The sequence below is a fragment of the Rutidosis leptorrhynchoides genome, chromosome 4 (genome assembly GCF_046630445.1).
Source record: "Rutidosis leptorrhynchoides isolate AG116_Rl617_1_P2 chromosome 4, CSIRO_AGI_Rlap_v1, whole genome shotgun sequence".
Taxonomy (NCBI): domain Eukaryota; kingdom Viridiplantae; phylum Streptophyta; class Magnoliopsida; order Asterales; family Asteraceae; genus Rutidosis; species Rutidosis leptorrhynchoides.
Window position 1 is genome coordinate 569,043,284 of NC_092336.1, and position 72,089 is coordinate 569,115,372.

Genomic DNA, 72,089 nt, shown 5'->3' on the forward strand with positions numbered 1-72,089 from the left:
AATTGTCAATCATTGAGAACTAGACAAAGGATAGTGAAAGATTGAATCTCATAAAGACTCGATTGATCTATTTAGTTTCAAACGTACAAAAACGTTTTCAGTTTAAAAAGAACTTTATTATTAAAACGTATATAACTTTTATAAATATCTAGAACCACTTTTGACAACTCATTACTTAACTAGTATGATAAAGATAACGACATTTATATTTTATTTTATTAAATATATATAATGAATTAAATTAATATTATATATATTTATACGCGTATTATACATACATAGTTTTATACTTTTACTATACTTAAACTTTACCTTTACTTTATTTTTACTTTACTTTAACTTTAATAATTCACTTTAATAATTCACTTTAATAATTCATACTTTAATAATTCACTTTAATAATTCATACTTTAATAATTCACTTTAATAATTCATACTTTAATAATTCACTTTAATAATTCACTTTAATAATTCAAAAATCTATTATAAATAGAATTCAATATATTTCATTATTTCATAGAAACTTGAAAATATTTTTCTCTAAACTCTCTCAATCGATTTACATATATATATTTACTCCGTATTATTTCAAGATATTATTAGTATACATAAAATATTACGACGGAGTGCTGTCCGAGTGATTTCGAAATTATTTTTCGAGTAGGATAGGATTAAGGAAATTATGGGTTATAGCTATGGAGGTGATTGAGTATGGTTCATGGGAATGCTCGTGAGGTCAATACAGTGTTTATCATTTCCGTTGCGTCTACGTACCTTTCCTGCAATATTGAATCTTAGTATTGATACGTGAGTACTCATAATTTAACTTTTACATACTAATAGTGTATCCCTGACTAGTGCTCGAGTATTTAGGATTATGCATGCTTGTACTTTTGATATTGCCCTTAGACAGGTTAGGTTTAATCTTGAATTAGTTACACTTGCGGTTGAGATAAGGTATAAGATATGCATGTCCTTGAAAAGCTAGCGAAAAATTAAGAACTTTTCCTTTAGATATCGAATGGTTTCGATGAACGGATTAGAAGTTATAATCAATTGAATTTTCGATATTTTTATTAAAAATGATTATTATTATCGTCGTTTTTATCGTCGTTCTAGTTTTATCTTATTATTATCATTATTATTATCTTTATCAATAAAAGGGATTTATCATTAAAAATTGTTATTTTTTATTATTATTACTATCGTTATTATCATTAAATTTATAATTAGTATTATTATTATTATCCAATTATTATTATTATTATTATTAGTATTATTATTATTATTATCATTATTAATGTATATATCATTATTTAAAAATGGTTATTGTTATTATTATTATTATTATTACTATATTATCATTAAGATAATTATTAGTATTATCGTTAATAATGTTATAGTAACTATCATTATTAATATTAGTGTAATTAAAATAAATATTTGTAACACCTAATTATTTTGATTACTATTATTATCATTATTATGAACACGATATAAAAAACGATTAAAAGCTATTAAATGAAACGATTAGGAAATAATGAGTAAGAGTATCATGATGAAAATAAAATATTATAAGATATTGATTTAGATAAAATTATCGTTCTTATTATTTTTATCATTACTATTATTATTAAAAGTATCGTTAGTAGTAAAACTATCATTTTAACAAAAATTATCATTTTAATAGAAATGTCATTGTTACTATAAAATATCATTATTATTATTATTATTTAAATAAAATTATTATTTTAAAGATAATATTAAAAATTATCGTAAATATTAAAGTTATCATAATTAGAATTATCGTTTTATCATAATGTCATCTTAGTAATTATAAATATTGATATTTTTATAATAATTATTATTATTACAAAATAATACAACTTTTACTTACTATCATTATAGATATTATTTTATCAAATAAATATGTGATACAAACATATTTTACTACGTATAATAACTTACTTTAATAATACCTATCATATTATCTTTATGATATTAAATGAACCCTATAAATTTTATTACTTAATATATATAAAAGTATATTTAATTATATAAATTTAATATAAAATTTTATTTATTAATAAATAAATTATATTATTTACTCTAATAAATCTTTTAAAAATATTTAAAAATATAAAATGACGATATTTAAACTATATATTAATCATGTATAGATTTTTGGAAATTATTTTGAGTCAAATTTACTTTTGTTGACTTTTGCATATTAGTCTCGAGCATTAGGATTGTGGTACACTATGACTTGACCTAATTTGTTAGACAAATATTGACCAACACATAAATATATATAATTAATTTAGGTTCGTGAATCCGAGGCCAACCTTGCACTTGTTCAATGACGTTATATGTATTTTTACTACGAAATACAGTATGGTGAGTTTCATTTGCCTTTTTACCCTTTATATTTTTGGGGCTGAGAATACATGCGTTTTTATAAATGTTTGACGAAATAGACACAAGTAATTGAAACTACATTCTATGGTTGAATTATCGAAATCGAATATGCCACTTTTTATTAAAGTCTGGTAATCTAAGAATTAGGGAACAGACACCCTAATTGACGCGAATCCTAAAGATAGATCTATTGGGCCTAACAAACCCCATCCAAAGTACCGGATGCTTTAGTACTTCGAAATTTATATCATGTCCGAAGGAGGATCCCGGAATGATAGGGGATATTCTTATATGTATCTAGTTAATGTTGGTTACCAGGTGTTCACCATATGAATGATTATTTTTGTCTCTATGCATGGGACGTATATTTATGAGAACTGGAAATGAAATTCTTGTGGTCTATTAAAATGATGGAAATAAATGATTATGATAAACTAATGAACTCACCAACCTTTTGGTTGACACTTTAAAGCATGTTTATTCTCAGGTGTTAAAGAAATCTTCCGCTGTGCATTTGCTCATTTTAAAGATATTACTTGGAGTCTTTCATAGCATATTTCGAAGAACGTTGCATTCGAGTCATTGAGTTCATCAAAGATTATTATTAAATCAATTTATAGTTGGATAGTTTATATTATGAAATGGTATACATGCCTGTCAATTTTCGATGTAAAGAAAGTTTGTCTTTTAAAAACGAATGCAATGTTTGTAAAATGTATCATATAGAGGTCAAATACCTCGCAATGTAATCAACTATTGTGAATCGTTTATAATGTATATGAACGGGTCCTTTCAATACATATACATATCTCTTATTCTGTGACTCCGGGAGGAACTCCCATTGTGATTCAAAATGTTCTATAACTCACGCGAGTTATCTTTATGAACGTACCTTGGTTAAGGGAACCAAGTGATGTCACTCATGATTTCTGAAATTCTTGACATTCCTATGTCATCTATCATGGTTTTGTGTATTATGTATGTATTACATGAAATGTTATCCATGATTTTTGAAATTTCTATGTTTATTACTACTTATACTCAAACGTATATAACCTCCCTGTTATATTACGTACCTATGTGCCCTTATGCTTTTGTGCATTGGTTTGCGAACCAAAAAATGTCATTAATGACTCATAAAGATTCTCGATAACTCAAAGACATTATAATGTCATCACTATTCATATTCATTACTTTTAAATTTTTGTTTTCTCGTTATTTTTTATCATTGAACTTTCTTGACGGGTGGCGTCTACGAAACTCTAGAATGGAAGGGTTTGGATTACCGATTTAAAGGATCCTATAGCTCAAGCCCTTAGACCTGAATAGGCCATTACGAATTTAAAGTCTTTATCGAAAGATTATCTGATTACATACTTATCATTTTTTTATCTCGACACGTCATACTGCAATTATTGCATAAATGAAGTATAGACAAATCATATCTTATCATATTTATCCCAGTAGACTTTGTCTGACACTTTTCCTAAATTTCCTCTGTAAATTACGGAAATCTTTTTGCTATATATACGTATTCGAGGAGACAAATATATCATTCAGTATTCAACACTCATCTCATATCGAAACCCTTATTCAGATCACATAATAATGGTTTCTCACTTGATTCCTCGAGCTCCACAGGCAGCGTAACCGGAACGAACGAACCAATTAGCCATCATCTATTTTGGATGGATTGAGGATGGGTTCGTAGACCACATAATCAATGGAGAAGTGAAGAAGGTGATCCTTTTCACCCACCACATTGCCCTATTGGCGAAGAACCTGAATCACTTACCCGCGAACTGGTCCAAAACACCATTTTCACCCTCATTTCCAGAATAGCTCGCAACGACTATATAATATCTAAAATTTTAAACTTCATTCATCCCCTTGTCTGAACCGCCAATCATCCCAGAATAATGGAAGAAGTCAATGAGCTTCGCGCTCGAATAGTGGCTCTGGAGAATATGGTGCAAAATCTAAGAGCATCAACAGCATCAGCAGCATAACCAGCACGGACAGCACCACCAGTATCAGCAACAGCAACACCACACGCAGCACCACCAAAAACAACATCTGCATCGCAAGCCTCAACACCACAATCACTAATGAGTATATTGTAATAACGAGTTATGAAGTATTAACTCATTCCTTCCAAAGAATTTATATGTATATTTTATATATATAAATTTTGAACCCATGATATATCTTTTCGTACTAAGCTATTATGTGTGAATTTTTAAAGGGTAAATACTACTTGGTTAATTCACATTACTAATATGCTATGATGTACATCCTTCGTTAACGACTTAACCATCGTTAACTACAATCTCTGTTTCAACTCAATAAATTCTATTTCATAATAAACCAAGTGTATTATTGGAATACATGTTTGATTGTATACTTTCATTTTCGATGTACTCGAAACTTTCTAGAAAACATTATTCGTGCCTTGCGAAGTTCACAAGGATTCTACGATCATCAACATCATTCACCGAGGAAATATCAATAAAATGAATAATGAAGTATTGATTCATAATTTCATTGAAGAAATAATCCGCAAAGATTACGTAATTTCTAAAGTTTTAGGGATTATTCATTTCTAGTTCCAGACCTCCAGCTAAAATCAAATGAGTTTAATAGTATATTAACTCATTAAATCTATATTACATCTGAATAAAATATACATTTTCATAATGATTGTAATTAAATATTCTTTTGTACAAAATATTACTTGCGAAAATTTTAACGGGTAGGTAATACCCGAGAAATATATAAGTTCACAATAAATATGTTACATCGTACATTCTTCAATTTTGATTCATAAATCATTAACTATACACACTACCTTCACAGCGATACACAATCATTTTCATACAAATTCAATTACATACTCTGATTTTGACAAAACAGAATCCAAGTCAAGATTTAGCAGGTGACATCACTCTTAGATTCCTACATCTTTCAAAGCTATACTTTGACTTTAAAACTGTGCTAGAACATCACCTCTATTCATAAAACCCAGAAAAATATTCATGTCATTCAAAATTCTAGAACATCATATGTATATTGACGATTACCATCTGCGTTCAAACTCTTCAAAATTCTTGAACACACCTCGGATATATAACCAATGATTCAGATATGTTAACGTTGTGAATGCTGATGAAGCAGCAAAGGCTATAGAAGGTCTTAAGAGCCAAAAGTTTGATAATAAAGAGTGGTATAAGCTCAAAAGAAAATTTTGAACTGGAAAACGGATTGAGCAAACCATGAAGGAGACTGTTGACAAATCACAAAGACTAAACCTGCCTTCAAAGAATCCAAATGATTCAGTATCTGCTGAAGTTATTAACGAATACCTTGCTCTTGACTCTAAACCTTTACGGACAAATCTTCTTTATCATCCTTCGATATTAGAAATTCTAAGATATCATCGTATCTTTCATTATAAATATCCTCGATATTTCTGAATATATTTTCATAACTATTCTTATGTGAAATCATTTATCTCCTCGCGTTATCTGTATTACATCATAAAGGAAACTGTTTAGTTTCTATATTCTGTAAACCTTCGACTTTAAATTATGAATGATTTTTGAAGTAGTGTTGGGAATTGAAGCATGAGTTAGTATAATATAATGACACTTGATCAACGTGATTATATTACAGTAAGTCATGCTGATTTTCTAATGGAACGTGATGACTCACAGACCATAACGTCATCATGTGCCATGTTACACGACTCTTACATTCTACCTAATCTCCAAACATATTGAGAACATATCTTCCTGATAATTCTATCTTTTCTCTTGAATTCTAGTAATTTAACCAATCAAGATCGTGTCATTACAATTTCTCTCTCAGAACATTAGTTATGTTCATTCCAAACTTCATACCTACAAATTCTGGACCATTACTTGCTTTACTTAAAGGCAAGAAGAGAAAACAAAAGCATGGAGCTCCGAAATATAAGGGAAAATATAAAGCCCGATAACAACACAGAAATTACAAATCGTATATATCAATACGTATAGCAACATAAAGACACGGGAGAATTAAAAATATTATAACCTCAAGGTAATATTAGAAGAAAATAAATTCCTCCGGTGGCAGATGAAAAAGAAGAATGAAGGATACGATAGCCAGGAAAACATCAAGAATCAGAACTGGATTAAGCATTTTTACAATATTTGGAAGTATGAGGAAGAAAGTATAGAAGATGGGAGTGGTGAAAATAATGAAACGGAAGAGGTTAATTTATAGTGGAAATATCAGACATAGTAACCGAGGCAGATTATGAATTTAATCAAAGAAAATCCTAATTTCCTTAATTACCGGAGAATCAAATCTTATGAAGATTACGAAGATTTTCTTTTGATTCCCTTAAATTCCGGAAATCAATCGTGACTACGTCAAAAGTTAAGGCGAACATTTAATTTCCTCATTTTAATCTTTTACGATAGCTTCGTTTATACTCTTCCTATAATCGAATCATTTTATCCATATTATTCAAAGGTGATAAAACTCTATTTATCAACTCATATTCGTCATGAAAACATTTTTATTGTTAGCCATGATGACCACAATCAAATTTCGGGAGGAAATTTCTTTTAACGGGTAGGTACTGTAATGACCCGGAAAATTTCGACTTATTTTTAAATTAAATCTATAAATGATTTTATAATTCAGACGATAAGCAAAGTCTTTTATCCCGAATCTCAAAAAATTTTGAACTATTTATATGGATTCAATTATCCTTCAACTGTTTCCGACGATTCACGAACAACTATTTGTAAATAGATACATTATCAATCTATATATATATATATATATATATATATATATATATATATATATATCAACTACCCTATATTTGTATATATACATGTAAATTATTACATTATTAGCATTATTATTTTTATAGTTATTGATACCATTATTAATATTAATATATTTTTATGATTAGTAGTAAAATTTTGACTTTAGTTATTATTATGATTATTAATATAATTATCATAATTATTATTACCATTATCATTAAAAATTAATATAGTTATTATTATTAATATAAAAATAATACCATTTATTATTATTATCATAAATAATAATTTATCATTATCATTATAATTATTTATTATAATTATTTCTATTATTATTATCATTATTATTACTTTCATTATTATTAATAATATTATCAAATTATTATTATTAATATATTCATTAATAATTAATATCAATAAAAAATAAAAATAAAAAGTCAAAAACAATGTACTGATTATATAAATCTGCTTTTTATATTTTTATTTTTTTTCCTCCTGTTCTTGACTGAAAGATGATTGTCGACAACTTCAAATTATATAATGAATCGATTAGCTTGTGAATACATTCAACTCTCTATCACCAATTATCAACTATAACTGGTACCAGTTTATTTAAACGAATCCATACAGAAATTTATTTTTATTTTTTTTCTTTTCGATACCTCTGTTATATCAATTTTAATCAAAACCTCAAATTCGTATTAAATTTCAAAATCCTTAATTGCAGTTTTGTTAGGAATCTTGTACTCAAACTTCCTGCAAAATTTCACCTCCCAATTCCTAAAATCGAGTACAAATTTTCGAGTCAAAGTTTTCGAGTAAAAAGTCAACTGTGATGTTCATCATAAAATTCGTAATTGTTTCAATGTTTCCTGTCAAATTGATGATTGGTAAAGTTTCAAGAAGTGATTTGGAAAATATTTCATGAAGGAATCATAATCTAAAAACATTTATAAATCGAAATCAAGATTATTATTTTTTTTTAAAGTAGCGACAGTAGCAGCAGTTTTAATTTTTTTTTTCTTTCTCGTTTGCTAATTAATACAAACACCCAAACCGATTGTTTCTGTTTCCAATACGATTTTTAAATTAAAGTAGAAGGTTGTTGTTTTGGTTATGAATGATCTCTGGTCAAGTTATTTTGTGAAGAATGAGATAAAATAGAAAGTTAGGTTAAATAAAATCATAAGGGAATTTAAACAGAAATTCCAGAACGGAGGAATGGTTGGGGTTGTTTACGAGTTAGCGAGAGGTCGCGGGTTCGAGCTAGGTTCGGTGCATTTTTTTTTTTAGAAAAGCTTTGAGAAGGTAGATTTCATTTCCAAAAATTATTATTATTATTATTATTATTATTATTATTATTATTATTATTATTATTATTATTATTATTATTATTATTATTATTATTATTAGTATCATAATAATAATTATTATTATTATCATAGTTATAAGTATTATAATTATTATTATTATTATAATTATAATTATTATAATTATTATAATAATTATTATAATTATTATTATTATTATTATTATTATTATTTTTATAAGTATTATTAATGTTGTTATTATTATTAATTTTATCATTTTAGTATTATTATCATTATTATTAATAACAAAAGTATTATTATTAATATTATCATCATTAATATTAATAAGATTATTAGTATTGTTATTATTAAACTTATTATCATTAATATCATTCGTAGTAAATTAGTTATTTTATAGTTACTATTATTATCAGTATCATTATTTTTAAATCTATCATTTTATTAAAAATTAGCATTTCATTTAAAGTAACATTTTACTAAAATTATCTTTTTATTATCAATAAAAACTATCACTATTATTATTAGAATAATCATTATCACTATTATTTTAGTAACCTTATTATCACTACAATTATTATTAAAGTTATTAACATTAATACTAATATCATTATTTTTATGATTATTATTACTAATACTAAAATATTTTAATTTATTTTTTTAAATTAACATTAAATACTTATTTCAAATATTGAAAATAAATATATATTAAGTTTTAATACATGATATGATACGTCTAAACACCAAAATATGATATTTATAATAAATGACATATCATATACTTTAAATATGATATATACATATATTAAGTATTAATTTAAAATATTTAAAATGAATATAGCTAATTAAGTAATTAATTATTAATATAAGAAGTATATTAATAATATTAATATATAAACTGTTTAATTATCATTATATATTTTAATATATATAACTGATATAGGTTCGTGAATCCGAGGTCAACTCTGCACTTGTTCAGTGCCATCGTATGCGTAATTACTACAAAATACAGTATCGTGAGTTCATTTGCTCCCTTTTTATCTATATTTTTGGGCTGAGAATACATGCACTATTTTTATAACTGTTTTACACGTTAGACACAAGTAATCAAACTTTTATGCTATATACATGCTTTGATTCATACTAAATCCCTACCGTAATATCGTTAATTGCTGAGGTATAAGATGCAAGCTTAGTTATTGTGAGTAGCGCTACTGAGAGTGACGTCTTTAGTCAGTTGACCGTTGGTCTTTGGTTACATAATAATGATTCAACAACATGAATAACAAGTGTCACGGGGTAACTTTGTTTAGTCGCGATATTACAAACAGCAACTCTTTCGATTGATATATTTGGTATCAATCAACTTTAAACTGAAATCTTGTGGTCTAATGCTATACTGAACTATTGATTTATGATAAACCTATGAACTCACCAACCTTTTGGTTGACACTTTTTAGCATGTTTATTCTCAGGTATTACATAATGCTTCCACTGTGTATTTTATAATTGAAAAAGACATTACATGGAGTCTTTCATGGCATATTTTTAAAAGATGTTGCATTCAAAATCATCACCGTGTATCATTTAGAGGTCAATACCTCCCAATGGGACCAGAGATAACATACCGAGTCAATGGCGATTTTGGCGGGTTGTTACATGGAGTATTAAAAAAATCTTGAATCAAACTACACAGGTGTAGAATATGGCCGTTATATGAATGGGGTAGTTAACGTAGAACTGTCATGAATTTTGAAAGGCACGAATAAAGTTTCCTGGTTTGCATGAATAGATGTATCTTCTAAAAAAAATTTTGGATACTTCAAAATGGGAGTGTAAGAATCAGGAAGTATTAGATTAGTAACCTTGAAGGATTAACATGACGAAGGTAGAGATTATAGATAACGATCTGTGTATATCGTTGATGAAGGATGTACATGATAGCATATGTGAATTAAATATAATAAAAAAAACCCTTTTAAAGCTTCTTTTATCTTTCTCGGGTATTACCTACCCGTTAAAGATTCACATGTCAAAGCCGATATGAAAAGAATTTTATTACGATTTCGAGATATACATATATATATATATATATATATATATATATATATATATATATATATATATATATATATATGTACATACATATACATATACATATATCTTTTAATCATGAACCGAAAGTAATGAATTAATATTTCATAATTCATCATTCTCGGTACTCTTCGGTGTCTGTGGTGTTTAAGGAGCTTGTGGTGATGGGAATTATGTTGGTGCTGGTTGTGTTGCTGATGCTGTTGGTACCTGCGTAGTAGGTGTGAGCCTAGCTTCCAAATCGAACACCTCAACTCCAAGGTTTCTACTTTACGTTCGAGTCTATGAATTAGTTCTACCCATTCTTCTGTAAGGTTTGTCAATTCTTGATATTTAGTTCGAAATCTTCTAACTTCTAATAATCCTATCTGATTAGAATTCGGGAGTAGAGGACGAATACTATCTTTAACTACATCGATTCGACCTTCGAGGCGGAAAATCCTTGCGAAAAGAGTGAAAACGGTGTTGCGGACAGGTTCGCCGGTGAGCGGATTGAGTACTCCGACGTTAGTTGGTAAGTTCGGCTCGTGATATGGAGTACCTTTTTCATTTCTCCATAGGGTAAGTATTTCGCGAACCCATCCCCACTTTCTAAAGAAATCACGGTAGTTGATCGGTTGGTGCTCTCCCGTCACACTGTCTTCGGAGCTAGAGGAACTTGGTCTATTCGAAGAGGCCATCTTACGCGATCACAGAGTGTTATGAAATGATTCTTGATATGAATTGGAAGCTGAATACTGGATGATATCTCCGTTTCCTTGAATATGTATATATAGCAAAAAGATTCCGAAATTTACGGAGAGAATTTCGGAAAGCGCCAAATAAGATCCACTGTAATAGATACAATAGGATATGATTTGTCTATACACCGTGTATGCAATAAATGAAAAAACACGCATCAAGACTTAAGATGATGAACATGAAAATTTTCAACAAAAATGATAAGCAACACTTTTGACATGCGGACATGGTCGAAGTCCAGACTTACTAATGCATCCTAACAACTATCAGTTAGACACACTAATGCAAGACCTGGTTCGCTAAGACCCCTACTCTGATACCAACTATGAAGGCCCTTCCTAATCCACCTGGACGAAGTCTTCAACATCTGGTCCCATTGCGAGGTACTGACCTCTATATGATACGTTTTACAAACATTGCATTCTTTTAAAAGACAAACTCATTTCAAAAAGTAACCTTTCTATACAAATGATATATGATTCCAATAATATGAATGACTAATCTGTCATTAACTTAATAACAGTCTTTTTGAACTTAAACGACTTGAATGCAACGTCTTTTGAAATATGCCATGAACGACTCCAAGTAATATCTTTAAAATAAGAAAATGCACAGCGGAATATTTCTTTAATACCTGAGAATAAACATGTTTAAAAGTGTCAACCAAAAAGGTTGGTGAGTTCATAGGTTTATCATAAACAATAAAATTCAATAATTTTGATAGACCACAAGGTTTAAATACAGTACACCTATCTCATGTACGGAATCATTTTTCATAAATGCTTGGCAGAGATAGGTTCGTATCCTTTTCTCCCCCGTAGGTTGCCTCGTGATTTTTAATAACCGTACACATCTCTCGTGTACAAAATAACATACACATAACCTGTATATAAAAATCATTCTCTCTATAACCTTGCTTGGTAACCGACCTTAACATATAAAGCGCATAAGAATATCCCCAAAACATACAGGCATATAGCAATCAGTATGATAAATACAGAACCTCTCGTCTATTTAATATAAACCTCGAAGTACTAAAGCAGTTCAAATTTTCTGACTGGGGCGTGTCAAAGCCCATAGATCTATCTTTAGGATTTCTCGACAATTAGGGTGTCGTTCCCTAATTCTTAATTTACCAAGCTAAATAAATTGGGGTGATATTCGGTATAATAACCTACAGAACTTCTCGTCTGTATAATAATTCATTTGAGGAATGTTTTGCTTGTCTCTATCGCGTCAAACATTTATAAAAGCATTTCATGTATTCTCAGTCCCAAAAATATATATTGCAAAAGCATTTAGTAAAAAAAAAGAGCAAATGAACTCACGATACGATATTTTGTAGTAAAAATATGCATACGATGATACTGAACAATGCAGGGTTGGCCTCGGATTCACGAACCTTAAAGAATAAGCTCCTAAAAAAATTAATGTCACAGCCCGGGCTCGAACCCGAGACCTCTCGTCTAACCCTTTCCTTCCAAGGAACTGAGCCACTCGATAATTCTTGTAATAAATCGCATGTGTATTTATTTAACACGTACGACGCTGTTTATCCTTTTCATTTAAAACCATCATCTTCATTCCATGGTTTCATCATCCCATCGATCATCACAGTATCGCCATTCATCATGAATCATTATCATCATCATAATCTTCATCATCTACATCGGTTATCATTTTATGCATCATCTCGACTGTTCAACATCATCATTATTCGTCTTTGTTATCATCGTTCACTATCTCCTAAATGGGACTTGATGGAAACGACAACATCGAGCATTATCTTCATCATCATCAATACGTTCCTCGTCACCTTCATTAATAATCACCAACAGCATCATGTTTCTCGATGTATCCACTCGTCATCATCAACCTTTCATCATCTCAAAGCATTATCATCATTAATTTTTCATCATCATGTAAATCATCATTGATTACTCATCTTCTTCATTAAATAGCAGCTACAGTGGCGGTTTTGGGTCATAAGAACAACCATAGCAGCAACAGGAAAACTAAGGAAGTAGCACGAGGTTATGGTGTGGGTTTGTGTGGTGTTCATGGAGATCATGAATAGAAGAGAGGGAGGGAAGAGAGGGAGAGAGATGGAGGTGGGTTTGTGGTGTTTTATGTTGGGCTGATCGAAACAGAAACATTAAAAGGGCAGTAGTAGCTTACGGTGGTGGTGGTTATAGGGTGGAGGTGATAGTAGCCATTGACTGTGGCTGTTTTGGTGGTGAAGATGGTGTATGGTGGTTGTGGTGGTGATGGAGTTTGATGGTGGTGCCGGGTGTTAAGATGGTGAAGGGAAGTCGTGGGTTTGCAAGGTGGTGGTGGTATTATTGGAGAGGTGGTGGCGGTGGTTTCCTAAACGAGTTTAGATGGTGATGATGGTGTTCGTGAGGTGGTGGTGGTTCAACGGTGGTTGTAGGTTGGTTGGAAGATGGCGCACGATGGAAAAAACAGGATCGAGAAGTATTAGTTTGTGTTGGTGTAACGACCCAACTTTTTCGACTTGCTTTTGTGCCTTGTGTTTTAGCGAAACTGCATATTTGTGCGTACTGTGCTACTTTATACTCTGGAATCTTTAAATACATGGTTTACTTTCATTTATATATTAGAATGTGCCTTAGAGTACGTAGGATACTTAACTTGATAATCGGATGCTTTATGACCATTAGTGTCACTTAACGTTTCGAATAAACCGCGAACTGCGCACACGTTTAACTTTTGTCGTAATCAGAATATTATGACTACGAAATATTAATTATTATTTTATAATAATAAATACTTGGATTTTTGGATGCTTAATTATGCGTAGTAATTTAATTATGCTTACTAGTTAGTCTTGTTGGACTTTCTACCTTGTTGGACTTAAGCCCACCCTACTCTAGCTAGTAGCCCATTTATTTAGCCCACTTATTAATTACTAGTGACCCAATAATAAGTAAGACAAATGCCCATTTATTAGAGGGAACATGCTAGCATTTGTGTCAAGTATTATCCTTAATGTTGCATGGGATCCTAGCATAAGCACCTACTTTAGACAACCATTAACCAAAAAGCAACTATTTGTCCCCCTTGTCCCCTCCAATTCCAAAGGCCATATGGCCTCCCCCTCACCCTCATTTCCCTATAAATACTTGCCTTATTTCACCCATTTTACACTTGCTCTCATTTGCATTTCACACACACTTACTCTCTAATTCTTTCTCTAGTCTTTCTCTCTCTAAAAAGTGTAAGTAATTAAATTTGTCTTCTTCTTCTTCCTTCATCTTACACGAAATCATCATCATCATTTAAAGGTCTTGCTTTTTAGCTTTGATCTTGATTACATCTTGTAGATTCAAACTTGGATTTGAATCCTTCAAGAAGATAGAAGATTCAATCTTTCTAGCTTTAAATCTTCACCTACTTTGTAGATCTAAATCTTTTTACTTTAATCTTGTTATTTTGTTATAAAGATTCAAACTTGTGTTTGTAATCTTCATGTATCTTAAAGATCCAAGCTTTATGCTTCAAGATCTACAAGAACAACCAAGATGCAAGCTTTCTAGCTTGAATCTTCATATCTTTTGTTAGATCTAAGTTTTCTAACTTATGGTCTCATTATTTTGTTGTAAAGATCAAAACTTGTGTTTATGGTCTTCATGTAACTTAAAGATCTAAGCTTTATGCTTCAAGGTCTTCAAGAACACTAAAGGTTCAAGCTTTCTAGCTTTGTGACCTTATAACTTGTGTGAAAAGGATCCAAGCTCTCTAGCTTAGGGTTCCATCACTTCATTTGATTTATATTGTGTTAATACTTGTTTGATTGAAGTAAAGCTTGTAACTTTGTTTGTAAATAGGACTTGTATTTGTGTTAAGACTAAGGATATGATGTAACCTTGGTTCATCATCCATCTAAGACTCTTAAATGAGTTGTGTTCTTACTTGGTCTTAACATATTGTGTGTTGATGGTAGAATCTTGGTCAAGGTGATGCTAACCCATCAATGAGTTGTACACTTGAAGCTACAAGCATCAAGGATGAGAACCGTGATGAGCATCAAGCACTAAGAACCCTAACGGAGCACCTTTCTTACTATTTTTGGGATCTAATCAGACCACCTGCACTACTGGAAAGTTAATTTTCAGTTAGTTCGAATTCGAGTAGATGATTTTCCATTTAGACCTCATCTTAATCCGAGTTACGGTTTAGGATTTATGGCCTTCCGAAAGTCACTACACCCTATTAACGTTGTGCTGAAATTTCTGACCTACTCGCACTTAAACTGTCGCCACGGTTAAAAGAAGACGAGTTTGGTTCTGGAAATTGGTCAGCAACTAGGGGACTCATATACGGAGCCATAGCCACTGATTACGCGTCTTTTTGATTTACGTAGAGGTCGTAGCAGCTGACCGAAGTCAGCCTATTGTTTCGATCTCTATTCTTGTCAAACTTACTTAGCTTTTATGATGATGAATGATGATGATGATGACACTTAAACTTATTTTATGCACTAATAGAACTTATAAAGACAACCTACTAACCTAGTAACCTTTGATTTAGGTTGACGACCTTTCGGACCGACTTACTACTTGCACACTTTCGTATCGACTTGTATTGCTTATTCACTGTGAGTTATAGCATCCCTTTTTACTACTTTTACTATTTTTGGGACTGAGAATACATGCGCCTTTTTATGTTTTACTTATTTGACACTAGTACTTAAACTTTACATATGTGTGGGTTATATAACGGCATAAACTTTCCCCTTAGCACGGTAACATTTAACTATTGGTTTTTGAACCGGTAGACGCGAATCTTAGATATGGATCCATAGGGTTTGACATCCCCACTCGGGCTAGTCGCGCTAGCATTTAACGGGTGTTTAATACTTCGAGAACATACGCACTCGCCAGGTGTACTTGTAGGGGGTGACATTTATATTTACGTTAAGTCTAGTTACCATGTGCCCACGGTTATACATATACTTTTCATACTGTTTTGAAACATCGAAATCTCGTGGTCAATCTTATATTACTGTTATGATTTAAACTATAACTCACCAACATTCGTGTTGACTTTTAAGCATGTATTTCTCAGGTGCTTAGACGTTGTTGCTTCCGCTATTAGACTTGCTGCCTTGGTGTTATAAACTTGCTGTTATAGACTTGCTGTTACGGACCTGCTGTGTTAGATTTTCGTTGCATTACTTAGAGATGTCTCAATCATGGAACTTTTCTTCTGCATTCGTAATTTATGTTATTTTCAAATAATGACTTTGTATCGACCTTTGTGTCACGTTATCTTTTGTAAAACGCTATCTTTTTCATGAATGAAAAACTGGTTTTCAAACAGCATATAGTGTTTGACCTTGTAATGATCCTGTTATTGATGATCTGTACATGATGGTTTTGTACAGGGCGTCACATTTGGTATCAGAGCATTGATTGTAGGGAATTAGGTTGCATTAGTGAGTCTAGACCAGACCGAGTAGGATTCACTAATAGGACTAATCTACAACTTGCTCGTTTACTTGTTACTGCTTACTACTGCTGCATGTTACTGCTTACTTATACTGCCATATGATCTGCTGCATGCTACTGCTTACTCTTACTGCTATGTGAACTCGCTGTATGTTATTGCTTATCCTCGCTACTGCATACTACTATCTGCTTTCGATTGCTTGTTAATTCTGTTTAGTACTGTTAATATTGCCATGCTATATACTACTGTAGACGATATAGGTTACTATAGTGCCTGATTACGAGCTTGCTTCATGCCTGCTATTCGCTGTACCGACTTGGAAAACTTATCTTTCTAGTTCAGATGTTTTTCTGAACCCTTTTTCCACTCGTCTAACCCTATGGATTACTATTGTAATCCACCTGTTACTGTCGTTCCACCATTCCGGAGAACGAAATATTACTTCAAGCAAGCTTGGAGGAGTACCCCTCGGATTACGCGCCCAATAAAGTTGATCCTCGGAGGAGGAGATATGTGAGGACTTGTCGGAGTAACCGCACCCCGAGCTCACTCTAATTAGCCACGTACAACATATGAACATTAGAAGGTTGTTCACTTCCCGCAAGGTGACCCGTATCCCGTACGCTTTCATGACCATCACTTATCTCTTTCGTTCTTCACCACTACTCGACGATCTAACGACACTTCTGGATTTAGGACCCTAACACTCTTAGGCATTGGGGAAGTCGGGAGGATATCTCCTTTCACTAGGTCATAGTGTCTTCCACGGATGCACATCCATACCCAAGGACTTGGGAGTCGCCTCAAAACATATCGTATTACTACTTGCTACACGTACAACTCGACGCGAGACCCAAATTGAATTTCTAGAAAGGAACCTAACGACGTTACCTGAACCCGAACATTTTGAAGAAACTTCGGGACAATTAGGTGTGATGACCCAGAAATTTCTGACCAAATTTAAACTTAATCTTTAACGTTTCCGACACGATAAGCAAAGTCTATGAAGTTGAATCTCAAAATTTTGAACTATTCAATTACCCTTCGATTGTTCTCAACGATTCGCGAACAATTATATGTAAATAGATACATATACTATAACTTGAAAACGTAACAAAGTGTTAAGTAAATGATACTGTGCATTAAACTTATTGGTTTGATTATCTGATTGATATATTTAACTACAAAGTTAAAAGATTATGCTAAACGATTGAATTAAAAGATATTTACTGAGTCCCTTAATAATTATGATATTATTACGGGTCTCTGTTGTAAGGTCCACGTTGATTTGGGAAATCATTCATGTTTAACGATATTCGGAATTAATGGTAAAGTGTTTGTTTAAATAACGTAATTTGGACACATACAATAATAAGGAATATTAACTGTTAGAATTAGATATATGAATAAATTGCGATATGTATTTTAAGACGTGTTTACAAATTTTGAGAATAGATATTAACTTGGTTATGAAACGTTTGATAAATACTATTATATTAATAAATAACGAGACAATGATTTATAGAAGTAAATGACCAAAACACTCGAAAGATTAAGATATACTTTGAGTGGTATAGTTTGTTGATAATTTAAGACTATATTTTGACAAAGGTACGAGTCACGAAACGTAAAGTGATAGTTTACTAAGCATACGAAAATGCGTTCGAGAAACCGGAACCGGGGCATAAGTCGAGTGACAACGTACGAGACATCGGACCGAAAATTTCAAGTCAACTATGCACGAGAATATAATATAATATATAATTAATTAATATAAATTATATATATTATATATTAATAAATAAATATGTCGACAAACAAGAAAACAAAAGTTTGTGAGCTGGATCAGAGGGCCATGCGATCGCATGGCCTTGATGCCCAAAAACCATGCGATCGCATGGGGTTGGAAATCAGGCCACATCTATAAATTCAGTCGAATTCGTTCCAGTTTTGCACACATACATATTACACTCGTATATATATTTATATTTATATTTATATTATTATTATTATTATTATTATTATTATTATTATTATTATTATTATTATTAAGATTAATATTATTATTATTAATCTTATTATTTTTAATTAATAGTATTATACATAAAATACTACGACGAAGTCATGAGCGTGTCACTTTCAAAATGGGTTTTCAAGCGGATTGAGCTAAGGAAAATATGAGTTATAGCTGTGGAGATTATGGGTAATGTTCATGGGTATATTTGTGAATCAAACCTAGTGTTTATCATCTCCGTTGCATCTACGTACTTTCCTACAATATTGAATCTCAATATTGATACGTAAGCACTCATATTTTATCTTTTATATATTAATTGTGTATCCATGTCTAGTGCTCGAGTATATATATTTATACATGCTTGTATGTTAAATTTCATCGTTAAACAGTTTATGATGAATCACGAATTAAATACATATATTATTGGTAAAAGGTATATGATATGCATGTTTTTGGAAAGCTGGCGAAAAATCAATGACTTTTCATTTAGATATCGAATAGTTTCGATGAACGGATTAAAAGATACGATCAACTGAATTATGATTGACGTTAATTGAAATTGCTTTTGAATCTGCAATTAAGATTTAAACAACTTGTTTACGAGATTGATAAATTGGATTTTTGAATATTACCAACCGAGTAAATGAATCCTTATATAAGGTACGTCTCATTTTGTTAAACAACTGTCAAAATTGACTTTTTGAAACGACTTTGGATAATTTTTGTATGTCGATCTCGAGCATTAGGATTGTGATACACTATGACCTGACCTAGCTTGATAGACATTTATTGACCAACATATGTTCTCTAGGTTGAAATCTACGATTATTTGATATTTCGAGTTTCGGTCACATTACGATGAACAACTTTATGTGCTGCTAAGGTGAGTTTCATTGATCCCTTTTTAATTGCTTTTACAATATATTTTTAGGCTGAGAATACATGCAATTTATTTTAAACGCAATGGACACAAGTACATACTAAATTCTACACTAAGTTTGAATCGAAAATCCCTTAGCTTTGGTAACTAGTAACTGTCGGTTATAAGAACCGATGGGCGCGAATAGAGGTATATGGATCCATAGGGCTTGATATCCCCGTCCGAGCTAGAGCACTAGCCTTTTAACGGACGTATGCTATTTGAGAAGCGTACACGTTGGTTTGCGTGTATTATTAAGATGATTATACAAAGGGTACAAATTATATATACGTTAAGTTTAGTTACCAGGGTGCTCGATCTTGTAGAATATTTTGATAAACGTTTCTGGAGGAAACAACTGAAATCTTGTGATCTACCTTTATGTACAGATTATGCAAAACATTAAAACTATGAACTCACCAACCTTTGTGTTGACACTTGTTAGCATGTTTATTCTCAGGTTCCCTAGAAGTCTTCCGCTGTTTGCTTATATGTTAGACAAGCTATGTGCATGGAGTCTTACATGGCATTTTTTTCAAGGAAACGTTGCATTCACCAAATCATCACCATGTATATTATTTTGACTGCATTGTCAACGGAAGTACTATTGTAAACTATTATTTACTGTGATTGTCTATATGTAGAAATCATCAGATGTCGAAAACCTTTGATTTAAATATTCATTTATGGTGTGCCTTTTCAAAAGAATGCAATGTTTATAAAACGTATCATATAGAGGTCAAATACCTCGCAATGAAATCGATGAATGACATGTTCGTCCATATGGATTTGGAGCGATCGTCACATTAGGCATTGGTGCATGACCTACGGAACCTACGCACCCACACCGAGAAACCGTGAGATTAATTATGTAGATTTTGTTTTGAGATAGCATAGATAAAGCACCGTTAGATGAAATTGAGTAGAACTGGAAGTGATCATGTTACATTGATCATATGAAATGATATTGGAATGAATGTACGATTTAGTACAATATAATGACGCCAGGCTAGTGTGATTATATTGAAGTAAATCATGCAGAAGTTCCAATGTTACTACATGAGGGACATGAGGTGATTCAGGGAAAACTTTGGTAGGAACCACTTGAGTATACGCATTATGGTCTGTTAGAGGTAGGAAAAGAATAACCACGTAGCTCAGATATTGTACAAGGAAGGCCTTTATTGCAGAATTGATAACCCGAAAATTTGTTATAGATATAGGCACTCTGGATACTTAAGGAAAAAGTTCTGAAATAGGGAAAAACTTTGGACTCACTTGCGGTAGAGCGGTCGTTATGGAAACTCGTATGGATCCTGATTATAGTTAGGGGACGATTCATCACAACGTTTTATTGTCTCGAGGTTGTTTAATACCAGAGCGATAGAAACCTTATATCTAAGAACCTTAGTGTTATGACTGATAAGCCATTAACAACCATGAGCGTTAAGTATTCTATAGGATAAGCTAATGGTAAGCTGGTGGGTCATTTGGAGATGACCTCATGCCAACAAAACTTGGAAGTTTTATAGTAGTAGTTGGAAAGGATTAGTTATCTATGCACAATCAGATATTATCTGAGAAGATTGATAGAATTTTTCTAGGTAATATAATAAGATTTGGTTGGAATGAACCTTAAGATTAACCTAATACTCATCGAGTTAGGAAGCTTTAATGAAATAGTTGGAATGGACTGGCTTTCAAGGATGAAAGTGAAATTTATTTATAGTAAGAAGATTATTCGCATATCTCACGAGAATGGTGAGCCAAAAGCCATCTGAGTTACTTCAACAACCCGAGATCCCACAATGGAAATGGGAAGGGATGACGATGGATTTCATCCCGAAGCTACCGAAAACAATAGGCGGTTAGGACACTATCTGGGTTATCATTGACCATCTCACCAAATCTGTTCACTTTCTAGCCATGAAAGAAACTGATACAATGGATAAACTTACACGACGATACATAAAGGAAATTGTATCCCGTCACTTCAGCGATTCAAATTCTATCTTAAGGACTAGCCAGGAATCTTATTTGATACTCATTCTTACGCGACTCTGAATCCTAACTTATTCCGAGAGATTTCTTATTTGATGATAATCACACCATCATCCTTCTTACTTCGATATTAGTCATACCAGTTTGAAATTTTCCAAAATTAATGGGTGGTTAATTCTCATCTGCATACTCTCCCATTCGTATCTCACTTATAAGCAACAACTCCACACTTAAGCATTTTTGGTCAAAGGACTTATGCCCTACTAATAGTCATCAACCACATTTAAATTCAATAGTTTTTATTACCTCAAATATCACCCGAAATTTTCAAAATCTTTTACTCAATCCTCATCAATCCTTTTTCAACTTGTAACCTCCGAAATATGAAAATTTTGTTTGCCAAAAATTTTTCACACACTATTTTACTGTGCGATCCTCTCAAAGTTTTATAAAAGTAAATTTATTTGCCATTCGAGCAAAATTTTTGAAATCGTATATGTTACATAAAATAAAGTAAATGATTACTTATTTTTGACTAATACATATGAAATTTTACTTTCACTTTTACAAATCAAATCTTTTATTCAAAAGATATTTTACCTAGAATGGTACGTGTTGTACATAACCCTAGTTTGCTAAGAACTTCGTTTCTTTTCTTACATTGTCACTTTAAAAAATTTCTATAAAAATTTTGTTGCTTGTCATATAAATTTTTTCGTTGCTTATTCGTATCCAAGTCATCATGTAGACTGACAACTGTCAAAATTAAGAAATTCATGTGCGTGTGTGTGTGTATGTGATGAAGGCACTTACTACCACGTCAAGCAGAGCCTTTGGGCATCCACTAACACTTAAACCATTCAAAATTATTGCATTACCTCAGGGATCTTATTTGCCACACATGTTGGAGCGATGCTCTTTCTTACATAACTCTAAGTCCTGACCTATCCCAAGGGATTCTCATCTAGCGATATTAACACCATCAGTATTCCGACTTTAATATTAGTCATAACCTTTTTGGCATTTTGCAAAGTCAAGAAGCGATTAACTTCTCGTCCTCATGCTCTATCATTCATACCTCACTTTTTAACAACGGCTTCACACGTGAACATTTTTGGGCCAAAGACTTAAGTCCTGATAATTGTCAAAACTACATTTAATTCATTAGTTTTGATTACCCGGTGACATGTCACCCGATGATTCAAGGATTTTCCACTCAATCTTTTTCAACTTGTAACCTCTGAAATGCGAAAAACTATGTTTATCAAAAATTTTACACGTTGATTTTTACACGTTGTTTATTTGTGAGGTCCTAACGAGATTTATGGACAAATGAAAGTAATAAAAAATTTTCTGTCACTTATGCGAATTATAAAATCACATATGTATGTATATAATTTACCCTTACTTATTTTGGTTAGAACATACTAAGTTATGCCTGCAAATTATATAAAAAAAAATTCGCTCATTTATCGAGTTATTTAACTTAAGTCAAATAGTTTTGTGCAAAATAGTACACGTTGTACATACTTCTAAATTTACTAGGAACTTTGTTTCGTTTATGTTGTTACATCAAACGTTTAAAGGTTTTTCAAAACTTCCTCGGTTGATTTTATTAAAGGTTTTCGTATTAGACTACACTATGTAGGGATCACACTTCTTCTCTCCCTCCGTTAGGGATGAAGCTTACTATTAAAACCCTTGTTAAAAACTCTTGATCCACTTTGGGTGGCAGTTTTATAAAAATTTTTAAGAAGTCTTTGCGCTCATGAAATGTTCTTTTTAAGGTTAGACATGGCAAAATTGCGGGCCGATAAATCAGTTTTCTGAGGTACACTCAGTGGTCACCCCATCGTAGGAAGAGCACTAGGTGGGTTTCTATTCTCAATGTTTCACGGCTTAATCGCAACACCCTTGTAAACGGCATCTCTATGAATCAGTAGGTTGAGGTACAAAGAATCATTTTTGAGATTCTTTTCACTTAGAGTAAACCGTTCTTTATGACCAAGAGTTCACATATCCTCTCATCCGCGCATCCCCATAAGTATAAGGATAAATTTGGATCAATCCACTCGAAGAGTTCACCCTGGTTCAAAGATCACACCTTTCGTGCGAATTTCTTTCGGAAATGTAATGTGGAATACTTTAGGAATCTAGGAATCTTGTTATCCTCTTGGAAAGGACTGCTTAAAACGTCTGTAACACGGATATGGTTACTCTACACATTCTTTCCTTCATTGGTTCAACTATATGTTGTTCTAGTTAATGTTAACCCTAACTTCAACATGTAACTGAAAGGATAAAGTTACGTTATGGAACTGTGCTTTCATTCCATCTAAGGATAAGTTCACCTGCAGTATGGTAAACTGGGTGATATCCTTCATTGTTCATTCAGACCATCCTGAAGGCACTATAAATAATTATGGCTTGCATTGCATATAAGTCCGAATAGTCACTTTTAGCAAAAGTTTCAATTCATATAGTCAAATAAAACGTTCTTAAATATCGAGTTCTTTATGCCTATGGTCTCCTTCCAAAATCAAGGGGTTAGTAAAATCCGTGGCTAACACTATCCAGACATCAAATCGCATGGTTATGATCACCAAGTTTTCCATCCTACCTGTCAGCTTTGTATAGCGACATAAGCGTTCAATTTTTTAGATGAGTTTGGTAACATTCATGATGCATTCTACGCATCCAGCCTACTGAAGATGCCTGTAAGGCTAAAAACATCATCTTTCCTTTTGTGGGTATATATTTCGGATGACATGTTCGTGTTAGCAAGAAACGAAATATATTTTTTGATCTATTAGGACAAGAGACTTAATTAATGGCATATATCTATTCTTAATTTTGTACACCCAAGTACCCTTCAACGTAAATAACTCACTTCTGAGCCCTCGAGTCTCACGGAACTTTAATACGCTACTTCTTAATTAAATACGGTACCACTCTTAGTCACTACTTAAATTTCGGGACGAAATTTCCATTAACAGGTGGGTAATGTAACGACCCGACTTTTTCGACTTGCTTTTGTGCGTTGTGTTTTAGCGAAACTGCGTATTTGTGCGTATTGTGCTACTTTATACTCTAGAATCTTTAAATACATGGTTTACTTTCATTTATATATTAAACGTGCCTTAGAGTATGTAGGATACTTAACTTGATCACCGGATGCTTTATGACCGTTAGTGTCACTTAACGTTTAGAATAAACAGCGAACTGATCACACGTTTAACTTTTGTCGTAATCAGAATATTATGACTACAAAATATTAATTATTATTTTACAATAATAATTACTTGGGTTTTTGAATGCTTAATTATGCGTAGTAATTTAATTATGCTTACTAGTTAGTCTTGTTGGACTTTCTACCTTGTTGGACTTAAGCCCACCCTACTCTAGCTAGTAGCCCGTTTATTTAGCCCACTTATTAATTACTAGTGACCCAATAATAAGTAAGACAAATGCCCATTTATTAGAGGGAACATGCTAGCATTTGTGTCAAGTATTATCCTTAATGTTGCATGGGATCCTAGCATAAGCACCTACTTTAGACAACCATTAATCAAAAAGCAACTTTTGTCCCCTTTGTCCCCTCCAATTCCAACAGCCATATGGCCTCCCCCTCACCCTCATTTCCCTATAAATACTAGTCTTATTTCACCCATTTTACACTTGCTCTCATTTGCATTTCACACACACTTACTCTCTAATTCTTTCTCTAGTCTTTCTCTCTCTAAAAAGTGTAAGTAATTAAATTTTTCTTCTTCTTCCTTCATCTTACACGAAATCATCATCATCATTTAAAGGTCTTGCTTTTTAGCTTTGATCTTGATTACATCTTGTAGATTCAAACTTGGATTTGAATCCTTCAAGAACATGGAAGATTCAAGCTTTCTAGCTTTGAATCTTCACCTACTTTGTAGATCTAAATCTTTTTACTTTAATCTTGTTATTTTATTATAAAGATTCAAACTTGTGTTTGTAATCTTCATGTATCTTAAAGATCCAAGCTTTATGCTTCAAGATCTACAAGAACAACCAAGATGCAAGCTTTCTAGCTTGAATCTTCATATCTTTTGTTGGATTTAAGTTTTCTAACTTATGGTCTCATTATTTTGTTGTAAATATCAAAACTTGTGTTTATGGTCTTTATGTAACTTAAAGATCTATGCTTTATGCTTCAAGGTCTTCAAGAACACTAAAGGTTCAAGCTTTCTAGCTTTGTGACCTTATAACTTGTGTGAAAAGAATCCAATCTCTCTAGCTTAGGGTTCCATCACTTCATTTGATTTAGATTGTGTTAATACTTGTTTGATTGAAGTAAAGTTTGTAACTTTGTTTGTAAATAGGACTTGTATTTGTGTTAAGACTAAGGATATGATGTAACCTTGGTTCATCATCCATCTAAGACTCTTAAATGAGTTGTGTTCTTACTTGGTCTTAACATATTGTGTGTTGATGGTAAAATATTGGTCAAGGTGATGCTAACCCATCAATGAGTTGTACACTTGAAGCTACAAGCATCAAGGATGAGAACCGTGATGAGCATGAAGCACTAAGAACCCCACCGGAGCACCTTGCTTACTGTTTTTGGGATCTGATCAGACCACCTGGGCTACTGGAAAGTTAATTTTCAGTTATTTCGGTTCGAGTATATGATTTTCCATTTAGACCTCGTCTTAATCCGAGTTACGGTTTAGGATTTATGGCCTTCCGAAAGTCACTACACCCTATTAACGTTGTGCTGAAATTTCTGACCTACTCGCACTTAAACCGTCGCCACGGCCAAACGAAGACGAGTTTAGTTCTGAAAATTGGTCAGCAACTAGGGGACTCATATACGGAGCCATAGCCACTGATTACGCATCTTTTCGATTTATGTAGAGGTCGTAGCAGCTGACCGAAGTCAGCCTATTGTTTCGATCTCTATTCTTGTCAAACTTACTTAGCTTTTATGATGATGAATGATGATGATGATGACACTTAACTTATTTTATGCACTAATAGAACTTATAAAGACAACCTACTGACCTAGTAACCTTTGATTTAGGTTGATGACCTTTCGGACCGACTTACTACTTGCACACTTTCGTATCGACTTGTATTGTTTATTCACTGTGAGTTATAGCATCCCTTTTTACTACTTTTACTATTTTTGGGACTGAGAATACATGTACCTTTTTATGTTTTACTTATTTGACACGAGTACTTAAACTTTACATATGTGTGGGTTATATAACGGCATAAACTTTTCCCTTAGCACGGTAGCGTTTAACTATTGGTTTTTAAACCGGTAGACGCGAATCTTAGATATGGATCCATAGGGTTTGACATCCCCACTGAAGCTAGTCGCGCTAGCATTTAACGGGTGTTTAATACTTCGAGGACATACGCACTTGCCAGGTGTACTTGTAGGGGGTGACATTTATATTTACGTTAAGTCTAGTTACCATGTGCCCACGGTTATACATATACTTTTCATACTGTTTTGAAACATCGAAATCTCGTGGTCAATCTTATATTACTGTTATGATTTAAACTATAACTCACCAACATTCGTGTTGACTTTTAAGCATGTATTTCTCAGGTGCTTAGACGTTGTTGCTTCCGCTATTAGACTTGCTTCCTTGGTGTTATAAACTTGCTGTTATAGACTTGCTGTTACGGACCTGCTGTGTTAGATTTCCGCTGCATTACTTAGAGATGTCTCAATCATGGAACTTTTCTTCTGCATTCGTAATTTATGTTATTTTCAAATAATGACTTTGTATCGACCTTTGTGTCACGTTATCTTTTGTAAAACGCTATCTTTTTCATGAATAAAAAACTGATTTTCAAACAGCATATAGTGTTTGACCTTGTAATGATCCCGTTGTTGACGATCCGTACACGATGGTTTTGTACGGGGCATCACAGTTGGTGTCAGTTGAATGTATATGTTAATATTTATATATAGAGATAACTTATATAATAATAATCATGATTACTAATAATAATATAATAATACACCTAATTCACAGAATCATGCAAAAACAGTAACATGAATAATTCATTTGCAATTAGCTGCCTGATATTTGGATTATTCTACCAACAGTTTTATTAGAAATAGTATTTCGTACTCCGTTGTTAGTCAGTGGCGGATAAAAGTCTCCAGAAAATTTCATATTTTTAAATTAAATATGTTTAATTATTTCGATCATTAATTGTTGAAAATCATTCATAAGAAGTTGATCGATTAATAGCGCTCAATCCCAAGTAAAATATACGGAGTGTTCAAACTCAACTTAAAGTATTTAAATATATTTTTAGCAAGTCTAAAATTTATATAACTTATTTTCGGATCACCGTTTATTTTTAAAATCACATAAGTTCGTTTTGTATCTTGTTTAATATAGATCGAATGATAATTGAGCGTTACTGTCGATTACAAAATAAATTCGAAACTATATATATATATATATATATATATATATATATATATATATAAATATATATATATATATATATATATATATATATATATATATATATATATATATATTCAATATACTTCATTTACATATATAGATATGTTTTAAATAATAATAATTAGTATTTTATTTTATATTATTAATTCTAAAAAAAATACATCATATAATATTTCAAACTATATTTCAAATTATTTATATATATATATATATATATATATATATATATATATATATATATATATATATATATATATATATATATATATATATATATATATTTTAAATATATACTAATCTATTTACAAATACTTGTTCGTGAATCGTCGGAAGTGGTCGAGGTTATATGAATGTAAGAAATATTTCAAAATTTTTGAGACTCAACATTACAGACTTTGCTTATCGTGTCGAAATTATTAAATCATATTGAGATTTAAGTTAAAAATAAGTCGAAATTTTTCGGGTCATTACATGGACTACTGAGGAAGGTGAGTCATCTGGTGTGAACAAGGAAGGTGAGAATATTGATACTGTAAATAAACAGAAGAACCAAGAATGGAGGGAGTATCAGAGATCCTGTACCAAGGCGTGGTTTAAGAAAGTACCGTTGGAACCCAAATACAAGTTATATTATGATCGAACGGGAAAGGTTACAGGTGGGAAGATTCTCAGCTGGGCATATTTGAAAGATTTCAATTGCTTTGCAGTACGAAGGGAAAATGGTGTTGATTATTTTAAGCATGCTGTTGATATGAAAATACTACCATATTTTGAAATGATGGAACTTGCTAGATTGCCACTGCTCTATCATGAATCTGATGGATGGGGACAGTGGATGCAGTTTAAGATTAGGAAAGAATTTAAGTACGGCTGGTCTGTGTTAGAGCCGCAGTTTCCAAAAGTTTCTTATCATACTAATAAATCTACAGGGAACAGAGTTCGAGTGGTTAGGTATAAGCGTGCAAGGACTATGAAGTTTGCACCAGTTCGTAAAATGCCACAGAATTTTGGTGATCGTTTTCGATGGTGGTATTATGATGGACGAACTGAAGAAGCAGTGATTTTGTTGTATAATCCTAATGGTAGTTTGGACCAGATCAGGATTATTGATCCAAGGTGGATTCGAAATTTGTGCAAAGAAGATATCAAGGTGTTGAGGAGACACCCTATCTTTCATGAGTTGCCTAATACTGCGCAGGCAATTCAGTTCAATCTTGATGTTCGAACATGTTATGCTTATGATGTCCATGCTTAAATGTATGTCTTTTGAATTTGAATTAATAAACTGTGGACTTGAATGTTTTATTTTTTAAGTTTATTTCGATTTGGTTGTGATAACGTGACATAAACGTTTTAATTTTCATGTTATTGAATATGTTTGATTGTGTGATTATTTTTCTTTTGCAGGGGAAAGTATATTTTGTTATTTAAGATAATGAACTGGGTCCTAGGGGGGTTTGTTGGTTCATATTTAGTCCCCGAGTTCATTATGATCACGTTGAAGTGTTTATCGTTTAACTTTCTCTGTTGGAATGCAACCGCACGGTTGCAGGTATGCAACCGTATGGTTAGATAGGCAACCGCACGGTTGCAAGGTGCAACCACACGGCTGCGCACGCTGTGTGTATATAATGGGTATTACGGGTTCATTGTTGGGGTTACAAATCTTAACCTATTCCATGCGTACAATTCGATACCCTGGTGTTCTAGCATTCATCTAAGTCGATCTTTAACATATCTAAGTCGATTTATTCATTAAGATCAAAGGTTTTCATTGGATTTTGAGTATAAAACTCAATAACGAGATTTTTCGCACTCGTTATTGAATCTAAGATCGTTTAATCCTGTTTACACGATCCTACAGTTTTAAACATACTTACAAAGATAAAAACATAAATATAAACGAATTATTTTATAATTTCATATCATTATTTCATTGCGGTGATGTGAACTAACTAGTCCGGACCGGCCCGCGTGTTGCGGCGGGGGCTTTCGGCCTGCGTATTCATATTTAATGTAGCGTTGTGTATTTACAGATGGAAAACGGGCCGTGTGTTAAGCGTCATTGTAGGTGTCGTCGTCTTTAGTATTTTTTAAAAAGTATCTGTTTCGAACGTAGTTAGTTTCGTTTTGTTGATAAAATTATTTCGAGTCTAACGGTGCTGTCGGAAAAATTTAACTCGCGTCGAGGAGGAAGATACGGGCTGTCGTTGTGTTTAGCGTCTTTTAAAGAGTGCCCGTTTTGAACGTGGTTAGTTTCATTTTGTTTATAAAATTATTTCGAGTCTGACGCTGTCGTCGAAAAAATTTAACTCGTGCCGAGCGGGAAGATACGGGTTGTCGTTGTGTTTAGCATTTTTTTAGAAGTGTCCGTTTCGCGTATAGTTAGTCCGGGTGGGTTCGGACGATTTTTTCGAGTTGAACGGTGGTCTCTGAAAAATTTAACTCGCACCCAGCGAGAAGATAGGGCCCGTTATAAATTCGGGTGGAATTAGTTTCTTATATTTTAATTAAATTATATATTTACACTTTTTACTCCTAAAAAGTGTAAACTTGAGGGGCTGTTTTTGAAATTGAGGCCAAGTTGAGGGGCCGGTTGTAATGTAAAGGCAAAATCAAAACTACACTTAAATATAACTAAAATTACAACATTTCTAACCACTTTTAGTATATAAGGTTATAATAATAATAATAATAATAATAATAATAATAATAATAATAATAATAATAATAATAATAATAATAAAATCAATCAATACAACTGAAAAGGAGAAAAGAATGTAATTGCAAAAAATGTTGAAAGAATATTGATACTTTAAATTATTTTATAAAGAGTGAGGGTACGAAACTCGACTCATTTACTTTGTGTCATGGAATAAGGAGAGGGAGATCATGGGTTCGATCCTTATGGATGACATGATTTTCCTTAAAACAATTGAACACAAATAATGGTGGTATATAGTGACCCTATATGGAGGTTTTACCGGATCCGTTCACGGACCTCTACCTAGGAACACTGCCCGAATGGATGTGTTCCCAGGTACCGTCGATCGGGTTCGGGTTTCCGCCCGAACATGTGTGATACGTGCAAATGATGAGGGTCGTTGAAAGAAATAATCTACTGATACCAAAAGAATCGTTGTTCAAAACAAAAAGTATTATATTTAAAATTAGTGCTGCTGGTTGTTTTTTTTTTTTTTTTTTTTTTTTGGAAGCCCAACTAATTGGTTTTTATCTACAGTAATATTATAACTAAAAAATCGTTCTTCTAGATCACTTTTCTTATGCAGATATTTTGTTAGACGAATGAGTGTGACACTTCAATAAACTTAATTACGTGAATGAAGGTGGAGCCTTTTGTATGTATGGTGCATAAGCCACTTACGACTACCTCTACCTAGCTCGTCGGTCACACGGTTATGTTCCATCTTGTCCCTATAATTCTTAATAGAATTTATCTATATTAAATTCTTCAAATCCAGTTCCTTCAATTGTTCATATTAAATCTCTAGCTATACCCCCTATACATGCACTAATCATATATAGATCAATTATACATACACCAGTTATATATATATATATATACACACTAGGTTTTGAGCCCGTGCGATGCACGGCTGCTCAAAAACTGTTATATATATTAGTTTTAATAAGTGATATGATATATGAATCTCCTGATTTCGATAACTACATATTAATAACATAATGGAAAAAGATAAATGCTTCAAATGATTATACTGCAGATTACCGACATATTAATAGTAGAAAATCGTATTGAAAACATGTATAAATTGAGAATAAATCATGATTATCTCTAATTTTAAATTGGATCGATATCACTATTTTATAATTTACGGTAACAATTCTTCCGTTTTATTATTGAATTTAACTGTTTTAAAATTGATGAATCATCGATAAATATTGTCATTAATAGAATCGAATCATTAACAAAATAGGGTAATTTCAACATGCCTATGATTATGCGAATTATCAAAAAATTCTGATAATTATAACTATAATTTCTATGGCATGTTTATAGAAAATATCCTAAAAAATCGAACTAAACATTGAAAAATCTATAATGATATAAAATCTGAAAATAAAGTAGGTATTGAAATCGATATTAAGCATCTTGATTACAACCTTTGACATGTGTAATTTGTTAATTATCATTAAATATCATTAGATGCATTATTTTTCAATTAACGTTGTTATAACTTGTTAATTATCATTAAATATCATTATTTGTTATAATCACAAATAAATTTTGTTAATTTGACGTGTGTAATTTAACTTGTTAATTATCATTAAATATCATTATTTGTTATAATCACAAATAAATTTTGTTAATTTGACGTGTGTAATTTCCATTTGGCATTAGATGCTAATGTAGGGATAATGACAACTAAGCTAATCAAATCTCTTTTTAACAGCAGTTTGAGATCATTCAGGGGGGACTAAATCACCTACGTGTCCATCTCCTGCAGTTGCATAACTCACCTCAATTTTAAAATTAATTTCAGAACTAACTACAGAGTATTTATTACGTATGCTTAAATATCTACAAATAATACAATAAATAAAAATTACTCGTATAATAAATGGACACTTTGTTGAGTCCCCAAAATAATTAAGGATTTAATTATGACAAAACAGTAAATATGTACACTAAGGCGTTATGTGCAGCCAGCACAAGTTTGTTTATGTATAGACAACAAATATTGTTGTGTCGAGTGTTTAGTATGTTGTCTGGTCTACCAGCACAAGGTAGACAGTATTCTTCAATCAGCACAAGATGAGTGCCTAGAAAATCATGAATATCAAGTGACTCAGCATAGAAGAACCAGCATAGCTGGTAAGCAGCATAATACACAGAGACATCTATGCTCCATTACAAGCATAGTGGTTTTCTGAATGGTCTACATCAATGGTACTATTTAACAGAAGTCAAAGACAAAGTTGAACAGAAAAGGACACGCGTCGGTGGCTGACAAGTGACCTTATAAGACCACGTGAAAATGCAGAAGTTTAACGCATGTGCATACATGTGTAATACTTTGTCAACGTCTAGTGAACACAACATTCTATTTGTTTAATCAAATAGTGATGTCAAACCGAATTGGGGTGTTCCTGCAAATAGCTACCAAAGAGGAAAGAAGAAAGCACGTTCTCTGATGCAGTTGTCCCCACAAGTACAGACATCCTATGTACCAGTGGACAATAGAACAATTACATGGATAATAGGACTACTATAAATAGAAGTATCCCTTATTTTAATAACTAGTGGTGTGAGTTTATTTATTTAGAGTCCAAACTTGTAATATCTTTAAGATATCCTCGATAGCTATAACTTAGGTAAAATCTGTATCAACCAACTGTCATTCCGCCAAGGATAGTTGTAATTCTTTCTGATTCAAATCAATAAAGAATAACCGTTGAAAATTACCTTAGACTCTATTTAAATTACTTGCTTGAATACTAAACTGATAAGTTAATCATAAGAATTGTATTCACCCCCCCCCCCTTCTACAATACTCCTGTTGTTAATCAAGGGACCAACACACTTAAACCCAGTGGCGGAAGCAGAAACTTTTTTCATCGGGGGCGAAATTTTTTTAAAAGCGTAGCAATTTTTTTGCTAAAGTATGAAGATTTTTGGGCAAAATACGGAGGTTTTTGGGCAAATTACAAAGGCTTTTGAGCAAAATACGGAGGCTTTGTAGGCAAAATATGAAGACTTTTGGGCAAAAATAAAATCCACTAAGAGAAAAATCGAAAATCTAAATTTTTACACTGAGATTTACAAATCCACTGGCGGCGGGGGCACTACCCTGCCCCCACATATTTCTGCCCCTGCTTAAACCACCGAAGCTTTGGTTTGAGTGGTATGGGGTGAGATTCAACTTAGGTTACTGTCAACTCAGGTTCGATTCTCACTCTAAGCAGGAATTTCTAACCTTTGATGGTACTCAGTGGCGGAGCTTGAACCCGATCACAGATGAGGCGGATGGTGTAACAACCCGGCTTTTTCCGATTAACTTTCAGTTAAATATTTGACGATCTTTAGTAAAAATTAATCTATGTTTTTCTACACTGAAATTTTTTTAAATCATTATGGGTTATGATATATATTAAACTACTCTCTAGTTACGTAGTTAGGTATTATTATTATTATTATTATTATTATTATTATTATTATTATTATATATATATATATATATATATATATATATATATGAAATGTCCCGTTCTTATTGATTAAAAACGTTCCATATTAATTGATTTCGTTGCGAGGTTTTGACCTCTATATGAGACGTTTTTCAAAGACTGCATTCATTTTTAAACAAACCATAACCTTTATTTCATCAATAAAGGTTTAAAAAGCTTTACGTAGATTATCAAATAATGATAATCTAAAATATCCTGTTTACACACGACCATTACATAATGGTTTACAATACAAATATGTTACAACAAAATAAGTTTCTTGAATGCAGTTTTTACACAATATCATACAAGCATGGACTCCAAATCTTGTCCTTATTTAAGTATGCGACAGCGGAAGCTCTTAATAATCACCTGAGAATAAACATGCTTAAAACGTCAACAAAAATGTTGGTGAGTTATAGGTTTAACCTATATATATCAAATCGTAACAATAGACCACAAGATTTCATATTTCAATACACATCCCATACATAGAGATAAAAATCATTCATATGGTGAACACCTGGTAACCGACAATAACAAGATGCATATATAAGAATATCCCCATCATTCCGGGACACCCTTCGGATATGATATAAATTTCGAAGTACTAAAGCATCCGGTACTTTGGATGGGGTTTGTTAGGCCCAATAGATCTATCTTTAGGATTCGCGTCAATTAGGGTGTCTGTTCCCTAATTCTTAGATTACCAGACTTAATAAAAAGGGGCATATTCGATTTCGATAATTCAACCATAGAATGTAGTTTCACGTACTTGTGTCTACTTTGTAAATCATTTATAAAACCTGCATGTATTCTCATCCCAAAAATATTAGATTTTAAAAGTGGGACTATAACTCACTTTCACAGATTTTTAATTCGTCGGGAAGTAAGACTTGGCCACTGGTTGATTCACGAACCTATAACAATATATACATATATATCAAAGTATGTTCAAAATATATTTACAACACTTTTAATATATTTTGATGTTTTAAGTTTATTAAGTCAGCTGTCCTCGTTAGTAACCTACAACTAGTTGTCCACAGTTAGATGTACAGAAATAAATCGATAAATATTATCTTGAATCAATCCACGACCCAGTGTATACGTATCTCAGTATTGATCACAACTCAAACTATATATATTTTGGAATCAACCTCAACCCTGTATAGCTAACTCCAACATTCACATATAGAGTGTCTATGGTTGTTCCGAAATATATATAGATGTGTCGACATGATAGGTCGAAACATTGTATACGTGTCTATGGTATCTCAAGATTACATAATATATAATACAAGTTGATTAAGTTATGGTTGGAATAGATTTGTTACCAATTTTCACGTAGCTAAAATGAGAAAAATTATCCAATCTTGTTTTACCCATAACTTCTTCATTTTAAATCCGTTTTGAGTGAATCAAATTGCTATGGTTTCATATTGAACTCTATTTTATGAATCTAAACAAAAAAAGTATAGGTTTCTAGTCGGAAAAATAAGTTACAAGTCGTTTTTGTAAAGGTAGTCATTTCAGTCGAAAGAACGACGTCTAGATGACCATTTTAGAAAACATACTTCCACTTTGAGTTTAACCATAATTTTTGGATATAGTTTCATGTTCATAATAAAAATCATTTTCTCAGAATAACAACTTTTAAATCAAAGTTTATCATAGTTTTTAATTAACTAACCCAAAACAGCCCGCGGTGTTACTACGACGGCGTAAATCCGGTTTTACGGTGTTTTTCGTGTTTCCAGGTTTTAAATCATTAAGTTAGCATATCATATAGATATAGAACATGTGTTTAGTTGATTTTAAAAGTCAAGTTAGAAGGATTAACTTTTGTTTGCGAACAAGTTTAGAATTAACTAAACTATGTTCTAGTGATTACAAGTTTAAACCTTCGAATAAGATAGCTTTATATGTATGAATCGAATGATGTTATGAACATCATTACTACCTTAAGTTCCTTGGATGAACCTACTGGAAAAGAGAAAAATGGATCTAGCTTCAATGGATCCTTGGATGGCTCAAAGTTCTTGAAGCAAAATCATGACACGAAAACAAGTTCAAGTAAGATCATCACTTGAAATAAGATTGTTATAGTTATAGAAATTGAACCAAAGTTTGAATATGATTATTACCTTGTATTAGAATGATAACCTACTGTAAGAAACAAAGATTTCTTGAGGTTGGATGATCACCTTACAAGATTGGAAGTGAGCTAGCAAACTTGAAAGTATTCTTGATTTTATGAAACTAGAACTTTTGGAATTTATGAAGAACACTTAGAACTTGAAGATAGAACTTGAGAGAGTTCAATTAGATGAAGAAAATTGAAGAATGAAAGTGTTTGTAGGTGTTTTTGGTCGTTGGTGTATGGATTAGATATAAAGGATATGTAATTTTGTTTTCATGTAAATAAGTCATGAATGATTACTCATATTTTTGTAATCTTATGAGATATTTCATGCTAGTTGCCAAATGATGGTTCCCACATGTGTTAGGTGACTCACATGGGCTGCTAAGAGCTGATCATTGGAGTGTATATACCAATAGTACATACATCTAAAAGCTGTGTATTGTACGAGTACGAATACGGGTGCATACGAGTAGAATTGTTGATGAAACTGAACGAGAATGTAATTGTAAGCATTTTTGTTAAGTAGAAGTATTTTAATAAGTGTATTGAAGTCTTTCAAAAGTGTATAAATACATATTAAAACACTACATGTATATACATTTTAACTGAGTCGTTAAGTCATCGTTAGTCGTTACATGTAAGTGTTGTTTTGAAACCTTTAGGTTAACGATCTTGTTAAATGTTGTTAACCCAATGTTTATAATATCAAAAGAGATTTTAAATTATTATATTATCATGATATTATGATGTACGAATATCTCTTAATATGATATATATACATTAAATGTCGTTACAACGATAAACGTTACATATATGTCTCGTTTCAAAATCATTAAGTTAGTAGTCTTGTTTTTACATATGTAGTTCATTGTTAATATAATTAATGATATGTTTACTTATCATAATATCATGTTAACTATATATATAACCATATATATGTCATCATATAGTTTTTTTACAAGTTTTAACGTTCGTGAATCACCGGTCAACTTGGGTGGTCAATTGTCTATATGAAACCTATTTCAATTAATCAAGTCTTAACAAGTTTGATTGCTTAACATGTTGGAAACATTTAATCATGTAAACATCAATCTCAATTAATGTATATAAACATGGAAAAGTTCGGGTCACTACAGTACCTACCCGTTAAATAAATTTCGTCCCGAAATTTTAAGCTTTTGAAGGTGTTGACGAATCTTCTGGAAATAGATGCGGGTATTTCTTCTTCATCTGATCTTCACGCTCCCAGGTGAACTCGGGTCCTCTACGAGCATTCCATCGAACCTTAACAATTGGTATCTTGTTTTGCTTAAGTCTTTTAACCTCACGATCCATTATTTCGACGGGTTCTTCGATGAATTGGAGTTTTTCGTTGATTTGGATTTCATCTAACAGAATAGTGAGATCTTCTTTAGCAAAACATTTCTTCAAATTCGAGACGTGGAAAGTGTTATGTACAGCCGCGAGTTGTTGAGGTAACTCAAGTCGGTAAGCTACTGGTCCGACACGATCAATAATCTTGAATGGTCCAATATACCTTGGATTTAATTTCCCTCGTTTACCAAATCGAACAACGCCTTTCCAAGGTGAAACTTTAAGCATGACCATCTCTCCAATTTCAAATTCTATATCTTTTCTTTTAATGTCAGCGTAGCTCTTTTGTCGACTTTGGGCGGTTTTCAACCGTTGTTGAATTTGGATGATCTTCTCGGTAGTTTCTTGTATAATCTCCGGACCCGTAATCTGTCTATCCCCCACTTCACTCCAACAAATCGGAGACCTACACTTTCTACCATAAAGTGCTTCAAACGGCGCCATTTCAATGCTTGAATGGTAGCTGTTGTTGTAGGAAAATTCTGCTAATGGTAGATGTCGATCCCAACTGTTTCCGAAATCAATAACACATGCTCGTAGCATGTCTTCAAGCGTTTGTATCGTCCTTTCGCTCTGCCCATCAGTTTGTGGATGATAGGCAGTACTCATGTCCAGACGAGTTCCTAATGCTTGCTGTAATGTCTGCCAGAATCTTGAAATAAATCTGCCATCCCTATCAGAGATAATAGAGATTGGTATTCCATGTCTGGAGACGACTTCCTTCAAATACAGTCGTGCTAACTTCTCCATCTTGTCATCTTCTCTTATTGGCAGGAAGTGTCCTGATTTGGTGAGACGATCAACTATTACCCAAATAGTATCAAAACCACTTGCAGTCCTTGGCAATTTAGTGATGAAATCCATGGTAATGTTTTCCCATTTCCATTCCGGGATTTCGGGTTGTTGAAGTAGACCTGATGGTTTCTGATGCTCAGCTTTGACCTTAGAACACGTCAAACATTCTCCTACGTATTTAGCAACATCGGCTTTCATACCCGGCCACCAAAAATGTTTCTTGAGATCCTTGTACATCTTTCCCGTTCCAGGATGTATTGAGTATCTGGTTTTATGAGCTTCTCTAAGTACCATTTCTCTCATATCTCCAAATTTTGGTACCCAAATCCTTTCAGCCCTATACCGGGTTCCGTCTTCCCGAATATTAAGATGTTTCTCCGATCCTTTGGGTATTTCATCCTTTAAATTTCCCTCTTTTAAAACTCCTTGTTGCGCCTCCTTTATTTGAGTAGTAAGGTTATTATGAATCATTATATTCATAGATTTTACTCGAATGGGTTCTCTGTCCTTCCTGCTCAAGGCATCGGCTACCACATTTGCCTTCCCCGGGTGGTAACGAATCTCAAAGTCGTAATCATTCAATAATTCAATCCACCTACACTGCCTCATATTCAGTTGTTTCTGATTAAATATGTGTTGAAGACTTTTGTGGTCGGTATATATAATACTTTTGACCCCATATAAGTAGTGCCTCCAAGTCTTTAATGCAAAAACAACCGCGCCTAATTCCAAATCATGCGTCGTATAATTTTGTTCGTGAATCTTCAATTGTCTAGACGCATAAGCAATCACCTTCGTTCGTTGCATTAATACACAACCGAGACCTTGCTTTGATGCATCACAATAAATCACAAAATCATCATTCCCTTCAGGCAATGACAATATAGGTGCCGTAGTTAGCTTTTTCTTCAATAACTGAAACGCTTTCTCTTGTTCATCATTCCATTCAAATTTCTTCCCTTTATGCGTTAATGCAGTCAAGGGTTTTGCTATTCTGGAAAAGTCTTGGATGAACCTTCTGTAGTAACCAGCTAGTCCTAAAAACTGGCGTATGTGTTTCGGAGTTTTCGGGGTTTCCCACTTTTCAACAGTTTCTATCTTTGCCGGATCCACCTTAATACCTTCTTTGTTCACTATGTGACCGAGGAATTGAACTTCTTCCAACCAAAATGCACACTTTGAAAACTTAGCGTACAATTCTTCCTTCCTCAATACTTCTAACACCTTTCTCAAATGTTCACCGTGTTCTTGGTCATTCTTTGAGTAAATAAGTATGTCATCAATGAAAACAATGACAAACTTGTCAAGGTATGGTCCACACACTCGGTTCATAAGGTCCATGAACACAGCTGGTGCATTAGTTAAACCAAACGGCATGACCATAAACTCGTAATGACCGTAACGTGTTCTGAAAGCAGTCTTTGGAATATCATCTTCTTTCACCCGCATTTGATGATACCCGGAACGTAAGTCAATCTTTGAATAAACAGACGAGCCTTGTAGTTGATCAAATAAGTCGTCGATTCTCGGTAGTGGGTAGCGGTTCTTGATGGTAAGTTTGTTCAACTCTCGGTAGTCGATACACAACCTGAATGTACCATCTTTCTTCTTGACAAACAAAACAGGAGCTCCCCACGGTGATGTGCTTGGTCGAATGAAACCACGCTCTAAAAGTTCTTGTAATTGGCTTTGCAGTTCTTTCATCTCGCTGGGTGCGAGTCTGTAAGGAGCACGAGCTATTGGTGCAGCTCCTGGTACAAGATTTATTTGAAATTCGACGGATCGATGTGGGGGTAATCCCGGTAATTCTTTCGGAAATACATCGGGAAATTCTTTTGCAATGGGAACATCATTGATGCTCTTTTCTTCAGTTTGTACTTTCTCGACGTGTGCTAGAACAGCATAGCAACCTTTTCTTATTAGTTTTTGTGCCTTCAAATTACTAATAAGATGTAGCTTCGTGTTGCCCTTTTCTCCGTACACCATTAAGGGTTTTCCTTTTTCTCGTATAATGCGAATTGCATTTTTGTAACAAACGATCTCCGCTTTCACTTCTTTCAACCAGTCCATACCGATTATCACATCAAAACTCCCTAACTCTACTGGTATCAAATCAATCTTAAATGTTTCGCTAACCAGTTTAATTTCTCGATTCCGACATATATTATCTGCTGAAATTAATTTACCATTTGCTAATTCGAGTAAAAATTTACTATCCAAAGGCGTCAATGGACAACTTAATTTAGCACAAAAATCTCTACTCATATAGCTTCTATCCGCACCCGAATCAAATAAAACGTAAGCAGATTTATTGTCAATAAGAAACGTACCCGTAACAAGCTCCGGGTCTTCCTGTGCCTCTACCGCATTAATATTGAAAACTCTTCCATGGCCTTGTCCATTCGTGTTCTCCTGGTTCGGGCAATTTCTAATAATGTGGCCTGGTTTTCCACATTTATAACAAACTACATTGGCATAACTTGCTCCGACACTACTTGCTCCGCCATTACTCGTTCCGACACCATTTGTTCCTTTCGTTCTATTAACCCCTGGTCCGTAGACCTCACACTTCGCCGCGCTATGACCATTTCTTTTACACTTGTTGCAAAATTTGGTGCAGAACCCCGAGTGATTCTTTTCACACCTTTGGCATAGCTGCTTCTGATTGTTGTTGTTGTTACGGTTATTATTGTTGTTGGGATGATTGTTGTAGTTGCTGTTGTTGTTGTTGTTGTTGTTGGGCCGTTTGTTGTAGTTGCGATTGATGTTGCGATTGTTGGGATAATTGTTGCGATTATTGTTGTAATTGCTGTTGTTGTTGTATTGGTGATTCTTATCACCGTTTTCCTCCCACTTTCTTTTGACTTGCTTCACATTGGCCTCTTCAGCAGTCTGTTCTTTAATTCTTTCTTCAATCTGGTTCACTAGTTTGTGAGCCATTCTACATGCCTGTTGTATGGAGGCGGGCTCGTGTGAACTTATATCTTCTTGGATTCTTTCCGGTAATCCTTTCACAAACGCGTCGATCTTCTCTTCCTCATCTTCGAATGCTCCCGGACACAATAGGCACAATTCTGTGAATCGTCTTTCGTACGTGGTAATATCAAATCCTTGGGTTCGTAACCCTCTAAGTTCTGTCTTGAGCTTATTGACCTCGGTTCTGGGACGGTACTTCTCGTTCATCAAGTGCTTGAATGCTGACCACGGTAGTGCGTACGCATCATCTTGTCCCACTTGCTCTAGATAGGTATTCCACCATGTTAACGCAGAACCTGTGAAGGTATGCGTAGCGTACTTCACTTTGTCCTCTTCAGTACACTTACTTATGGCAAACACCGATTCAACCTTCTCGGTCCACCGTTTCAATCCGATCGGTCCTTCGGTTCCATCAAATTCCAAAGGTTTGCAGGCAGTGAATTCTTTGTAGGTGCATCCTACACGATTTCCTGTACTGCTAGATCCAAGGTTATTGTTGGTATGTAGCGCAGCCTGTACTGCGGCTATGTTTGAAGCTAGAAAAGTACGGAATTCCTCTTCATTCATATTCACGGTGTGTCGAGTAGTCGGTGCCATTTCCTTCAAAATAGTTAAATGGAACAAGTTAATCATACAGAATATTAAGAGTAGTTAATAGTATTTTGTAGCATAATATGAACTCATTTATAAAAGCTTTTTCTTCATATTAGCATTTTATAAGTTTAAATTCGGGTAGTACCTACCCGTTAAGTTCATACTTAGTAGCTAATATACAATTCAACTACTACAATTCTATATGAAAAACTGATTATAATAATATTTCGCGTTCAAACTTTTATACAATATTTTACAAACTTACAATACCGCTTATTTTACATAAAGCATGAAATATAGCACACAATAACTTTGATACAAGATAGTTGTGAAGACAATTCTAGCTAGTACACAAGTCGTTCAGCAAAGGCAATAAAGACACGTAATTCATACGTCCAGAAACAAGTCATGCATTCTGGTTTTACTAGGACTACTTCCCATCCTTGGTCTTGTGCAACATAACCGTTATGGCCGTTGATAAGACAGCGTGTTGTAACGTCATCAAAGGGACGAGGGTTACGTAATGTCCAACAGTCCCGTAATAATCTAAAAACCTCATTTCTTACCCCAATTACCGACTCCGTCACTTGTGGAAACGTTTTGTTTAATAGTTGTAGCCCGATGTTCTTGTTCTCACTTTGGTGAGAAGCGAACATTACTAATCCGTAAGCATAACATGCTTCTTTATGTTGCATGTTAGCCGCTTTTTCTAAATCACGAAGTCCAATATTCGGATATATTGAGTCAAAATAATTTCTTAACCCGTTGCGTAAAATAGCATTTGGGTTCCCCGCAATATATGCGTCAAAGTAAACACATCGTAACTTATGGGTTTCCCAATGTGATATCCCCCATCTTTCAAACGAAAGTCTCTTATAAACCAAGACATTCTTGGAACGTTCTTCGAATGTCTTACAAACTGATCTCGCCTTAAATAGTTGTGCCGAAGAATTCTGGCCGACTCTAGACAAGATTTCATCAATCATGTCTCCGGGTAGGTCTCTTAAAATATTGGGTTGTCTATCCATTTTGTGTTTTTAAACTGTAAAATAGAGAAGAGTTAGATTCATAAAAAAAATACTTATTAATACAAGCAATTTTTACATATATCATAAAGCATAAGAACACTATATTCCATATATTACACCACACGAATACAACTATCTTATTCCGACTCGCTCGTTTCTTCTTCTTCGGTTTTGGTTCATTTTGCCAAGTTTCTAGGGATATATGATGTTCCCCTAATACGAGCCGTCGTTGTCCACATTGGTTTAGAAAAACCTGGTGGTTTAGAGGTTCCCGGGTCATTGTTACAACTTAAGGACTTCGGGGGTTGACGATACATATAAAGTTCATCGGGGTTGGAATTAGATTTCTCTATTTTTATGCCCTTTCCCTTATTATTTTCTTTTGCCTTTTTAAATTCAGTTGGGGTAATTTCTATAACATCATCGGAATTCTCGTCGAAATCCGATTCATCGGAGAATTGGTAATCCTCCCAATATTTTGCTTCCTTGGCGGAAACACCATTGACCATAATTAACTTTGGTCGGTTGGTTGAGGATTTTCTTTTACTTAACCGTTTTATTATTTCCCCCACCGGTTCTATTTCTTCATCCGGTTCCGATTCTTCTTCCGGTTCCGACTCTTCTTCCGGTTCCGACTCTTCTTCCGGTTCCTCTTCGGGAACTTGTGAATCAGTCCACAAATCATTCCAATTTACATTTGACTCTTCATTATTATTAGGTGAGTCAATGGGACTTGTTCTAGAGGTAGACATCTATCACATAATATCAAACACGTTAAGAGATTAATATATCACATAATATTCATATGTTAAAAATATATAGTTTCCAACAAAAATGTTAAGCAATCATTTTTAAAGAAAACACGGTCGAAGTCCAGACTCACTAATGCATCCTAACAAACTCGATAAGACACACTAATGCAAATTTTCTGGTTCTCTAAGACCAACGCTCGGATACCAACTGAAATGTCCCGTTCTTATTGATTAAAAACGTTCCATATTAATTGATTTCGTTGCGAGGTTTTGACCTCTATATGAGACGTTTTTCAAAGACTGCATTCATTTTTAAACAAACCATAACCTTTATTTCATCAATAAAGGTTTAAAAAGCTTTACGTAGATTATCAAATAATGATAATCTAAAATATCCTGTTTACACACGACCATTACATAATGGTTTACAATACAAATATGTTACAACAAAATAAGTTTCTTGAATGCAGTTTTTACACAATATCATACAAGCATGGACTCCAAATCTTGTCCTTATTTAAGTATGCGACAGCGGAAGCTCTTAATAATCACCTGAGAATAAACATGCTTAAAACGTCAACAAAAATGTTGGTGAGTTATAGGTTTAACCTATATATATCAAATCGTAACAATAGACCACAAGATTTCATATTTCAATACACATCCCATACATAGAGATAAAAATCATTCATATGGTGAACACCTGGTAACCGACAATAACAAGATGCATATATAAGAATATCCCCATCATTCCGGGACACCCTTCGGATATGATATAAATTTCGAAGTACTAAAGCATCCGGTACTTTGGATGGGGTTTGTTAGGCCCAATAGATCTATCTTTAGGATTCGCGTCAATTAGGGTGTCTGTTCCCTAATTCTTAGATTACCAGACTTAATAAAAAGGGGCATATTCGATTTCGATAATTCAACCATAGAATGTAGTTTCACGTACTTGTGTCTACTTTGTAAATCATTTATAAAACCTGCATGTATTCTCATCCCAAAAATATTAGATTTTAAAAGTGGGACTATAACTCACTTTCACAGATTTTTAATTCGTCGGGAAGTAAGACTTGGCCACTGGTTGATTCACGAACCTATAACAATATATACATATATATCAAAGTATGTTCAAAATATATTTACAACACTTTTAATATATTTTGATGTTTTAAGTTTATTAAGTCAGCTGTCCTCGTTAGTAACCTACAACTAGTTGTCCACAGTTAGATGTACAGAAATAAATCGATAAATATTATCTTGAATCAATCCACGACCCAGTGTATACGTATCTCAGTATTGATCACAACTCAAACTATATATATTTTGGAATCAACCTCAACCCTGTATAGCTAACTCCAACATTCACATATAGAGTGTCTATGGTTGTTCCGAAATATATATAGATGTGTCGACATGATAGGTCGAAACATTGTATACGTGTCTATGGTATCTCAAGATTACATAATATATAATACAAGTTGATTAAGTTATGGTTGGAATAGATTTGTTACCAATTTTCACGTAGCTAAAATGAGAAAAATTATCCAATCTTGTTTTACCCATAACTTCTTCATTTTAAATCCGTTTTGAGTGAATCAAATTGCTATGGTTTCATATTGAACTCTATTTTATGAATCTAAACAAAAAAAGTATAGGTTTCTAGTCGGAAAAATAAGTTACAAGTCGTTTTTGTAAAGGTAGTCATTTCAGTCGAAAGAACGACGTCTAGATGACCATTTTAGAAAACATACTTCCACTTTGAGTTTAACCATAATTTTTGGATATAGTTTCATGTTCATAATAAAAATCATTTTCTCAGAATAACAACTTTTAAATCAAAGTTTATCATAGTTTTTAATTAACTAACCCAAAACAGCCCGCGGTGTTACTACGACGGCGTAAATCCGGTTTTACGGTGTTTTTCGTGTTTCCAGGTTTTAAATCATTAAGTTAGCATATCATATAGATATAGAACATGTGTTTAGTTGATTTTAAAAGTCAAGTTAGAAGGATTAACTTTTGTTTGCGAACAAGTTTAGAATTAACTAAACTATGTTCTAGTGATTACAAGTTTAAACCTTCGAATAAGATAGCTTTATATGTATGAATCGAATGATGTTATGAACATCATTACTACCTTAAGTTCCTTGGATGAACCTACTGGAAAAGAGAAAAATGGATCTAGCTTCAATGGATCCTTGGATGGCTCAAAGTTCTTGAAGCAAAATCATGACACGAAAACAAGTTCAAGTAAGATCATCACTTGAAATAAGATTGTTATAGTTATAGAAATTGAACCAAAGTTTGAATATGATTATTACCTTGTATTAGAATGATAACCTACTGTAAGAAACAAAGATTTCTTGAGGTTGGATGATCACCTTACAAGATTGGAAGTGAGCTAGCAAACTTGAAAGTATTCTTGATTTTATGAAACTAGAACTTTTGGAATTTATGAAGAACACTTAGAACTTGAAGATAGAACTTGAGAGAGTTCAATTAGATGAAGAAAATTGAAGAATGAAAGTGTTTGTAGGTGTTTTTGGTCGTTGGTGTATGGATTAGATATAAAGGATATGTAATTTTGTTTTCATGTAAATAAGTCATGAATGATTACTCATATTTTTGTAATCTTATGAGATATTTCATGCTAGTTGCCAAATGATGGTTCCCACATGTGTTAGGTGACTCACATGGGCTGCTAAGAGCTGATCATTGGAGTGTATATACCAATAGTACATACATCTAAAAGCTGTGTATTGTACGAGTACGAATACGGGTGCATACGAGTAGAATTGTTGATGAAACTGAACGAGAATGTAATTGTAAGCATTTTTGTTAAGTAGAAGTATTTTAATAAGTGTATTGAAGTCTTTCAAAAGTGTATAAATACATATTAAAACACTACATGTATATACATTTTAACTGAGTCGTTAAGTCATCGTTAGTCGTTACATGTAAGTGTTGTTTTGAAACCTTTAGGTTAACGATCTTGTTAAATGTTGTTAACCCAATGTTTATAATATCAAAAGAGATTTTAAATTATTATATTATCATGATATTATGATGTACGAATATCTCTTAATATGATATATATACATTAAATGTCGTTACAACGATAAACGTTACATATATGTCTCGTTTCAAAATCATTAAGTTAGTAGTCTTGTTTTTACATATGTAGTTCATTGTTAATATAATTAATGATATGTTTACTTATCATAATATCATGTTAACTATATATATAACCATATATATGTCATCATATAGTTTTTTTACAAGTTTTAACGTTCGTGAATCACCGGTCAACTTGGGTGGTCAATTGTCTATATGAAACCTATTTCAATTAATCAAGTCTTAACAAGTTTGATTGCTTAACATGTTGGAAACATTTAATCATGTAAACATCAATCTCAATTAATGTATATAAACATGGAAAAGTTCGGGTCACTACAATATATATATATATATATATATATATATTCATTTATGTGACTGCGACGTAATTGATTATATTTAACTTTCGTTAAATTGCATCCTTGCCACGTCATTTCTAAATGATTAATTATATTCTATATAATATAAATAATATTCCCAAATTAAAAGAAAGTGTGTGATTATGTCTTTGTACATTCTTAAGTATAACGATTATATTCGATGAATCATCTCGGTTTCCTAATCCACAATTATATATTCGTGATTTTCAAATTCGAATTCTTTTATATGACATTCCTATGTCAATTGAAATAATAAAATATTCCTATGTTTTATTTCATGAATTATTATTTCTTCTCGCGTATTATAATTCGCGTAACGTTTTATTTATCAGATCGAGCTCGTTTTATTGTTTGGGCCAACTGTTGCATATTATAGGTCTAAGTTACTCTTAGTCTCGAATCCTCCACTATATATTGGTCACCATCTCAATTTACAAAATTATTTTTAAGAAATATGTTATAACGGTTCAATGTGAACCAATTAAATACATAATATATATTTTTAGCAGATAACCAAACAACTATTTAATGAATACATCTCAACTAGCAATCCACTAACTTTGCCTACTGTAACACCCTGATTTTTTTTTTTACAGCAGAAGACTGAATTTACATAAATACCCTTAGTTAATTTCAAACATGATTATCACAGATGCTTAGTTAATTACTTCTTTACAAACCATAGTTGTTATGTTAAACGACTAGCTACATATTTACAAAAGTTAAGACATCAGAGTTCGTCTTGTCAAACACATCTTCAACCCGACTCTCGTCCCTACCAGCACTAAGATCCAAAACCTGCAAGGGAGGATGTGAGGGGTTAGTACAAGGCTAAGTGAATGAAACTATCAAAAGGTCTAGCATACAGTACCTACTTGTACTCCTACAGCAACAACTATATACAACCACATACAACAAACAACAACAAATTGCACCAATTTGACATCAAAACCCACTTCGACAAAAACCTAACTTTAAACCCAATTTGACACAAATTTAGGTAATGATAATGGGTAATTCTTACCTTGTTAGAATTACAACAATACAAGGAACGATTTGACACTAAAATTAAACTTCAATTAGAGATCAATAGGTTTTAGGGTTTGAGATGATGAGGAAGAAGAGAGTATGAGGCGTTTGGTGAAGATTCTAGAAAGAGATGGAGAAAATGATAGTAAAAGCTGTCCAATACACTTATTTTGGGTTAAAACCCCATACCCCATATCTCACGGGTATTTATCAGTTATCTGAAATCTTACGTACCTCGTTAGGCGGCCCTAACGGAGTCCAGATTAAATAAACAAACATGTTCTGTGACCCTTGTCACAAACTGATCTTCACTAAAACACCAAATAATTATAAACATATAGTTATTAAAATCACTAATTACGTCATACCCAAGGGTAAAATGATCATTTCACCTAGGCTCAATTATAGGATGTTACACCTACTTATATACCTAATTAATAAACTAATTAATTTCCTACTTATACTTAGAAAAAAAAATATATATTCATATAGAGTTATCGATCAAGGTTGTGGGACCGAAATAACGGTGGTCGACAGGTGACTTTCTACGGGACGTTAAAGGTTGTAACACCCCGTTTTCCCCGTATATGATTTATAGGTGAATCGGGTATGTACGATAGGCGTATGAAGGGTTCGGGACATTTTCTAGTGTTAAGTCTTGTGTGAGGAGAAAATGACTCAGATCGTGCTTTGTGTCGCGGCGCGACAAAGGAGGCCGCGGCGCGGCAATGGACTGAAATTGAGATCAGAAGTAGGACAAAATATGATCCCAGACCTAGTTATAGGTCGCGGCGCGACGAATTCCGCGGCGCGGCAAACTGTGCGAGCAGGCACCGAATTCTTGTAATTTTAAATGAAGTTCAAGGGCAATTTGGTCTTTTCACGTTTGAGCCAGATTTGAGGCTTTAACCTCATCCACTCTTTCATTTTCCTAATTTCATTTTCCTTTTCTTTCCTATTTTCCTCTCAAAATATAAATTCCTCAAGTGATTCAAGTGGGATTTTGGAAAGGAAGAAGCGGGTTTTGATCTTTGGCGTAGTTGAAAAGTTTGTTCTCCTCGTTCTTAGCTACACGGTGATACTAGTGGTAAGCTCTAACTCCGAATTTCATTTTCGTGTTCATCATTCAAATTGAGGCTTTTGGCTTGTATGTTCATAGATGGAACCCATTTATTTGTTAATTGAAGATTAACACCAGGATTCGGGTTTATAAGTGTTAAAGGCGGGTTTTGGGTTGGTTAATGATTTAACCATGTTTAAGACTTGAGAATGGTATATAATCACTAGTGATAGTGATTATTGTTGTTTTGGAGACTTTTAGGGTTTTCGTAGTTGACTAACTTTGACTAGAGTCGAAATTAGGGTTTGTTGAGGATTATAACCCGAATGTCGATTCGTTGAGGTTTGTAAACTTAAAATGGATTAAGTTGAAGTATAAAACCGAGTTAAACATGTTTTGGTGTCAAAACTTGTAAATGGTGAGATTTTGACCTTATGGGTCAAAATTAGGGTTTATGGGCGATTTTGAGAACGATAAGTGTTTAACACTTGTGTTCGGGTTTAATTGGCATATTATGACCATTCTCACTTGTGTTAGTGATTATTGGTTAGTTTGGGCGAGGTTTGTCCTTGGAAGTGCATTTGGGTCGAATTTGCACTAAGTGTCAAATTGGGTTGGTTTGTAAATCCAATCTAAGTGTGTTGTTGAATTTGTGATAATGGAATAGGTACTTTCCATTGACGAGTTGCGGATTACTTGGAAGCATTCTTCAAGGCGACAAGGTGAGTGTTAATATCCTATGTGCATATGTATGTGTAGGATGGGTGCGGGTCGGGTGAAGTGGTTCTCGGTTATAGAGCTCACTTCACATATAGGTGGATTTTTATGGACTTGTGTATAGGTCCAATTCACGGTTGTGCATTTTGGTTGACCACCTTTGGCGAGGTACACGCTTGTGTGTACGTTATCACACGTGGTTGTGATTTGGATGTTATAACCCCAATGGCGAAGGGTTGATATTGTTGTGAAGTGGATGACCCCGATGTGGTGGATTTTATAATCCCGTGACCGTGGGTTTTGATGTTGAGAAGTGAATCGCGTGTAGTTCGGATTCACGATGACTCGTGTAGTTCGGTCATCTTATTGAGGTAGTAATCTCGTGTGGTTTCGGATTGCTAAGGCTCGTGTAGTTCTGCCAACCTCGATGTTGTGAAGATAGTAATCTCGTGTGGGTTCGGATTACTAAGGCTCGTGTAGCTCGGCCAATCTTCATTGTGGCGTTTGGTATTCGGTAATGGGTTAAGGGGTTAACCTTATTCGTTTTATATTGTTGTATATATTAATGTAATATTGTGTTGTAGCTAACCCTCCGGGTGTAGCTTATTGGCGTTGTTCACATCGTCGTTGGTGAACATATACTTTATTGATATCTTTAACTTGTTGCTTAGAGATCGTACGGTATGCTTAGTGTAGTTGCCTTATACATGGATGCTTCGGTATATGGAATTTGATATTTGTGTGGCGTGTCCATTTTATACATATATATGTATGTAGTATATTATCATTCACTAAGCGTTAGCTTACCCTCTCGTTGTTGATATTTTTATAGGTTCGCATGCTTGGCAGCTCGGGTAAGCTTGGGGATTAGAGATCTTGGCTAGGTTGCTTTAGAAGATCTTACTTTTGGACTCGATTAGGATTTGGGTAGCGTAGTCCTAAATCACCATGCTCGGTTTACGATTTAATTAATGAACCATTGTATTAGGGAGTTTAAATTATTAATGTATGTTTTAAGTTCGTTGAACTTACTTTGGTAACAAATATGTTTTGGAAATTGTGTAATGGGTCTTAAAGTATTATTTAACTCGTATTAAAAGGAAAAAATTTTATGGGTCGATTTTAATACGGGTTGGATTGTTTCAAGTGGTATCAAAGCATGGTCTAAGGGATTTAGGCGACTTGAGATAGGTGCCTAGACTTAGACTTTTTGTGTGTGCTAAATTTTGTGCGGGACTTGTAGGAGTACGGGTCGGAATGGGCTATAGTTAGTGCCTTGTTTGTAGGTGGACTAACGTTTATATTAGTAATGCGGACATTATTAATATGTTATTGTGTTGTGATGCTATTCCCTTGCGTGTGTTTATATCGCGTAGAATTTTGTTTGTGTTTGTTTATATCATCAAGCGAGACGGTCGTTGTACTAACAAGTGGATACGGCGTGTGTGCGTAATAAGGACTTGCAAACCTTATTACGGGTGCAATTCGTGTCTAACAAGTGATGTACGACGAATGTTTAGCAAGATGAACCGGTGTGGAGTGTGTGTTTTATACGTTCGTGATCTAATCGCTTTGCATTCCTTAGAATGGCAACGGGAAGCAGGGTCGAGACGAACGATTTGGAGTTTAACGCTAGAGTTGCGGCCGCCATTGCGGAGCAAATGAGTGCGTTTCGAGAAGAAATGGATAGGAAGTATTCCGAATTTCGGGGTAGTAGTGAAATGGAGCGTTGTCTTAAGAGCTTCATGAGGACTAAACCCCCGATGTACGACGGAAAACCGGATCCTTTGATAAGCACAACTTGGATCTCGGATGTCGAAGGGTGTTTTCGTACTATTAAATGCCATCCTGAGAAGAAGACGAGACTCGCTACTAGTTTGTTGCGGGGTAGGGCAAAGGATTGGTTGGATGGTAAGATTGATCTTGTCGGTGGTGAACCGTTTATGGCGTTATCGTGGGACGGGTTTAAGAAGGAATTCTTCGAGGAGTTCCGGACTTCAGCCGATTTGTCGGAAATGCGTAATGAGTTGCGAAATTTGCAACAGGGTTCTATGGATTTGAATACTCTCAAGACGACCTTTATGGCGAAGGCTCGTTTTTGCCCGGAGTATTTGGGGAATGATAATTTGTTGATGCAAGATTTCTATCGAACCTTGAATGATGACTTGAAGAATAAGATTAGCCGGGGTCACGCGAAATCGTTTGCGGAATTATTCACCGTGGCTAGAGGTTTCGAGTCGTATACGCGATCAAAGATTGGTGAACCTTCAAGTGAGAGAAGGGTTGTTTCGTATGGTGCTCCGAGTAAGAGGACTAAGGGTCCGAGTGTGAGCACGGGTGGTACGCGGACGGGTATACCGGATTCTAGTGCATCTAGATGTTACAATTGTGGCATGAGGGGTCACAAGTCTTGGGAATGTTCGGTACCAAAGGGTGATGGTATGGTGTGTTTCAATTGCCAAGAAGAAGGACATCGTAAGTCGGAATGTCCCAAGTTAGCGGGGACGGGGGCGGCAAGGAGACGTTAAGGTACGTTTCGTTTTAATAAATAAGCCCTTTGATTATTTATTAAGTGCCGTTTGAATTGAGTTGATTAAATGCCTTGTGTTGTTCATATTGTTGTTATGGGTGACATTCCTAATGGAAGTACCCAATGGTGACGTTGATTGTCGGGCGAAGGGCGTAAGACTTGGTGCCACCAAGTATTCCTTAGTATCTGGGAAATGTTTCTACCAAGCCATGGAAATGGATTTTGGTGTTCGGTTGTTAAGCGCGTGTTCGCTTTTGTGTGGAGGTCGATGAACCGTGAGGTTCGACGGGTGTTCTGAAAACCTTGAGATCGAGTGTTTTGAATCTCGATGTATGTTGGTAATGGAGTATATAAGACGCGACATTAGGTGGCTCTTTTATACCTACTAGCGTGGTGTTCGACTCCGATTGTGTTGTGGTTACATTGTACTTAGGGTACCGGAGTGAAACCCTTAGGTACATGAGTGACTAGGTGGAAATTGATAAACTAGAGCAATTGGATGATTGCGAGGGTGTGGTTTATGTAATCGTGGTACACTTTTTGTTCGAAGTGTTTAAGGATTGATTGAAATCCTTCGTGTGCTCAAGGCTGGAGCCCAATCGTTTGTAAAGTCTACCTTTGGTAGCATTGTACGGTTGTACGAGTTGTGGATATGGGACGTAGTTCCAAGTGAGATTTCGGATGATGCTTTTGGTAGATCCGGAAAATGTTGTCGAGACCTGGTTTTGGTCGATTTGTGGTAGATTACAATTTCGGATAACTTGTACTTATGGTTTGAATTTGAATTATCACCGAGGTGGTAATGTGGTAAATCTCGTTGAGAGATAATGGACTGTTTGGTGAGTAAGGTGAAATCATTCGGTTAAGGGAGGTGTGTGTCGGATTCTCTTCTAGAGAATTATTGTTTTGTGCCTATGTTTGATATAGGTGGTTCTTGCTCGAGTGTGTGAATAGTTAGTGGTATCCGTTAGGATTCACTATGGCGTAGCAGAGCGCGATGTTACGCTACTCATCGTTCGAGGCCAAAAGGGCGTTGATTGATGAAGCATGACTTTCGGAGTCCGCTGACTTCATCATGGTATTGGTGATTGATGAAGCATGACCTTTAGGGTCCGCTAACTTCATCATGGGAGTATGCGATTGGTGGAGCATGACCTTCGGGGTCTGCTGACTTCATCATGAGCGAGGTGTTATATCGGTGAAGCATGACCGTTGACGGGGTCCGCTGACTTCATCCGGTGTTGAGATTGGTGAAGCATGATCTTCGGGTCCGCTGACTTCATCTTGGTAGTGGATCGCGTGTGGTTTCGGATTCACGATGACGCGTGTGGTTTCGGTCATCTTATTGTGAAAGTGAGTCGCGTGTAGTTCGGATTCACAAATGACTCGTGTGGTTTCGGTCATTGTATTGAGGAGTGAGTCTCGTATAGTTCGGATTCACAAATGACTTGTGTAGTTCGGTCATTCCTCCGGGATAGTGACTCACGTGTAGTTCGGATTCACTAAGGCGCGTGTAGTTCGGCCAATCCCGAGTGTTGTTGTGGTGAAGGTAGTGAGTCGCGTGTAGTTCGGATTCACTAAGGCGAGTGTGTTTTCGGCCAGCCTTCGTGTTGTGTGATCTGTCGGTTGTTTTATACACCGACGGTGGGATCGTAAGGACCATATCGTGTGATCTATTGGTTGTTTGATACACCAATGGTGGGGTCGTAAGGACCATGTTGTGTGAACTATCGGTTGTTTTATACACCGATGGTGGGGTCGTGAGGACCGTGTTGTCTGATTAGTGATGCGATAGCCGTGTTTCGCTCACATGTTGTTACGGGTGTGATAATAGTCAATTTGGTACACCTTAGGATTTGCGTTTCCATTGTCGTTTTGGGCGCTATCGATTTTAGCCGTTGGATTATGATGTTACGGTAGTTGCGTATTGGTCGTATTGCGCACTACAAGGGATTTATAGTGATTGGTGTTATCCGTAAGGATTCGTTTGGTTCGGTCTTCATCGCTTCGGGTTGTTGACCTTAGGTTGAGACTTGGTTGTTTTTAGCGTCGTACTCGGTAAGGGTATGCTAAGGAATTGAAATCTCGATACGAGATTGGTTGAGTTTTCCCGATGTGAGGGATTGAGTTAGTGCTAGTGCTCGGAATTATGGAATTTGATAAATCGCGGGTGACGATTTAGCTGTTAAGGGTAACTCTTTGAGAAGAATTATCTAAGGGATCGTTGTAGACTTCGGTTGTTGCGTGTATTGTACATCTCGGGATGCGATCAAGTGTGTAATTTGTCATTGGATTAACCATCGGGTTAGCGAATTTGTGGTAGAAGTCGGTTTGAAATGCATGTTCGACGACCATTGAGTGTGGGTCCGTTTGGGTTCGTGACTAGGATCACGAGGACGTGATCGAGTCTAAGTGGGGGAGAGTTGTAACACCTCGTTTTCCCCGTATATGATTTATAGGTGAATCGGGTATGTACGATAGGCGTATGAAGGGTTCGGGACATTTTCTAGTGTTAAGTCTTGTGTGAGGAGAAAATGACTCAGATCGTGCTTTGTGTCGCGGCGTGACAAAGGAGGCTGCGGCGCGGCAATGGACTGAAATTGAGATCAGAAGTAGGACAAAAAATGATCCCAGACCTAGTTATAGGTCGCGGCGCGACGAATTAGGCCGCGGCGCGGCAAAATGTGCGAGCAGGCACCGAATTCTTGTAATTTTAAATGAAGTTCAAGGGCAATTTTGGTCTTTTCACGTTTGAGCCAGATTTGAGGCTTTAACCTCATCCACTCTTTCATTTTCCTAATTTCATTTTCCTTTTCTTTCCTATTTTCCTCTCAAAACATAAATTCCTCAAGTGATTCAAGTGGGATTTTGGAAAGGAAGAAGCGGGTTTTGATCTTTGGCGTAGTTGACAAATTTGTTCTCCTCGTTCTTAGCTACACGGTGATACTAGTGGTAAGCTCTAACTCCGAATTTCATTTTCGTGTTCATCATTCAAATTGAGGCTTTTGGCTTGTATGTTCATAGATGGAACCCATTTAGTTGTTAATTGAAGATTAACACAAAGATTCGGGTTTATAAGTGTTAAAGGCGGGTTTTGGGTTGGTTAATGATTTAACCATGTTTAAGACTTGAGACTGGTATATAATCGCTAGTGATAGTGATTATTGTTGTTTTGGAGACTTTTAGGGTTTTCGTGGTTGACTAACTTTGACTAGAGTCGAAATTAGGGTTTGTTGAGGATTATAACCCGAATGTCGATTCGTTGAGGTTTGTAAACTTAAAATGGATTAAGTTGAAATATAAAACCGAGTTAAACATGTTTTGATGTCAAAACTTGTAAATGGTGAGATTTTGACCTTATGGGTCAAAATTAGGGTTTATGGGCGATTTTGAGAACGATAAGTGTTTAACACTTGTGTTCGGGTTTAATTAGCATATTAGGACCATTCTCACTTGTGTGAGTGATTATTGGTTAGTTTGGGCGCGGTTTGTCCTTGGAAGTGCATTTGGGTCGAATTTGCACTAAGTGTCAAATTGGGTTGGTTTGTAAATCCAATCTAAGTGTGTTGTTGAATTTGTGATAATGGAATAGGTACTTTCCATTGACGAGTTGCGGATTACTTGGAAGCATTCTTCAAGGCGACAAGGTGAGTGTTAATATCCTATATGCATATGTATGTGTAGGATGGGTGCGGGTCGGGTGAAGTGGTTCTCGGTTATAGAGCTCACTTCACATATAGGTAGATTTTTATGGACTTGTGTATAAGTCCAATTCACGGTTGTGCATTTTGGTTGACCACCTTTGACGAGGTACACGCTTGTGTGTACGTTATCACACGTGGTTGTGATTTGGATGTTATAACCCCAATGGCGAAGGGTTGATATTGTTGTGAAGTGGATGACCCCGATGTGGTGGATTTTATAATCCCGTGACCGTGGGTTTTGATGTTGAGAAGTGAATCGCGTGTAGTTCGGATTCACGATGACTCATGTAGTTCGGTCATCTTATTGAGGTAGTAATCTCGTGTGGTTTCGAATTGCTAAGGCTCGTGTAGTTCGGCCAACCTCGATGTTGTAAAGATAGTAATCTCGTGTGGGTTCGGATTACTAAGGCTCGTGTAGCTCGGCCAATCTTCATTGTGGCGTTTGGTATTCGGTAATGGGTTAAGGGGTTAACCTTATTCGTTTTATATTGTTGTATATATTAATGTAATGTTGTGTTGTAGCTAACCCTCCGGGTGTAGCTTATTGGCGTTGTTCACATCGTCGTTGGTGAACATATACTTTGTTGATATCTTTAGCTTGTTGCTTAGAGATCGTACGGTATGCTTAGTGTAGTTGCCTTATACATGGATGCTGTATGCGGAATTTGATATTTGTGTGGCGTGTCCATTTTATACATATATATGTATGTAGTATATTATCATTCACTAAGCGTTAGCTTACCCTCTCGTTGTTGATATTTTTATAGGTTCGCATGCTTAGAGGCTCGGGTAAGCTTGGGGATTAGAGATCTTGGCTAGGTTGCTTTAGAAGATCTTGCTTTTGAACTCGATTAGGATTTGGGTAGTTAACTAGTCGGGTCATAATGATTATAACCGGTTTACGATTTAATTAATGAACCATTGTATTAGGGAGTTTAAATTATTAATGTATGTTTTAAGTTCGTTGAACTTACTTTGGTAACAAATATGTTTTGAAAATTGTGTAATGGGTCCTAAAGTATTATTTAACGCGTATTAAAAGGAAAAAATTTTATGGGCCGGTTTTAATACGGGTTGGGTTGTTTCAAAGGTGCAAAAACTAATTAAATTTTTCATTGGCACCAGGGCAAACATTAATAAAAAACTTATATTTTAATATATAAAAATTTCTAGTGTAAAACTTTTTCCTTTTCCAAAACTAGCTGGGGCGGGTGCCCCGGCCTGTCCCTACTATCTTCCGCCCCTGATAGTACTGCCAACATCAATGCGATTTGGGAAGGTCTCGGGAGATTTTTCTCAACCTTCGATGGTACCGCCAACATCATCGTGAATTGAGTTTCCTTCTAATGTGTGAGTAGGTGGCATATGATCGCGAATTTGGTTAATTTTCATCTGGGTGATGCTGATATCGTCGTTTGAAAAAAATGATAATAAATGGACACTTAAACAACTAATCAACTATAGTCTTAGCTAACATAATCAGTTTGTCTCGTACCTACTTAAACAATTTTGATTTATTTAATCTGAGTAATTAACCCTTATATACTAAAAGTCATGCCCGAATGTGTCATGCCCGAATGTGTAGTTTCAGTTGTTTCGGGATGTAGTTTTGAGTTTGCGTTCACACTACAACCGGTCCCTCACTTTCCGCTTACTTTACACAACGACCCCTCGAGTTTACACTTTTCCGGGGGTAGAAAGCGTAATTATATAATTTAATTAAAATAAAATAAGCTAATTACACCCGAATTTTTAACGGGCCCTATCTTCTCGCTCGGTGCGAGTTAAATTTTTTCGAGACCACCGTTCAACTCGAAAAAGTCTCACGAACCCAACGGGACTAACTATGCGCGAAACGGAGACTTTTTAAAAAACGCTTAACACAACGACAGCATGTATCTTTCTGTTCGCCGCAAGCTAAATTTTTCCGACAGCACCGTTACACTCGAAAAAAAATTATGAACAAAATGACACTACCCACGTTCGAAACGGACACTTTTTAAAAAACGCTTAAGACAACGACATCTAAAACGGCGCTTAAGACATGAGCCGTTTTCCCTCTGTAAATACACAACGCTGCGTTAAATATGAATACACAAGCCGAAAGCCCCCGCCACATCGCGCGGGCCGGATCCGGACTAGTATCAATTATTTGTACTTAAAGAGTCAAACTAAATAAGTACGGAGTCACAAATACACATGCATTTTAAGTAATTCATATATATATATATATATATATATATATATATATATATATATATATATATATATATATATATATATATATTGTTTACAAACTTCATAATAAGCGTAATTTTAAACGATCTCATTAAACTAAACAAATAGATATGAGATGTACGGATTGTACGTGAGCAATTTTCAAAGCATTTATGCTACAATATCCTCTTCCCCTTTTGATAGCAAAACTATTGGCTCTCCCGGCCCCCTTCCGATTTAATAGTTGAATATTTTATTTTGTGATATTCTAAATTAATACACATTCAAATATAAACACGAATCAATAAAATTAAGTTGAGTTATAGGATAGTGTATAAATGTAAAACAAAAATGTAAGAGAAAAATGTAAGGTGGCAACTTTAAGGAAACCAAAAAGTTAGTGTAAATACTAAGATTTTTTAAATTCCATTAATTTTTGTCCGGTGATTGTTTAACTAAGACGGAGAAAATATTTCATAACTTTGTAAAAATATAGTTTATAAGTTTTTTAATGACAAGTCTGACTGTTATTAAGACATTCAGACATACATAAAACTACTTGAAGATTCATAATTATTAATCACTCCATGAAAATAATTGTCTTACTAATTTATGCGTATATTTAATTCTTATTGATAACCTTGGGGCTGTTAATAGAAAATTCATTTGTGCATTAAATAAAGAGAGATTGTAATTAATTAGTCAAACCCCAATAATAATAATAAATTTAATTACAAGCTTAAGGGTTATCATTAAGAGTAAATTAGATGACAAAGCTCGTGTGTTGCACGTGTCGTAACACGGTGCAACAAATTTTTCATTCAAAGAATTACATTACACTTAAAGTGGACGAAAATTATTCGTTTAAGTATTTTTAATTACTTCAAATATTATGTCATTCATAGAATAACGTTACACTTAAAGCTAACACTGCAATCAGTTAACTATTAAAGTTTTAAATTGATCGAGTTAACTTAATGTTTAATCATGCATAATTTGAATTTTTGAAGGAATCAAATGAAGGATGTAAGTTACTGGTATATTTAACGGTCAATGTTATATTCATAGACAATGTGAAATATTAGGTTGGTTAAATTGTTAATGTTAATTAATATCACACACTCTAAACATATATCTATCATTTGTGGTCAAACATAATACGGTAATAATCTCTTTCACATATAGTTTTATTTTATTTTGAATTTAAGCGTTTCAAAAAATAGACATAAAGTGTATACAAAGTCAAATATCTAATTTGTTCATGAAATTAAAAAAATTATTAATTATAATCACTATCATAAAATCAAAATATTTGAAAACACATTAACAATTTCATCTTTCTTAAGGCCTAATAGATCACGAACTTTAATTGAATTTCGCAATTGCTACAATAATTCATGACTCATATATAATATACTAAAAAAACACTACAAAACTTACAAATTTTGGTACTACGATTCATAATATTAAAAGATATATTACATTTACAATTTAAGATTAAGCTTTTCAGGGTCACTCTTTATCACTTCATGTGACAATGACCAATTACATAATAATTAGAGTACATAAACTAACTTTAATATATAAACATTAACATCCTTATAAACAATACTAATACATTAAATAAACATAACATTGAATAACAATTGATATTAGATTAAATCATACAACATGCTTTGTAGACACGGTATATCCATAGACACTCGTGTAGCTATACGACTTTCCATTGTAAAGAAAACATCAAAATCCTACACCTTATTCATGATAGTACTTGTTTTGTAATCGAAAAACAAAAGCGACAACGCAATATACATTCAATGTTTTGTGATTGATGAAATCTAAATGAGCAATACCACTTAAAAATGCTGATGAGTTTTCTTTTTCAATATGTAAGTAATGTGAATATGAAAAATAGAAAATAAGTATTTATAGGAGAAAAATGTAATAACTAAAGGAAAATGAAATGAATAGACATAATGAGGTATTAAATTTAAGGTAAAAGAAAGAATTATAACAATTTGTATTATCTATTACTTGATTTTATTGGGTTAAAGTTTATCTACCTTAAAGCTCATTAGTTATTAACTTTTTTAACCAAATACTACACTTTATTTGAAGTAATTTTATATAAATTTATTATTCATTATTTTGAGAATCAAAGGATTATTAACTTTCTTAGTTTCGTGCTCTCTATTAACTTAGTTTAATAATTTTAGCTCAAAAGGTTTAAGGTTTTAGTTAATTCGATTTTAAATGTAGCTTCCTTGGTATCTGATACTATCAAACATTATTCATAGTTTATACAGTGGCGATTCATGGTTCTAAGTCATCGGTGTTCCGAAATAATTATATATATATATATATATATATATATATATATATATATATATATATATATATGATAAAACATATTGGTCTATAGATATCCATTAGGCTAAAGTTTGTAAACATAGAAAATCATTTATAAACTCCAACTTAAAACAAAAGATAATAATAATAATAATAATAATAATAATAATAATAATAATAATAATAATAATAATAATAATAATAATAATAATAATAATAATAATAATAATAGATTAAAAAATAATAAAAATAAATAATTATTAATTATAATCGTAATCATACATATTAATCACTATAATATAATAATCTATATATATATATATATATATGTATATATATGTATATATATATATGTATATATATATATATATATATATATATATATATATATGTATATATATATGTATATGTATTTTTATAAAAATAATAATAATTTTGGTAGATTTTTATTTTATTTATTTAACCCTATTTAGTACATTATATACTTAATACTACATTATATATATATATATATATATATATATATATATATATATATATATATATATATATATAGTGTTGTAAATCTCCCGAGATCTCCCCGAGATCTCCCTCGAGATCTCCCCCGAGATCTCCCCGAGATCTCGTTTTTAGAAGGCAACCGAGACGAGATGTTCATCTCCCGAGATTTCTTGGTCAACGGGGTCAAACTTAGTCAAAGCCACGATTTCTCGAATTTTCTTGCTAACTTGTAAGATTTTCTTGTAAAATTCGTAATTTCTAAAATTTTCTCGCTCATTTCTTGCATATTTTTCTAAAACTCGTAAAAACGTATATAAATATACATATATTTATGTTTTTATGTATATTTTTATTAAAAAAACTATAAAGTCAACGTAAGTCAACGCCCGAGATCTCCCCGAGATTATTCCGAGATGCCGAGATCTCCCTAAAAAGTCCAAACGAGATCTCCCCGAGATCCGAATTCTCCAACCTTGTATATATATATATATATATATATATATATATATATATATATATATATATATATATATATATAATATTTTTTTTTATTTAACCATATTTAATACAAATCCTATTTAATACACCATACCTAATTTTTTATGACTTGATTATATAACAAGTTTGGTAGATTTTTATTTTATTTATTTAGCCCTATTTAATACATTATATACTTATTATATATATATATATATATATATATATATATATATATATATATATATATATATATATATATATATATATATATATATATATATATATATATATATATATATTATTTATTTAACCTTATTTAATACAAATTCTATTTATAGACCATACTTAATTCTCTTAGAGGCAAAGTTTATATATATATATATATATATATATATATATATATATATATATATATATATATATATATTATTTAGCCCTATTTAGTACATCATATACTTAATATTATATTTTTACACATATAGTATTTTATTATTTATTTAAGCATATTTAATAAAAATCCTATTTAATACACCATACATATTTTTTATGTGTAAGACCTAAATATTTATTGTACATAATGTATTTATGGTGTACGATGCGTGTATGAAGTGTACGAAGCATGTACGTGTTACTTGCTCGAACGTTGAAGGAGACTGGACGTTGTCTGAAGTGACAAGGTGTGTACGTATCTTTTTAACCCTAAATAAAGTTTGTGTTGATGTTTTAAAGCCTTACCATTGGAAAGAAAATCTTATTACGTTTCCAACTATATTTGATTCATCAAAAATGGAGCTACGGTCAAAAAGTTATGGCCAAAACAAATTACTGAAAACTGACCTGAAGGTTGGAGCGGCGCTCCACCTTATGGAGCGGCGCTCTGAATCCGTCTGATGCAATTTTTAGCACTTTTAAAGTGTTTAAATGAGGGGTACTTTGGTCTTTTCACTTGGGGTCAGTTTGGGGTCATCAAAACTGATCCATTGATCATTCTTATCCTCATTTCACCCACACAAACACTTTCATCAAACCCTAGAGGGAGAAACCCATTTTAGTGAGAGAGAGAGAGAGAGAGAGAGAGAGAGAGCTCCAATTGGAGAAGAAGAAGAGTGTTTCGGGTCAAACCTCAAGTTTTAAAGTTGTTCATCTCGTCAACGGCATCATTTTGGCGGTATTGGTAAGTTCAAACTCCGAATTTCATTTGTTAGATTTGATATTCAAGTTAGGGTTTGAGATTGCTAGTTGTAAAACCCATTTAGTTGATGAAGAGGGTTTATGGAAACTTGCTATTTTGATATTTGGCGGGTTTTGGGTTGGTTAATGATTTAACCATGTTTAAGACTTGTAAATGGTGTATAATCACTAGTATTAGTGATTATTGATGTTTTGGAGACCATTAGGGTTCTTGTGGTTGACTAATTTTGACTAGAGTCAAAATTAGAGTTTGTTGATGATTATGACCCAATTGTCGATTTAATAAGGTTTATAAACTTAAAATGGATTAAGTTGGAGTATAAAACCGAGTTAAATATGTTTTGGTGTCAAAACTTGCTAATGGCGCGATGTTGACTCCTTATGGGTCAAAATTAGGGTTTAAGTATCATTTTGGGCAAGATAGGTGTTTAACACCTATGATTGGGTTTAATTGGCGTGTTAGGACCATTCTCACTTGTGTTAGTGATTATTGGTTAATTTTGGGCGCGGTTTGTACTTGAAAGTGCATTTGGGTCGAAATTGCACTAAGTGTCAATTGGGTTGGTTTGTAAGTCAACCCTAATTGTGTTACTTGTTATGTGATGAATGGAATAGGTACATTCCATCGGCGATTGCGGATTTTGGTTTGGCATCCATCAAGACTTCAAGGTGAGTGTTAATATCCTATGTACATGTGTATGTATAGGATGGGTGCGGGTCGGGTGAAGTGATTCTCGGCTATAGAGCTCACTTCACATATAGGTGGTTTTGATGGACTTAAGTTTAGGTCCAATTGGCACGGTTGTGCGTTTTGGTTAACCACCTTTGGTGAGGTACACGTTTTGTGTGTACGTTATCACATATGCTTTTGATGTGGAGTATATAACCCCAATGGCGAAGGGTTTTGATGTTGTGAAAGTGAATCTCGTGTAGTTCGGATTCACGATGATGCGTGTAGTTCGGTCATCTTATTGAGGTAGTAATCTCGTGTGGTTTCGGATTACTAAGGCTCGTGTAGTTCGGCCAACCTCGATGTTGTCTTGTTGAAGATAGTAATCTCGTGTGGTTTTGGATTACTAAGGCTCGTGTAGTTCGGCTAATCTTCATTGTGGTGTTTGGTATTCGGTAATGGGTTAAGGGGTTAACCGTATTCGTTTATATATTGTTATATATATATATATATATATATATATATATATATATATATATATATATATATATATATATATATATATTGTTGTATTGTCGTGATGTAGCTAACCCTCCGGGTGTAGCTTCGTGGCGTTGTTCACATCGTCGTTGGTGAACTTATGTTTGTGGATGCATTTTTAGCTTGTTGCTTAGTGATCGTACGGTATGCTTAGATTAGCTTGCATTTATGCTTGGATGCTCCGGTATGCGGTATTTGTTTATTTATGTGGCGTGTCCATTTTATGCCTATATATGTATGTAGTATATTTTCACTCACTAAGCTTTAGCTTACCCTCTTGTTGTTGACTTTTTTTTATAGATTTGCATGGATGCGGTGGCTCGGGTAAGCGCGGGGACTAGTGGACCTGCGTAGTTGCTTTAGAGGCTTGCTTTTGGATTCGATTAGGATTGGGTAGCGTATCCCCAATCGCCATGCTCGGCTTTTATTTTGAGTTTAAAGTCATGGGGTCGAAACTTGTACCTTGTACTTAAAGGGTAATTTGGGCATATGTGGGCCCGGTGTCGTAAGACTCATTTTAGTATTGAAACGTGTTATTTTCAACTATTATAATGTGTTGTGAAAAGCATTTGGTCCAAAAGTGTCGGGATGTATGAGATCTTTTTGCGTGAAAATGACAATTGGGACAGCAGGAATCGGAGCGGCGAGCCGGGGTCGTAACTTGTACCTTGTACTTAAAGGGTAATTTGGGCATATGTGGGCCCGGTGTCGTAAAACTCATTTTAGTATTGAAACGTGTTATTTTCAACTATTATAATGTGTTGTGAAAAGCATTTGGTCCAAAAGTGTCGGGATGTATGAGATCTTTTTGCGTGAAAATGACAATTGGGACAGCAGGAATCAGAGCGGCGAGCCCCTATATGGAGCGGTGCTCCATATGCCTGTTAATCTGATTTTTGAATAATAAAAAAAATCTAAGCGTGTTTTCGGTTGGATAACGGGTTGGGTTGTTACAAGTGGTATCAGAGCATGGTCTAAGGGATTTAGGTGACTTGAGATAGGTGCCTAGACTTAGACTTTTGTGTATGCTTATTTGTTGCGGGACTTGTAGGAGTACGTGTCGGAATGGGTTATAGTTAGCGCCTTGTTTATAGGTGGACTAACGTTTATATTAGTAATGCGGATATTATTAATATGTTATTGTGTTGTGATGATAATTCTTGCATGTGCTTATATCGCATAGGATTTTGTTTGTGATTGTTTATATCATCGAGCGAGGCGGTCATTGTACTAACGAGTCGATACGACGTGTGTGCGTAATAAGGACTTGCAAACCTTATTACGGGTGCAAATCGTGTCTAACAAGTGATGTGCGACGAGTGTTTAGCAAGATGGGGGCGGTATTGTGTGTGTGCTTTATACGTTCGTGATCTAATCGCTTTTGCATTCCTTAGAATGGCGACGGGAAACGGGATCGAGACGAACGATTTGGAGTTTAACGCTAGAGTTGCGGCTGCCGTTGCGAAGCAAATGAGTGCGTTACGAGAAAAAATGGATAGGAAGTATTCCGAACTTCAAGGTAGTAGTGGAATGGAGCGTTGTCTTAAGAGCTTCATGAGGACTAAACCCCCGATGTACGACGGAAAACCGAATCCTTTGATAAGCACAACTTGAATCTCGGATGTCGAAGGGTGTTTTCGTACTATTGAATGCCCTCCTGAGAAGAGGACAAGACTCGCTACTAGTTTGTTGCGGGGTAGGGCAAAGGATTGGTTGGATGGTAAGATTGATCTTGTCGGTGGTGAACCGTTTATGGCGTTATTGTGGGACGAGTTTAAAAGGGAATTCTTCGAGGAGTTCCAGACTTCGGCCGACTTGTCGGAATTGCGTAATGAGTTACGAAATTTGTAACAGGGTCCTATGAATTTGAATACTCTCAAGACGACCTTTATGTCGAAGGCTCGTTTTTGCCCGGAGTATTTAGGGAATGATCGTTTATTGATGGAGGATTTCTATCGAAGCTTGAATGATGACTTGAAGAATAAGATTAGTCAGGGTCACGCTAAATCATTTGCGGAATTATTCTCCGTGGCTAGAGGTTTCGAGTCGTATTCACGATCGTAGAAGGGTGAACCTTCAAGTGAGAGAAGGGTTGTTTCGTATGGTGCTCCAAGTAAGAGGACTAAGGGTCCAAGTGTGAGCACGAGTGGTACGCGGACGGGTATACCGGATTCTAGTGCGTCTAGATGTTACAATTGTGGCATGAGGGGTCACAAGTATTGGGAATGTTCGGTACCAAGGGGTGATGGCATGGTGTGCTTCAACTGCCAAGAAGAAGGACATCGTAAGTCGGAATGTCCCAAGTTAGCGGGGACGGATGCGGCAAGGAGACGTTAAGGTACGTTTCATTTTAATAAATATGTCCTTTGATTATTTATTATATGCCGTTGAGTTTGGGTTGTAAAATGCCTTGTGTTGTGCATATTGTTGTTATGGGTGACGTTCCTAATGGAAGTACCCTATGGTGACATTTGATTAACGGGCGAAGGGCGTAAAACTTGGTGCAACCAAGCATTCCTTAGTATTTAAGAAATGTTTCTACCAAGCCATGGAAATGGGTTTTGGTGTTCGATTGTTAAGCGCGTGTTCGCTTGTGTGTTGAAGTTGATGAACCATGAGGTTCGATGGGTGGGATGAAACCTTTGAAATCGAGTGTTTTGGATCTCGATGTATGTTGGTAAAGGAGTCTACGTGACGCGACATTAGGTGCCTCTTTTATACCTACTAGCGTGGTGTTCGACTCCGATTATGTTGTGGCTACATTCTACTTAGGGTACCGAAGTGAAAACCCTTAGGTACATGAGTGACTAGGTGGAAGTTGACAAACTATAGCAATTGGATGATTGAGAGAGTAAAGTTTGTGTAGTTTTGATGAACTTTTCGTTCGCAGTATTTAAGGATTGGTTAAAATCCTTCGTTTGCTCAAGGTTGGAGCAAGATGTGGTGATGGGTCATGTGAACCCAATTATTGGTTAAGTCTACCTTTGGTAGCATTGTACGGTTGTACGAGATGCGGTTATGGGACGTAGTTCCAAGTGGGGGAGTTACACTCCCGCACGAGGAAGTTTTAGTGTGAGATTTCGGATAACGCTTTTGGTAGATCCGAAAATTGTGTTGGGACCTAGTTTTGGTCGATTTAGGGTAGAGTACAATTTCGGTTAAATTGTACTTATGGTTTGGATTTAAATTACCACCGATGTGGTAATGTGGAAAATCTCGTTGAGAGATAAAGGACGTGTGAAATCCCTCGGTTAAGGGATGTGTGTGTCGGGTTCTCTTTTGCGGAATTATTGTTTCGTGCCTATGTTTGATATAGGTGGTTCTTGCTCGATTATGTGAATGGTTAGTGGTATCCGTTAGGATTCACTATGGCGTAGTAGAGCGCGATGTTACGCTACTCGTTGTTCGAGGCCAAAAGGGCGTTGATTGGAGAAGCATGACCTTCGGGGTCCGCTGACTTCATCATGGGATTATTGATTGGTGAAGCATGACCTTCGGGGTCCGCTGACTTCATCATGGGAATATGTGATTGGTGAAGCATGACCTTCGGGGTCCGCTGACTTCATCATGGGCGTATGTGTTATATCGGTGAAGCATGACTTTTGGGGTCCACTGACTTCATCATGGGCGTATGTGTTATATCGGTGAAGCATGACTTTCGGGGTCCGCTGACTTCACCCGGTGTTGAGTTGTGAATCTCGTGTAGTTCGGATTCACGATGACGCGTGTAGTTCGGTCATCTTATTGTGAAAGTGAATCGCGTGTAGTTTGGATTCACCAATGACTAGTGTGGTTTCGGTCATTGTATTGAGGAGTGAGTCTCGTGTAGTTCGGATTCACAAATGACTCGTGTAGTTCGGTCATTCCTTTGGGATAGTGACTCTCGTATAGTTCGGCCAATCCCGATTGTTGTTGCGAGGAAGGTAGTGAGTCGCGTGTAGTTCGGATTCACTAAGGCGCGTGTAGTTTTCGGCCAGCCTTCGTGTTGTGTGATCTATCGGTTGTTTTATACACCGATGGTGGGGTCGTAAGGACCGTGTTGTGTGATCTATCGGTTGTTTTATACACCGATGGTGGGGTCGTAAGGACCGTGTGGTGTGATCAATCGGTTGTTTTATACACCGATGGTGGGGTCGTGAGGACCATGTTGTGCGATTAGTGATGCGATAGCCGTGTTTCGCTCACATGTTGTTACGGGTGTGACAATAGTCGATTCTGTACACCTTGGGATTTGCGTTGCCATAGTCGTTGGCCGCTATCGGTTTTAGCCGTTTGTTATTATGTTGCGGTAGTTGCGTATTGGTCGTGTTATGCACGACAAGGGATATTAAGTGATAAGTGTTATCCGTAAGGATTCACTTCATTTGGTCTTCAATCGGTTTAGATGGTTGACCTTATTTTGGTATGCGGTTACTTTAGCATTGTACTTGGTGAGGGTACGCTAAAGGGTGGATATCTCGGTTCGAGATTGGTCGAGTTTTTCCCGATGTGAGGGATTGAGCAAGGTATTAGTGCTCGGTTGGTGGATTTGATAAATCTCGGGTGACGATTTAGTCGTTAAAGGTGATTCATTTGGGAAGAATTGTCTAGGAAGGTTCGGATTGGGACTTATGTTGAGGACCGTGGAGTGTAGGTCCATTTGGTTAAGTGACGAGGATCACGAGGACGTGATCGAGTTTAAGTGGGGGAGAGTTGTAAGACCCAAATATTTATTGTACATAATGTATTTATGGTGTACGATGCGTAAATGAAGTGTACGAAGCATGTACGTGTTGCTTGCTCGAACGTCGAAGGAGACTGGACGTTATCTGAAGTGACAAGGTGTGTACGTATCTTTTCAACCCCAAATAAAATTTGTGTTGATGTTTCAAAGCCTTATCATTGGAAAGAAAATCTTATTACGTTTCCAACGATATTTGATTCATCGAAAACGGAGCTACGGTCAAAAAGTTATGGCCAAAACAAATTACTGAAAACTGACCTGAAGGTTGGAGCGGCGCTCCACCTTATGGAGCGGCGCTCCGAATGCGTCTGATGCAATTTTTAGCACTTTTAAAGTGTTTAAATTAGGGGTACTTTGGTCTTTTCACTTGAGGTCGGTTTGGGGTCATCAAAACTGATCCATTGATCATTCTTATCCTCATTTCACCCACACAAACACTTTCATCAAACCCTAGAGGGAGAAACCCATTTTAGTGAGAGAGAGAGAGCTCCAATTGGAGAAGAAGAAGAGTGTTTCGGGTCAAACCTCAAGTATTAAAGTTGTTCATCTCGTCAACGGCATCATTTTGGCGGTATTGGTAAGTTCAAACTCCGAATTTCATTTGTTAGATTTGATATTCAAGTTAGGGTTTGAGATTGCTAGTTGTAAAACCCATTTAGTTGATAAAGAGGGTTTATGGAAACTTGCTATTTTGATATTTGGCGGGTTTTGGGTTGGTTAATGATTTAACCATGTTTAAGACTTGTAAATGGTGTATAATCACTAGTATTAGTGATTATTGATGTTTTGGAGACCATTAGGGTTCTTGTGATTGACTAATTTTGACTAGAGTCAAAATTAGGGTTTGTTGATGATTATGACCCAATTGTCGATTTAATAAGGTTTATAAACTTAAAATGGATTAAGTTGAAGTATAAAACCGAGTTAAATATGTTTTGGTGTCAAAACTTGATAATGGCGCGATGTTGACTCCTTATGGGTCAAAATTGGGGTTTAAGTGTCATTTTAGGCAAGATAGGGGTTTAACACCTATGATTGGGTTTAATTGGCGTATTAGGACCATTCTCACTTGTGTTAGTGATTATTGGTTAATTTTGGGCGCGGTTTGTACTTGGAAGTGCATTTGGGTCGAAATTGCACTAAGTGTCAATTGGGTTGATTTGTAAGTCAACCTTAATTGTGTTACTTGTTATGTGATGAATGGAATAGGTACATTCCATCGGCGATTGCGGATTTTGGTTTGGCATCCATCAAGACTTCAAGGTGAGTGTTAATATCCTATGTACATGTATATGTGTAGGATGGGTGCGGGTCGGGTGAAGTGATTCTCGGCTATAGAGCTCACTTCACATATAGGTGGTTTTGATGGACTTGCGTTTAGGTCCAATTGGCACGGTTGTGCATTTTGGTTAACCACCTTTGGTGAGGTACACGTTTTATGTGTACGTTATCACATATACTTGTGATGTGGAGTATATAACCCCAATGGCGAAGGGTTTTGATGTTGTGAAAGTGAATCTCGTGTAATTCGGATTCACGATGACGCGTGTAGTTCGGTCATCTTATTGAGGTAGTAATCTCGTGTGGTTTCGGATTACTAAGGCTCGTGTAGTTCCGCCAACCTCGATGTTGTCTTGTTGAAGATAGTAATCTCGTGTGGTTTCGGATTACTAAGGCTCGTGTAGTTCGGCCAATCTTCATTGTGGTGTTTGGTATTCGGTAATGGGTTAAGGGGTTAACCTTATTCGTTTATATATATATATATATATATATATATATATATATATATATATATATATATATATATATATATATATATATATATATATATATATATATATATATTGTTGTATTGTCGTGATGTAGCTAACCCTCCGGGTGTAGCTTCTTGGCGTTGTTCACATCGACGTTGGTGAACTTATGTTTGTTGATGCATTTTTAGCTTGTTTCTTAGTGATCGTACGGTATGCTTAGATTAGCTTGCCTTTATGCTTGGATGCTCCGGTATGCGGTATTTGTTTATTTATGTGGCGTGTCCATTTTATGCATATATATGTATGTAGTATATTTTCACTCACTAAGCTTTAGCTTACCCTCTCGTTGTTGACTTTTTTTTATAGATTTGCATGGATGCGGTGGCTCGGGTAAGCGCGGGGACTAGTGGACTTGCGTAGTTGCTTTAGAGGCATGCTTTTGGATTCGATTAGGATTGGGTAGCGTATCCCCAATCGCCATGCTCGGCTTTTATTTTGAGTTTAAAGTCATGGGGTCGAAACTTGTACCTTGTACTTAAAGGGTAATTTGGGCATATGTGGGCCCGGTGTCGTAAGACTCATTTTAGTATTGAAACGTGTTATTTTCAACTATTATAATGTGTTGTGAAAAGCATTTGGTCCAAAAGTGTCGGGATGTATGAGATCTTTTTGCGTGAAAATGACAATTGGGACAACAGGAATCGGAGCGGCGCGCCCCTATATGGAGCGGCGCTCCATATGCCTGTAAATCTGATTTTTGAATATAAAAAAAAATCTAAGCGTGTTTTCGGTTAGATAACGGGTTGGGTTGTTACATTATGACTTAATTTATATAATAATTTTGGAAGATTTTTTTATTTATTTATTTATCCATATTTAATACATTATATACTTAATATTATATATACATATATATATATATATATATATATATATATATATATATATATATTATTTTATTTA